The following is a 72,089-nucleotide window of genomic DNA, read 5'->3' as shown; positions in this document are numbered from 1 at the left end:
AGCTACTCATGGATTATGCACTACCATATGCTTGCTTTTCTTCTAATCTTCACCACCATATATATAAGAGTGCACAATAAAATAATGAAGGCATTATTTGAAATATAAGGGAAACATGAATCAAAGCAAATAATAGTGTAAGAAAAACAATAAGAAAGATTAAGCAAGGTAATGGTGGAAGACATGGACATAATGGAACGTTACATAGATCAGTACAAGAAAATAATGCCCCAAAAGTATCTCATCCAACTTCCAAGATAACTCTAAAAACTCAATAAAAATATGAACAATCTCTACGATAGCTTTCCAATAAACATTCACTCATGATCTATAATAAAATCCAAATTTTACTACCATAAAGATTGTTACTCACAAAAAATTCTATCACCTTTCATCAATACAATAAAAATGTGAACAACTCCTACTCTAGCATTTCACACTAAAAATATACACATGATATACAATGATATCTCAATATCGCTAAAGTAAAAATTGTCACTCACAAAAATTCTACCACAAATGAATACAAAATATCACATATCAAAGTTTTTCACAAATCTAATAAACATGTAGACAACCTCGACTATAGCTTTTCAATGAAAATACAATAATGATATGCAACAAAATCTCAATGTCGCTATAATAAAGATTATCACTAACAAAAAATTCTACCACATATGAATATAAAAATAGCACATCATGTCAAAAGCTCTTTTTTCTTTTTCATTTTTTTTTCTTTTTCTTGTTTTTTTCTTTTCACTTTTCTGTTCATGTTTTGTTTTGTTTTTTTTCTCATTTTCATTTCTATTTTCTGTTTTGAGTTTTTTTTTTTCATTTCTGTATTTTTTTTTTTCAACACGATGTGCATCACTATATAACATCATCAATAGCTCAAATAAAAAGATAAATAGCATGGTTTACCTATGGTGATCAAGCATGACTCACCTATGCCTCTCCTAAATTCTACTAAGCTATTTCTCTCCCCCACACTTAAACTTTTGACCGTCCCGAGCAAAATACTCATCATGTATATCCAAAAATATCCACATCCATGAGAATAAGAGAGTGAAATAAATCGAAATAAATGGAAGAAAGAAAAGAATGATATGATAAATGATATGAATTTTATTCAAGAAACATGTGATAACAAAAGGAATGAATAAAAGAAAGTGAGATAGCCTTCATAAAAATCATGCAAACCTATGATAATGTGGTCTCGAAAGAATTAAGCAAGTTCTAGAGTAGCATTAACCACAAGTGCATCGCACATCAATAGGAATAATAGGCTCAAAAATATCCTCACTAGGTATATAAAAAATTATCATCTCAATCTACCAACATGAAATCCATCATCAAATTGTAATCACATGTAATCCAAGAATCCAATCATGACAATAAATCATCAAATTCGACAATCAAATTTAACTAACTTTCACAATTTCTAAGATGATAAAAAGAATGCATAGGGAATTTATTATGAAAACCGACAAGACAAGCTAAAAATGAACTACCAAGTAAAAGTAAATAACGAAAGCAAGCAAAGAAATATATACAAACAAAAAGACAAAGAGAAAGTAAGATGGAATAGACTCCCATGATTTCTGGAGGTCGGAGTTGATTCAGTTCCAGAAGCCATTCTGGAAGTGGAATGATGGTAGGTGAAGCGAGGACTGCTCCCTCCACCTTCGACTACTCAAAAATTTTCTCCGGTGGCCGAAGACAGTTCAGTTGGAGTGCCCACTCCAGAAGCTTCTTTATTGCATACAGTGCTAGGGTCTTCTTCAAATGGTAGACTGCATCCTTATATGATTGGTTGCAAATGAAATGTCTGAAGAAATCTTGTGCACTAAAAAGAGGATGTAATTTCCGCACGCATATTATGTGTGATGTACTATAAACATTATCAAAATCAATAGAGTATGAATCAAAAAATATATCACATCCACTACAATCAAAATGAATTACCTCCATGGAATTTGCTAAAGATTCAGAAGAAATATTATCCTTACCATATTCAAAGGTACCTAGAGGCTCTAAAACAGTGAATGTGGTATCATCGTGATCAGGTAAAAGATTTGGCTCTGGATCAGGAACAATCAACGAAAGTGATTCTTGAGTTCCCCCTACACTTCCATCATCACTAAGTAAAATAGCAGGCTCTACTGGCTCAAATGGTGGTAGAATAGTCAAAGGAAGCGATTCTTGGGTCTCCCCTATACTTCCATCGTCATCAACATCACCTGCAACATCAAAAATATTTGGAACAACAATATCATTAACAAAAATATTATGAGGATCAACTACAACATCACAATATAAAAAATTAAAAGAGTCATGTAGAGTAGCAGAATTAAAGTTAGGAATATCACAAACTCTACAATCCATCTCCTTAGGAATTGATGCAGTAGGTTGATCTGATAGCAACTGTAACCGTGTCGATAAATATGTTCTTGGCTGAAATTGTGTTTCTTGTTGTTGACATAATTTTTGTAACTGCTCCCTAAAATCCTGCTCAAGTTGATGCTGTTGAAAGTAAGACTAGTAAGACTGGGCCACTTAGAAGTCCCCTGTTGTGTGTTCCCATACCCGAATCCTGCAAATGAATTATAGCTGTCCTTCTGATGAATATGATAATACTAAGGATCAGGCTGGTGATATTGGATCCTAGTCGGGAATACACTAGCAAAGGAATGAATATCTTCGGTAATCATCGGTCTAGTCTCATACTACTGATAATTTGCAATCATAATCTCAATAAGTCCTCTGGCCTGAGTAGATGTCTTGCTAACTAGAGCCCCTCCACTAACTGCATCAACCATACTCCTGTCCATGGGACACAATCCCTCATAGAAGTATATAATCAGAAGTTGATCGCTTATCTGGTGTTGAGGGTAACTAGCAACAAGTCTTTTAAATCTATCCCAATATTCTTGAAATGGTTCTCCTATGAATTGTTGGATTCCACAAATACTCCTTCGAATAGCTGCGATCCTAGAAGCAGGAAAGAACCTCGCCAAAAATAATTTATTCATCTCGATCCAACTAGAAATTGAATTGGGTGGGAGACAATACAACCAATCTTTTGCTGAATCTGCTACCGAAAAAGGAAATACTCTAAGTCTGACATCTTCTTCTGATACACCATATGAGTTCCATGAAGAACAAACCATCTCCAAATCATGCAGATGTCTGTTGGGATCTTCACAAGAAAGTCCATGAAACTTCGGTAATAGATGAACAATTTTCCATAACTTGAAGTCTGCCTCTAAATCAGAATATCTGATGCAAAATGAATCAACTGACAAATCTGGTGCCAAAGCTCTCTAAGAGTCTTTTCAGTGTTCTCCATAATGCTTATCAAGTCTGAGATCCTGAATACACTGAAACTCTGAAACTGCTAATAATATAGAAGAAATTTCCTGATCTTACCTGAAACACTCATGCAAATATCATCAAAAGACACAGGAAAATATACAAGATAGCACGCATACATACAAGCAATGAATAATGAAGCCTTAACAATATTTTTTTTTGAATTTTTACAATCACCAAAGAAATAGAAATAAGAGAGAATAAAATCGAAAAAAAATGAAATGCAAAATATAGAAAAACTGAAATGGTGGTCTAAATGATGAAATTGACCAAAATAGGTCTTTATTCACGACATACTGTAGTATTACTCCTCTCATTCCTTTCCTTCAACCTGCAAAGTTCTAGAGCAAAAGGAGATACTAACAGTTAAGTCTAAAGAAAAATAAAATAACAAAGTAGAAAAGCAAGAACAAGATAAAGATAAACTATATACAGTCTAAAAACAAATGAACATCACTAGTCTCCTTGGCAACGACGCCAAAATTTGATGTGAATCACGACTGTCACTCACTCACATCAAATTTATTCATGTATACTTAACAGAACCCCTTAACCTACACTAATGTAGTATAGTAGAGGTTCGGGTCGTCTCTCGCGTGGAAACAGTGATAAGATGTTTGCTCTCAGATGAAATCGAATAATAGGGTTTTGTTTTGGAATTTCTACACCTAATGCAAGTAAGGAAATCCTAGCTAACCAGCAAATATGAACTCACAACGCAATGTTACTCTATGCTGTGAGGATCCCTTCTACAAAAGAAATATGCATAAAGAAAGCAACAATCAAACAAAGACAAGTGCAATTAAACTAAACGAACTTACCAGCGATTAAACGAAATCTAACTATGCATGATTGATAACCTACATTACATTGTCACACTATGATAAAGAATCAACAACAATTATGCATAGTGAAACTAAAAAAAGTACTAAAAATAATAATCTAACATGCATCATAAGGAAATAACACTAAATCAAACACGAAAGTAGTAACAACTAAATACACGAAAGTAGTAACAACTAAAGTAAACTACACTATCCAAACTACTCTTCTTGCGATCAACCACCAATCGACTACCTCCGCCTTCACACGGAGACCCAGATTTGGAACGCCAGCCCCAGTGAACAACAACACAACTGATTTGAACAATGAACAACAAGAATCAATACACAATTATAACATCAATAGAAACCACACAAAAACCAAAACAGAAATTACTATGCCGAAATTGAAGACTGAGGTTGCTGGGATCATGCCAGCATTCGGAACGCCGTCAGCAGAAGTCCACAACTCAGTGATGAAGTTTGAGAAGAAGTTCGCTGCATATGAAGATTAATCGGTTGGCTGCCCCCTCCTCTGTTGAAGTCTCTGCTTTTAGAACGCCATCCACAGAGGATCTTCTCTGAGGAAGGAATGGAAAAGGGACCTTACCGGAGGGCAATGCTCTACTGACAAGAAATCCCTAAATCTGAGCTCATCGTGTCGTCGCCGCCTTGAAGAGTAAAGGGGACTCACCCCTCTACCGTAGAAACGCTTCGCCGTAGAAGATGAGCCTAGTATAAGCCGTCGCTGCTCACAAAAGCCTTCAGAGATGTTGTCGTTGCCAGATTGAAGAAGATCGCGAGATGAGGAACTTGGGGTTGCGGCCGTCGGGAGAAGAAAACGCAAGCAGGAGAAAAGAAAAGCCCGAGCCAAGCTGCAGTGTACCTCATTTCTCCCTTTAAGTTGTAATTGAACCGGGTGCCATTCAAGCTTCAACTGAACCGGTGCATTGAACCAGGCCGACAATTGAAATTAGGGATTTGAATTTGGGCTTCTCAAATTGGGCTTTAGATTTGGGCTCTTGATGTGGCTTGAAATCTTGGGCTTCTTCTCCAATTCTTTCCCTCTAAATATTTAGCAAATGAACCAAATCAAATTAGATCAAACAAGTGTTCTTTTCCTCAATGGTTGTCTCCCTCAATTTCTGCAAAATACAATATAATCAAATAATATCCAAAATATCTATAAAATATACAAGAATTAAAATGGAGACTAACAATGATCCAACCACATGAAACACACTAAAAACATATAATTGGATATAAAAGATAGTAAAAACACCGAGTTATAAGAATAAAATACTATGTCCAAATGTCGATTATCAGTGACTGACTATAATGTTGAGAGAGTTAACAGTGGAGTTGATATGCTTGCTAGGTTGTTATACCCTTGACTGCCTAGAGTGATTTATGGTAGAGTGATTTCGCTGAGCCCGTAGCTAGATAGCTACTTCCTGTCTGCCTATAGTGATCTGTGATAGAGTGATCTCGTGCAGATAGGGACCTGACATTTTGGACTGCCCACAGTGATATGTGGTAGAGTGATCTCATGCAGTTCCTAGTTAGATAGCTATATATCTTGGTCACTTGTATTTCTTGTTATAAAATACCGAACTAGATAATAATTAAATAATAAGATTAATGAGCGAATAATCTTATTGAAATTTTTAGGAATTTTTAGAAATTTTTCTGGAGTTAGTCAGAGCTCGTACGACGTATTTAATGGGGATACATTACTAGGCTTGAGAAAAAATCTATTTGGAATACCTATTTATTAAGGAATTTATTAAGGAGAGAACTTAGGATTTAATTTATCTAAACCTAAGTTTATATTATAAAAACCTAAATTACCGTGCCCTAGCATCCTCACGCGCGCGCCTCTCCTTTTCCCATGCCGATCTCACCCCTTCTCATCTTCCTCGCGTCGCCCTCCCCCACCTCCACTGCCGCCGGCAACAAGGTCCACCGGAGAGTAGTTGAAGGCCATCTCGTTGGTGCCCTCTCCCATCCCTCTTCTCCTTCACCGCCGCATCTTCCCCGAGCCACCTCGGATGCCGCCGTCTCCCTCCTCACGACGTGTTCGCGATCACGCTGTGCCCGCGCGACCGCCGCCTCTGCGCGGTCGCCGTCTCTGCGCGGTCGCCGCCTCTTCGCGGTCGCCGCCTCCGCACGATCACCGCCTCCACGCGGTCGCCGCCTCCTCACGACGATCGAGTCCTCACGACCGTTGAGCCCGTGCGATTGCCGCGTCTGCTTGCGACGTTGCCGTTCGCCGGAAACTACTCCTCTTTCCTGTTCACACACCAGCAAGTCCTCGGTGGGCATCGTCGCACTGCCTAGCCACGAACCCTGTCATCGGCACCGTGTTTCTACACCGCAGCCCCCACTGCCCGGTCACTCCTCAGTGGCTCGCCTTCACCAAGTGCACAACGGCGCTGTTCTGCCGTGAGGACGATGGCGACGCCCAACGCCTCCATGCTCCAATGCCAACGTCGACAGTAGCCGACCCTCACCCAGACCAAGTAGTTGCAACCGTGTTCCAGACCCTCCACGCAACTCCTTGTGTTGCCGTCGGAGCGCTGCCGCCGTGGCACGCCACATCGCTTTGTCGAGCTTGAAACGCTGGTTGGGACTAGCCATCGCCGCACTACTCCCTCCATGTCTTGGACAACAAATCGCCATCGCCGACTTCTCGTAGAATGCAGGTAGTTATGCTGTCGGAGAAGAAGCGAAATGGAAGGTAACAATGATGAGTAATTAAGGCAAGGATGTGATTAATGCAATTATACATTTAATTAAAATTGGTGGATCATCTAACGGATTAAGGAATTATCAAAACAGTGGTTTTAACTAAAATCCAAATTCATGCTTTTGATTTAATTAGATTAATTAAATATTTATGCAAGGTTAATTGAAGGTTTGGTTTAAATGAATTATTTTATAATTTAGTTATGAGTTACGTACTTGGATGAACAAATAGAATGGATTAGAAGGATTAAATGGTTGATTAGGTGAGATTAATAGATGGATTAGATATTTAATACTTAATTGATTAATTGAGGTTAATTGATGAAATACACAAAAGTAATGCTTAATCAATTAAGGAATAGATTGATGGATTAATTAATTAATGGATTGCTTAATTAATTAGTAAATAGGTTGATTAATGGATTAATTCGTGGTATACCATAGATAATATTCCTAATCGGATTAGGATTATGGTTAGCTATGTGTGTAAAATACCGGAAATAGGCGAATATGAATAAGGGAATTTTCCGGAATTTTTGGACATCTTTCGGGAATTTTTCGGAGCTCGTACGGACGAGTTAACGGGGATAAAAACGGGGCCCAAAAAAGTCTGTTTGGGTTACCCCATTTAAGTGAGGAAAAGTTGATTTTTTACTTTTCTTTTTAAATTCCTTTTCTTTTAATTCTTTTTCCTTTATTCCTCACTTCCTCGCCGAAACCCCCCTGCCCTCATCCGCTCTTCTCCTCTTCTCTGCCGCCGCGCCCACTCTCTGCCCTAACCGTCGGCCGGCGGTTCCACCTCTCCGAGAGCACAAAACGCCGGCCACTTCTTCTCCCTCTCCTCCTCTCCTCTACCGGAGCCCTAGCACCGCCGCCCGACCGCCTGCCCGAGCCAAACTCCTCTTCTCTGCTTGCCCTAGCCACCCGACGCCGAGCCACTGCCGTCGGCGACGCACAGAGCAGCGCCGGTCATCTTCCTCCTTTCTTCCAAGTCCGACTTCTCTGTGCCCTTCTTCCTCTCTGCCGCGTCTCGGCACAGCGCCGATCGCCTCTCCCTCCGCCCGGAGCAGCGCTGCCGCCGGCTTTCCTCAGCCCTAGAGCTTTCCCTCCGATCGTCGAGCAGAGCTTCTACCCTAGCCAAGCCCTGCTAAAGTTGTGCCCTTGCACTGCCGGCAGCCGGCTACTTTGCCCTAGATTGCCGGAATTCAGAAGATAGGTAAGGAAATTTAGGTATTTTTGGTTGGAGGCTCAGATTTACAGAGTATTGGGTGCTGCCCTAATTGATATTATAGGGTATTTAATTGTTGTTGTGGATTTTATTTTGATCCTGGTAGTGTGGAGGATTTTTCAGCAGCAAGCAACCTTTCACCGCAGTCATTTGGATTGTGAACTGAGGTAAGGTTTAGGGTTTTACTTTAATCATGTTGTTGCTGATTGATAGATAGGATTAGGTAGTTTGGAATTGATCTAATGGTGGATTGGGATTAGGTAACTAACCCTAATTTATCGTTAGACTTTATTTAGAGAAGTTGATGATTATTATTTAGGGTTTTGCCCTAAATGGTTTTAAGGGTTTATTTAGCAATTCATTCAAATTTTAGCTAAATAAAAATGTATTTATTGGATACAGGACTTTGACGCGAGACGAGTATCTCGATGTCGGATTTGGACATTCCTATTGGAGGCGGGTACTTTTGACTTATGTCATTTGATATGCTTAGTAATTAAATTAACATGTTGCATTAATTGTGTTTCTTATCTGTTTCGGTTAATCACTACCCAAATCTTACATGCTTGATTGATTGATTGGTTTTGCATCTCAGGTATATTTTACCTGTTTATACATGCTTATAGGGGTAGTGATATGCCATGCTTGACCATGTTCAGGACCTAGGTTTTTATACCTTCTGTGTACCTTTGATTCGATATGATTCGTTGACCTAGGGTGCACTTTTCTATATATATGGATTAGGTCGGGATGTTTATATGGTTATTGCCATGCATCATTTGCATGATTGCATGCTGTGCGATAGTCCCCCATTATTGTTGAGCACATCGCCGATTACATGGATCTGCACACACCACCACCATGGGTTAGTGGTCGATTCAGTCGAGTGTGTTGGACTCTGTTAGGCACCGTTGGTCCGCTCATGGGTAGTGTGACACAACGTGTTATCCCAAGGATTCCTCCTCGTGTACAGGGAGTTGAGAGCATTGCGCTCTCCCATCTATGATTTGGGGTAGGAGGATAGGTGTACTCGACAACATCCCGCCCACTCGGTCACTCAGGAGTAGTGACGGGAGTGCACGGTTGTCACAGCCCTACCCACTCGGCCTCACTTTTTATGAGATGATCGATGGCGTCGGGGTGACCAGACGCATCATTGGCATCATGTGCATGATGCATTTATTGCTTGTGTTTGTGTTTGCATTATATGCTGCATATTGTTTGGATACCTATGTTTGACATGCATGTGATTCCTTATCCCTGACTGTTTGACCTTATACTCGGGACTGGTTAGTCAAGATTCTTTTTATTTCAGATGCATTCTTATCTTTCTTATCAGGAGACTGTACGCATGATTAGTGCTAGGTGTTGTTTCTTTACTTTGCATATCAACTGTACCTGCTGAGTGTTGGACTCACCCCGCCTCCATTGTTGTTATTTTCAGGTTGATGCTGTCAGGAGGGAGTTCCAGTCGCTAGTCCTCACTGCACATAGTGCTGGTCCTGCAGACCTCCAGGATATGTTTAGTTTTCTTTGGTTTCTTTCTGTTCTAGACTATTTGAACTTGTTATGTTCTGGATTTATTTACTTATGGACATGGTATAGATTTTTATTATATCGATGGATTTGGATTTGGTTTTTATTCTACTACATGCCTGCCTGGATGGCAGAAGAGGTGAGTTCGTCGGTTTTGAGCTTTACGAGTGTAGTTGAGTAGGGTGTTTTTGAGTCAGAGTATTATTACTGCGTGGTTGTGTCAGCCAGAGGATGAATATATATATAAACTGCGTGGTGATTGATTTTTATTATTGTTATGATTCCAGCCGCATGTGGCTGAGTATTTAGTGCTTGTAGAAAATTTTTGATTGTCCGCCGTACAGGGGAGATGCTGCCGAAATTTTCTCGGACAGGGACTCTTCTGGGGGCGTGACAATGTGGTTTATAATAAATCTTAGCTATACTGCGCATGCTATGTGATTTGCAGGACTCTGATTTGAAATGAGCGTCTCGACGTCGGATTTGGTTTGATACGATCTTCTTTTGAGGCGGATACTTCTTGCTTGTTTTCTTTTAGTACTTTGACCTTAGTGCATGAATTATTTTGGATAAAGACTGTTTACCTTGACTCCACTCTTATTTTTCCTGTGCTTGATACTTCCACTCGATCTTTGAGATATTCGTTTTCATATCGATACAGTCTCTTTTTGTTGTCCATGATCAGTAGCAGATATTAGATATCATGTTTGTATGTTTTGACTGTTGTTTATTTATGTACTATATTGAGCATGCTGGCTTCATGTAGTATACCTCTTTCTGCTTATATATATATATATATATATATATATATATATATATATATATATGATGACTGTTGCATTGTTCGCATCATGTCATTGCATGCATGCCGCATTCTCGGCCATTCAAGAGAGTGGTAGCTGGAGTTGATGCCGCTTGTCCTGTCGTGCCGCACTCGGCCACTCGTGTGAGTAGTAGCTGGAGTACGAGCAGCAGGGACCCCGTCGCAGATGTAGCTAGTTAGCTACTATGCAACTGTCCCCTCGGCCATTCGTGTGAGTGGTAGCTAGAGTGGTGTACAGTCTATCACTGACCCCGCCTCTCGACCATACAGGGGTCATGGTGCGGAGAGGTGGGCGGGAGTGACCATCCGTGTATACGCTGTTATTATATTTGCTTTGGCTGCTGCTGTCTATATATGTTGTTATTGCTTACTGTCGTTGTTCACATATGTTGATATGCTTACTTAGGTTGAGATATATTCTCATTGCAGATGTTTAGTCATTGGAAATTTGTATATACCTTGCTTATTACCTCTGTAGTATGAGCAGTACTGTAGCAGATTAGTACCAGTTCTGACCTACTATACCTAGCCTAGGATATGGTTTCAGGTATGAACATTTATTTTGGTTCTATTATAGTATCTGCTATTTTTCTTATGAGGCCGTATACTATTGACACTCTCTATTTACATGTTATGTTCATGCACTATTTCTTTCCTTACCCGCTGAGTTCCAATACTCACCATCCCACCAAATGGTTTTCTTTCGTCAAGTAACAGATAGATGAGTCATGGATGCTTGGAGAGATGTCGGCTGCCAGTCCTGGGTCCTACGTCACGCTCGAGGATAGTTTTCGTTTTGGTTTTGTTATCGTTTGGGGTGGTATATTGATTTTGTGTATTTTGTTTTTCAATAAGTCGATGTGAATTTTGGGTCAAGTCTATGATGACAGATATTTTTGTTAGTGTCGTTGTTAGTTTTACGGTCGTATCGCTTTATGTCTTCCGCCGCTGTGTGTTTACGTTCAGCCGTGTAGGCTTAATAAACTGCGTGGTTGTGTTTATTTCATTTTTGTCCAGCGGGGTAGGCTGAGTATATTAAACTGCGTGTCATGTTGTTTATATTTTGTATATATATTCCAGCCGAGTGTGGCTGAGGTATATTTTGTATGTAATAATGTTTCAGATTGTCACCCGTACAGGGGAGATGCTGCCGAAATTTTTCGGACAGGGATTCCTTTGGGGCGTGACACTTGTGGTGGAGTGTAGCTCCCGCATATGATGATTTACTTATGGTTTTATTCTTGGATTGTTACACCCTAGGTTGTCCACAGTGATATTTTGTAGAGTAATCTCGTGCAGCCCGTAGCTAGATATCTACTACCTGTCTACCCACAATGATCTATGGCAGAGTGATCTTGTGTAGATAGAGACCGTGACATTTTGAATTGCCCATAGTAATCTGTGGTAATGTGATCTCGCGCAACCCCTAGATAGATAACTAGATGTCTTGGTCATTTGTATTGCTTGTGGTGGAGCGTTGGTCCCACATATATTGTATTACTTGTGGTGGAACGTTGCTCCCACATATGTTGTATTGCTTATGGTGGAGCGTTGCTTCCACATACGATGGATTGCTAGTGGTGGAGCGTTGCTCCCACATATGTTGTATTCTTGTGATGGAGCGTTGCTCTCATATTTAATGATCTATTATTATTTTATCATACATGGATATACTATCATATATATTGCCTAGGTGTTATGAGCAGGTCTATTACTGATCTCTACTGTTATTGATCATTATACCATATGTGTTAGGCAAGTACTGGTATGAGGGTTTATCATGTCATATATGATTATGTTCTTATTTCCCTATTAAGACTGTATATCTTTGATCGCCTTACATATTTTTCTATGCACTACCATATTCTTATTACCTGTTGAGTGATCTACACTCACCATCCCTTGTATTGATTTTTCTTTTGCCAAGGAGAAGGTGAAGGATTTATGGAGTTTCTTGGAGGATCTTGGCTGCTAGTCCCACGTCACATCTAAGATCAGTTTTCCATGCTATTTTATATTGCGTTATTGGTACTTTGTATTTGGTTTTGATATTGTGTTATGTGGTTTTATTTATGGTTTTGAGCCTTGTGGCCACATTTATTCGTTTTGAGTTTATATTGTGGTGTAAGTTATGTCGGCAAGCCAGCAGTGTATTATCTTGTATGATTTGTGTTTATACTAGCTGTGTAGGTTGTGTATTATTTTTATCATCTGCTATATTTTTAATACAATCATGTGGGCTGTTTATTATATAAATGTATGTTTATATTCTTTTTGTTCCAATTGTGTGAGTTATGTATATAACTGCGTGATTGTGTATGTTCCAGCCGTATGGGCTGTTGATTATTACTTATGTGACCTAGTGGCCTTGTATGCATGAATCATTTATCACTGCTACAGGGGGAGGTGTTGTCCAATTTTCGTTGGACAATCTTTCCCATGGGACATGACATTTATAATACCATATATAGGTTATTGATAATTATCAAATATTGTATAGGATTTTGGCCTTATTTCAGTATTTTTAATCCACTCGTATGGTCTTAAATGCATTTATTATGTGTTATATGAGTGAATTAATTATTTTAAGCCTTAATGAATTTATGCTATAATTGTTGATAAATATTAGGATGTGAAAATGAATTTTTCATGGAATTATTTGGAGCTGTTTCTGATTTGATTGATCTGGGCTATTTATTTCAATCTGGGATGATTTGAGCCGTCCATTCTAATCCAGCTATCCTAACTATTCATGAGAATATGGTTAATCTAGACCATCAGACTAGATTTGATCTCATTCCTTCATCTAGATCTTAGTTATTTCCAATCGTCAGATGAGATGTGAGAAACTATAGTGAGTAGAGAACATTGTGGACGAAGCACAGTGCAGTTGTCGCGATTTTTGGCCAGGAACGAAGAGCATGGAGAAGAAGACGATGATCGGTGATTTGAGCTGAGACCTTTTTCCCATCTCTGGCGATCTTTTTTGTCATTAGAGTTCCAACCACAACTAGCCAGAGTGAAGGGCTTTTCCTTCCATCTCCGGAGATTCCCGTAACCATGACCATCCGCCAGATCCAATCGTTGCCACCAGTAATCCTTGACTCCAGTCCTGATTTAGCATCGATTCCAATCCTGCAACATTGTCAATTCCAACCAACCTCCTACACATGGATCCACGACGATTCTGCTCTTTTCGTCAAATCTGAGACAACATGAGCTTGGGTAAACCGTAGTTCACTTTGTAAGCGTGATTGATGATCTTGTTTACTCATTTGATGGAGAATAGAGTTTTTGGTTGTGATTAGTGTAGAGGATGATTGTTGCTGGTTACCATTTGATTGGATTATGCTTCTATTAATTAGTTTTCAATTGATTTGTTTCTATATTGCTTAGTGTGATAAACAGTAGTCAGACTAGGGAATGAGACTTGTTAGAATTTGCATTAGTTAGATTACATTCAAAGTTTAGGATACTTGGTGCCCTATACGATGAATGTTGGCTAACTTTTGTACCTTGCCTTATTCAGTAATTATAGGATCGAAAACAATTTTATATATATCTATAATGGTATGATATTTGTACCTTGCCTTATTCAGTAATTATAGGATCGAAAACAATTTTATATATATCTATAATGGTATGATATTATCCACTTTGGACCTAAGCCCTTATGATTTTGATCTTGTGTTCTACCTGTTTTCAATGTGAGATTATGCTTGTAACCTTGCAACCCAACAATTCACTCCTCAAACAAAAGACCCCAGAGTCCCCCTCAGGCATTGAGTCACTCTTGACGCCTACCTACTTACCCAACAATTCACTCCTCAAACAAAAGACCCCAGAGTCCCCCTCAGGCATTGAGTCACTCTTGACCTGCTCAAGGGCCTACCTACTTTGTTCAAGGTTTCACCCACATAATTCGATAGAGTCCCCCTCAGGCATTGAGTCACTCTTGACCTGCTCAAGGGCCTACCCTACTTTGTTCAAGGTTTCACCCACATAATTCGATAATTCAATCTTTGATTGATATACCAATTGTAGGATCGAAATTTTTTTTAGATATCTCCATAATGGTATGATATTGTCCACTTTGGGCCTAAGCCCTCATGATTTTGCTCTTGGGCTCTACCCAAAAGGTCTCATGCCAATGGAGATATCTTTTTCTTATAAATTCATGATCTTTTCCATTTGTTTACAATGTGGGACTATGTTTACAACCTTGCAACTCCAACAGTAACTACATCTTTCAAAGCCCTATAAAACATGAAAAAAACCTAATATGAAATTAACTACATCATTGGAGTCTTTCGAGACAACCCGAGTTCTTCCCTTTACTATGTTAGTTTAGAGGTGAATCTAGGGACAAATTTGAGACCATGTTGTAATGACACAATACACGCTCTATCAAATTTGATACCTTTGCCAGAGACTTCAATGGTGTTTGTTAATTTTTAGATTGTCATTTACAATTTGTTGCTTCTTTGCATTGTGCTTTTTGATCGTGTTTGTGTAGTGTACAATGCATGACCAAGATTTTTGGTGGAAAATTAATTAAGTTTGATCGAGAGATCAATCAGAGATTCCACACCTTAGAGAGGGCTCAGAGAGATTTACCTTCCACTTCCATCCGCAGATCTTCAGATTCTGTGAGCAATATGGAACTCAGCAATAATAGAACACTCAGAGAGCTAGTCGCACCAGATGTGTCATATCAACCTCTATTCATCCAGTACCTTAAGTTGGAGGTGGATTTTGAGCTAAGATCTGGGATCAGTTATTTGCTTCCAAAGTTTCATGGATTTGCTGGAGAAGATCCAAATATACACTTGTAGGAATTACATGTGATATGCTCAACAATGAAGCCTCAAGGCATATCAGAGGAGGATATCAAGCTCAGAGTATTTCCTTTTTCGTTAGCGGACGTGGCGAAAGATTAGCTTTATTATCTCCCTCCTGGGACCATCACTTGTTGGAACAATATGAGGAGAGCTTTCTTGGATAAGTTCTTCCCTGCTTCCATAACATCATCGATTAGAAAGAGCATCTATGGTGTAAAACAGATGATTGGAGAAACTCTACATGAGTACTAGAAATGATTCCAAAGGTCATGCTCTAGTTGCCCTTAGAACCAACTCGGCGATCACCTACTGATATAATACTTCTATGAGGGATTGATTCTCATAGATAGAAGTATGATTAATGCAGCTAGTGGAGGGACTCAAGTTAACAGGACTCCTACTGAAGCCAGAGAGCTGATAGAGACCATGGCTGCAAATTATCAAGAGTTTGGGACCAGACCTATGGTGGAAAGAGGTATTCATGAGGCTTACATACCTTATCCTGAGCAGAATCGAATGGAGAGTAAGTTAGAGGAGATAACATCTCATATTGAGTTAGCAGCCTGACAGATAACTTTAAGTCAACAACCTCATCATTCTGCCACGCAGTTAGTACAAGCAATGATATCTTATGGGATATGTGCTAGCACATTACATCTGATAGATACATGTCCCACTCTTCATCCAGATGAGAGTCATATTTTTGCTATGCAGGAAATGACAGCAACCAATGTGTTCCCTAATCGACCTCAATACTAGGTATGACCCCATGTCTTCTAGTTACAATCTTGGGTGGAGAGATCATTCAAATTTGAGAAATGGGAATCCTCAGCAGCCATTTCAGCAGACCTATCAGACTCCCTCAACTTATCAGAGACCTCTTGATTTCTGCAACAATGCTATGCCAAATAGATCACAACAACCTAGCAGTCTGGATAGGTCCCTATTTCGGGACAACTAGAGTTGTCAATTCAGGAGTTGAAGGAAATCATTCAGCAAATGACATTGCAGTAACAACAAGTGGCACTACAGTAGCAACAATAACAATAGAAGACCGATGTAACTTTACAAAATTTGGAGAGATAGATAAGTCAGATGACATCAACTCTTGGATAGATACAATAACAGGGTTCGAGTCAACTTCCTTGACAGATTATTCCAAATCCAAGGGGGAATGTGAGTGCCATTACACTTATTACACTTAGGAGCGACAAGTCTACTTCTGATCTTATGCCTATAATCTAGTTCTAAATTCTAGTTGTTCTGATTTGTAGATACAACCACATCCTAGTTCTGTCACACATGTACCATTACCATTTCCTCAGAGGTTAGTGCAACCAAAGAAGAGTGTTGATGCAGAAAAGGCTAGGGAATTCCAAAAGCTATTAGAGGTATTTAGTAAAGTGGAAGTAAATATCCCTTTGTTGAAGGTGATTAAACACATTCCCAAGTATGCCAATTTTCTAAAAGATTTGTGTGTGTATAAAAGGAAGCTAAAAGGTAATGAGTTGGTAAGCATGGGGAAGAACATATCTGCACAGTTTCAGCCAATACCGCAGAAGTGCAAAGACCCTAGAGTGTTCACTGTGCCATGTGTTATTGGAGACAGTATCTTTGAGGACACTAGATCTTGGAGCGTCAATTAATGTCATGCCGAATTCCCTGTGGAAGATCACACTACTCAACATCAAGGTGTCAAATGAGTTAGATTGTAAGGATTTGGATGACTGGTTGTCAAAGTTTGCTACTCTCTTTGATGTCCCTGATGATGATGACTCTAGTGCAGACGATAAGAGTGGTGGCTCCTTGACTAGTCATGTTTCTGATAGGATAGTATATGAGTGTAGAGGGGTATGTGTATTGGAAGTAGGTACTGAAAAATTGCCTCCCTTTGCATTGTGACCACCAAAGTTGGAATTGAAAATTTTTCCAAGTCATTTGAAGTATATATACATCCTTGCGCGAGGATGAGCAGCTGCCCATCATCATAGCCTAGAGGCTAGAACCTTCATCCTGATTAGGAGGAGAGATTGCTGGATATTTTGAGACACTATCAGAAGACTATTGGGTGGACTTTAGCAAATATACTTGGTATCAACCTATCTATATGCATGCACAGAATATTATTAGAGGAAGGTTCTGTTAGTGCAATTTGCACTAACGATCTAACTCAAATTTTGATGAAAGACAAATGAGTTAAGTTAGATGTCTTTATGATCTAATGCATTTACTGAGTGTGCAGTGTTGACTAACTTGATGTGCCCACTCAGGATGTTTGATTCTCGATTGGTAAAGTTCGGATGTGTGATTCTGGCAGGAGGTCGGGATATGCTATTCCCGATTGGCAAAGTCCAGATGTGGGATTCTGGCAGGAGGTTAGAATGTTCGATTCCCGATGGGTTGAAGGCCGAATGTGTGATTATGGTGGCAAGGTCCAGATGTGGGATTCTAGAAGGTCGGGATGTTTGATTCCTGATTGGCGAAGTCCGGATGTGTGATTCCAATATTTGGTAAGTAGAGGTAAGTCACTGGACGAGAGTGACTAAGAGAGGACGCGTCCCGGTTGAGGGGACAGTAGGTGTCGGTCCAATTTAAGTCCATTTTAGAAACCTAAATTGAGATCTTGACTAGATCCTGGTCTGGAAGATAGGGTCTAAGTCATAAATTAATTATATTATTATTGTGCTAACTTTGTTTTACAGGTTAGATAATATCGTGTTGGGCTAACCTAACTTGCAGGGCAAAAGAACCAAAAAGGCCTCGAGTGAACAGTAACTCGAGGCGCCTTCAAGCATTGGAAAACGCCTTCTGTACTGTTCATGGAAGGCACCTTTGGTGCCGTGGAAGGCGCCTTCGGTGCTATGGAAGACACCTTCCAATGGATAAAATTCAGACATCGTCGATGATAAGGAGCAGGACTTTTCGGGATAGATTTTTGTTGGTGTAGGGAGCACCAGACGATCGAACCTGAGTTTTAATTATGGCAAATGGTTCAAAGTTAAGTTGTCTTGTTATCTAACAAGTGTGGATGATATTGCAGGAAAGTCCTAAGTGCTCGTAGGCAAAAGTCCTAGTGGATTCTAGGCAGGTGGAAAACTCTAGGGGGGAGATAACCCTAGGTCCTAGGAGGTAGTAACTCTATGTTATGAAAAACCCTAGGGGGAGGTAACCCTAGGTCATCAAAGTCTTGGTGGGTCGAGCACTTTGAGAGAAATCCTAGAGTCGGGGACTCTAGGTGAAAATCCTGGTAGTCGCGGACCAGGTGAAAGTCTGGACGGGTCGTGGAGCGGACATCCAGTATGAAGACCTGAAGTCTCGGGCATTGAGCAAAAGTAGATTCAATTTGGAGGACTGGACTGGCAAAATGTAACTCTCCTGAGAGGAGTAGGTGAGGACGCATTTCCCGAAGAGGGAATAATAGGCATTAGTCCGACCTAGAGTTTCAGCGAAACTTAAAGTCAGGATCGAATAGTCCAAAAATAGTCAAAAGTTATATTGCTTTATTATTTGCTATTTGTCTAACTCTGTTTTGTAGGGAAACTAATATTTTGCCGGTTGAAGGTTCGGCCTTGATTGGTCTACAGAACCGAGGATCGATCGATCGAACCTCCAAGCAAGTAGAGTAGATTTCCAACCAACTGATCGAGTTCGACCGAAGGATCGGTCTATCGAACCTCAGGTTCAGTTGACCAAACCGAGGATAGGGATCAGCGTGATCAGACCTGGTTGATCAGTTCAAAAATTAAACCTCCTAAGCTAAATTCAAACCTAAAAATTAAAATAAAGTCAAATAAACTAAAAACTAAATTAAATAAATATGAAATTAATCTAAATACAAACTATCACCAAGTTTATTATAACTATAAAGTAAATCGACACAAACCCAAAACCTAAATCCAAAAGTTCAATAATTCGGGGGGAGACTCCAAATTAGTTGGTACCTCTAAAATAATGATTTACCCAACTAGGTAATTAGGACTAGGCTAAATAGGGGCAAAAGTTTAACTTGATAAATGGTACTGGAGAAGCTTTATATGATAGTAGGTTAGGGAAGCTTTGTTTATACATGTCTAGGAAGATATAAATTCAACCTAGTGTATTTGGGTAAGTAGAACTAATTGAAGTTACCCCTTACTAATCCTAATTGGTTAGACCAAAGTTTTGTATTAAGTTTAGTGGATAGGACTATTTGGAAAATTTTGAAGGCGTGATTACTTTAATGATGTCTTGGTGACTCACCACAGCTTAGACATTTATCCAAAGAATATCTGTTTGTTGAACCCAAAACTAAACTTGAATCTAATACAAGTTAAACCAAACCCTGAAACTCAACTTAACTCATCTCACAAAATTATAGAATCCCTTTGTCTAAAAAGTTTAGATTGGGTGAAATGAATAAGGAAAATTAAAATATATTATATTATATTATATAAAATAAAATAAATTAAATTAAAATAAATTAAAATTAAAGTAAATTGAATTAAGTTGAAAATCAATTTCAAAATTAAACTTAACTTAAAAATTAAACTTAAAACTTAACTTAAAAATTAAATTTAAAACTTAAAACATAAAAATCAAACATAACTTAAAATTAAAAATTTAAAACTTAAAAATCAAAAGTAAACTTAACTTAAAAACTTAAAACTTAAAAATAAAAATTAAACTTAACTTTAAAATTTAAAACAAAAAATTAAAAAGTAAATTTAACTTAAAATTTTAAAACTTAAAAATAAAAATCAAACTTAACTTAAAAAATTTTAAAATTTAAAATAAAAATCAAATTTAACTAAACATTTTAAACTTAAAAATAAAAATTAAACTTAACTTAAAAATTTAAAAATCAAAAGTAAACTTAACTTAAAAATCAAAATTAAACTTAACTTAAAAATTAAACTTAAAACTTAAAAATTGTAAGCAAACTTAACTCAAACTTTCAAAATTAAAATTAAAATCAAAATAAATCAACTTAACCAAGTATACACTTGGACTAAACCTTTTTCTCCTACCCTTTATAGGAATCTAAATAGATATTGGACACTGGTTACTCCCGGCACATGACCGGGGATCAAACAATGTTCACAAAATTGACCTTCAAAAGACTAGGAGCAGTTGCCTTTGGAAACAATAACAAATTAAAGGTAATTGAGATAGATAACATTGAACTTGAATCTAATTTCATTATTCATAAAGTACTACTTAATAAAAATTTTAAATTCAACTTAGTGTTAGTCAATTATATGATTCAGAATATAAAGTTAGGTTTACATTCACTAAATGTTTACCTAAACATATGAAAGACCTGACAATAAAATTAAAAGGATTTAGGGATAAAAATATTTATACAATTAACCTAACCAGCTCCTCACGTAACATAAAAGGAGAAAATCTGGCTATGGCATAGAAAACTAAAACTGTCTCACACTAACTTTAGAAACCTCACCAAACTAAATGACTTAGTTAGAGAACTACCAAAACTACCTAACTTATACTTAATAATTTGTAATGTTTGTCAACAAGGGAAATAAACCAAATTAACCCACAAACCAACTAATCAAACTCAAACCAATTTAATACTTGAATTATTACACTTAGATTTATTTGACTTACATGGAATTAAATCTATAATGGAAATTTATATTGTCTAGTAATAATTGATGATTACTTAAGATTTACTTGGGTAAAATTATTAAAAAGTAAAGATAAAACATTTGAAATATTTAGTGATTTGTGTAAAAAAATTGAAAATGAAAAAGACTTAAAAATTAAAAGAATTAGGAGTGATAAAGGCGGAAAATTTAAAAACATAGGTTTACTAAATCCTGCTTAGAAAAAGGATACCATCAAGAATTCTCTTGTCCTAATACACCTCAACAAAATGGGATAGTTGAAAGGAAAAATAGAATCATCTAAGAATCCACTAGGACAATGCTTAATGAATACCAACTACCAAAATATTTTTGGACAGAAACTGTTAGTATAGCCTGCTATGTACAAAATTGAACAATAATAAATAAAAATATAATAAAGCACCATTTGAAATCTACTATATTAAATTACCTAATATCAAATATTCTAAAGTGTTTGGATGTTCAGTCTACATATTAAATATTCTTAACATTTAGGAAAATTTATATCAAAAGTTTAAAATGAAACTTTTGTAGGATACTCATTAAATAGTAGAGGGTACATAGTTTATAATAAAAACACCCTAAGCTTTCTTAAATGGATTAATAAAAGAAGTATATATAGGTCAACCACCTGAATTTAAAAACCTAGAACACCCTGATTATGTTTTTAAATTAAAAAAATGCTCTATACGGTCTAAAACAAGTACCTAAAGCTTGGTATGAACGATTATCCACAGATCTGATTCCAAAAGAATTCAAACAAGGTTGAATTGATCCAACCTTATTTGTAAGAACTTTTAAATATGATATTTCTATCACCCAAGTTTATGTCGATGACATAATTTTTGGATCTACAAACTCAGACTTTCTACAGGAATTTAAAAATCTAATGGAACAAGAATTTGAAATGAGCTTAGTAGGTAAGTTAACTTTCTTCTTAGGCTTACAAATTAAACAAACTAATGAAGGTAATTATGTCTATCAAGAAAAATATACAAAGGAATTACTTAGAACATTTAGAATGGATAATCTAAAGAAATAAAAACACCCATAGCAATAAATAAAAATATTAATAGTGATCCTAATAGAACACTAGTAGACCTAAAGTATTATAGAAGTATCATAGGTAGTCTGTTATACCTAATTGTAAGCCGACCTGGCATACTATTTACAGTTAGTACATGTGCAAGATATCAGCCTGTGCTAAGGAATACCATCTAAAAAGTGTTAAATTTTTTTTCAGATATCTAAAAAGTACACAAAATATAGGAATGTGGTACCCTAGGATAACTAATTTTGACCTTTTAGGTTATTCTAACTCAGACTATGCTGGCTATAAATTAGATTAAAAAATTACAAGTGGTGGATGTCAATTACTTGGACCATCACTTGTTAGCTGGTTTAGTAGAAAATAATATTGTGTTACTTTATTTACAATTGAGGCAGAATATATAGCTATGGGTGAGTGTGTAGCACAATTACTATGGATGATGCACACATTATAAGACTTTAATTTAGAATATAAAAATACAAAAAATCTTTATTAACAATATAAGTTCAATAAATTTAACTAAAAATTCAATACATCATTCAGGAACCAAACATATAGAAGTTAAACACCATTTTGTAAGAGATTATCTAGTCAAAGGCGATATTAAACTTAACTATGTTAAGTCAAAATTAAATCTGACTGACATATTTACTAAACCATTATCAGAACTCAAATTTAGCAACTTAAGATGAAAATTAGGAATGTGTACAATAGACTATGACTGTTTATCAAAAAAAAATAAGATTTTCAAATGAGTTACAAATTCTAGAAAAATTCTTTACTTATATTTTCTAAAAATTTCTCATTTTCTTAGTATTTCAAAATTTGTTTTGGCCTTAGTCTAGATCGAACCCTTAGAAAGCATGATCCTATTGATCTAGGTAATGAGCATCTCACAAATACACTAGATCTACCTTGATTGTGTATTTAAAAACTTAAAATGGTGTAAGATGTGTAGGCCTATTACCTAGACTTCAGATGCTTATATTAGTATATCACTATAAGTATGGGCAAAGAATACTAAAATTACAGCAATTAGGCTAAGTAATCCATTTTAGTCAAACACTAACTAGATACATTTATTTAACTTGACTAACTAAGTGAACACTGCTATCTTCTGATAGTTAGTTAGTAACTAATGGTTAGACATTTAAGGAATATTTTAAGATGCATATTATTTTAAAATAATGGCAAGCTCAGGGGGAGGATACTTGAAAACTACTTTCAAAATTTCTTTACAAAATTCTTTTGAAAACATACTAAAACTTACTTTTGAAATATTTTCAAAACTATTTTGTTCAATATGGTTTCAAACTTTTCTTTTAAAATTTACTTTGAAAAATACTACAAATCAAATTAAAGTGTTTTGAAAATACTTCAAAAACCATTTTGCTTGGACAAATTCTTTGAAAACACTTTCCAAAATATTTTAGATAATTTGCAAAACTTTTCAATAATAACCTTGAAAAATTGAAACTTTAAGAAGTACTTTACAACAAATTATCTTTTTAAAGCAAGTGTTTTGAAATCCATCTTAAAAAATAGTTTGTATATTTCTTGCAAAATTTATTTTTACAAATGATTTGTTTTGCAAAATGTTGAAAACCTTTTGAAAAGTCTAAACATTTTTGTCAAACTACTCTTTGAAAATTTTATTAACTATTCCCTCTGATAGACCTGTAGATTTTTATTACTGTGAAAGTTTTATACTTACTAAACTTTTTCATAATTTGCTACATTTATCTGTATTTTTTTGATGAATGCCAAAGGGGGAGGGTAAGAGTTAAGTAAGAAAAATTCAAACTAAATCTTCAAAAATCTTAACCCTAAAATGATAAAGAGAATAAAATAGAAATTGAAATTACTTAATTTGTTGTCTCTTGGATCATGTTATTACTATTTCATTTTTTGCATATTTTTTTCTAACTTTAATCCAGGTTGTCATTGCATCAAAAAGAGAGAGATTATTTGTGCAATTTATACTAATGGTCTAACTCAAGTTTTGATAAATGACAAGTGAGTTAAGTTAGGTGTCATTGTAATCGAATGCATTTACTGAGTGTGCAGTGTTGACTAACTTGATGAGTCTAGTCAAGATGTTTGATTCCCTATTAGTAAAGTCTGGATGTGTGATTCCAAAAGGAGGTCGGGATGTGCAATTCTTGATTGGCAAAGTCTAGATGTAAGATTTTGGCAGGAGGCTGAGATGTTCGATTCCCGATGGGTTAAAAGCCAGATGTACGATTCCGATGGCAAAGTTCATATGTGGGATTCTAGCAGGTCGGGATGTTCGATTCCCAATTGCCGAAGTTTGGATGTGTGATTCCGGCATTTGGTAAGTTGACGTAAGTCACTAGAGGAGAGTGACTAAGTGAGGCATGTCCCGATTGAGGGGACATTAGACGTCGATTCAATTTAGGTCCATTTTATAAACTTAAATTGAGACCTTGACTAGATCATAGTCTAGAAGACAAGGTCTAAGTCATAAATTAATTATATTATTATTATGATAACTTTATTTTGTAGATTATATATTATCGTGTTGGACTAACCTACCTTGTAGGATAAAAGGAGCAAAAATTCCTCGGGTGAACAGTACCCAAGGTGCTTTCAAGCATTGGAAGACACTTTCTGTACTGTTCATTAAAAGAGCCTTCAGTGCTGTGGAAGGCGTCTTCTAATAGATAAAATTTAGACCTCATCGACGATAAGGTGCAAGACTTTTTGGGATAGATTTTTTTCTATGGAAGGTGTCTTCAAGGATATAAAAGGCACCCTCCACACTTTATAGAAGAAGTGCTCGCCCAAGGCTTTGTACACAACTTCTCTACGAGCTTCTAAGCATTCGATTGGCTTTCTGATTGCTGTAGCTTCTTGCTACTGCCCTGCTACGACTTTGCTATGCCCGACTGCCGCTAAGAAGTCACTCAAACACCAAGCTCAAGCCGATTGTCTACAAAAAGTGTTTGGTAACAAAGTTAAATTTTATACTTACTTTTTTGTAAAATGAAAAGTGTAGTGTGTCATACTTGTCCTATTCTTTCTCTTGTACTCGATCCCCTCTTCCAACAATTTCGGAAGAAGTATTTTAGTGGATTATCCATAGATAGATCCGTAGGACCTGAGTCTTAGAGTAGGAGTCACCGAAGTCTCCGAGCTAAGTAAAACCAAACTTGTTCTTTTACTTGCTTTTGTTTTCATGTTTTTTCTGCTGTGTATACTTTGATTTCAAAACCAAAATAAAAGTTTTCCAAGATCATATGATTCACCTCTCCTCCTCTCACATGCGTCTCGTTCTAACAAGTTCTAGACTAGTGAGGCAGTCATAGAAACAACTTAACCCATTGATTCTAGATGTGGTAAAAAAAGATGTCTCTAAACTATTATAGGCTGGTATCATTTATCCTATCTCAAATGGTAAGTGGGTTAGTCTAGTGCAAGTCGTGCCAAAGAACTCTGGTGTGCGGTGGTTGCAAACAAGGAAAATGAGTTGATTCCAACCAGAGTGTAGAATAGCTGAAGAGTATGTATTGACTATAGGAAGTTGAATCATGCTACAACGAAGGATCGTTTTCCACTACCTTTCATTGATCAGATGTTAGAGAGGTTAGCATCAAAGGCACACTATTGCTTCTTGGATGGCTACTCAGGGTATTTTCAGATCTATATAGCACCAGAGGATCAAGAGAAGACTATCTTCACATGCCATTTAGGGACATTTGCTTATAGACGAATGCCATTTGGAATTTGTAATGCTCTAGGGACCTTCCAGCGATGCATGGTAAGCATTTTTGCCAATTTTTTTGAGCATTGCATGGAAGTGTTTACGGATGATTTTACCATTTATGGTTCGTTATTTGATGCATGTCTAGATAGTTTTTCTTAAGTTTTGCATCAGTGTGTAGAGATTGCCCTAGTGTTAAATTTTAAAAAATGTCATTTCATGATTGAGCATGACATAGTTCTAGGTCACATAATTTTCCATTAAGGGCATTGAAATAAATCTTGCTAAGATCAATGTTATTTCTTCTTTATCTTACCCCGCATACGTGTGAGAGGTTCAATCTTTTCTTGGTCATGTGGGATTTTACAGGTGATTTATTTGAGAATTTAGTGCGATTGGCCTTCCACTTTTACACTTGTTGTAGAAGGATGTAGAGCTCATGTTTGATAAAAAAAATGCAAGGATTCCTTTGACTGACTCAAGGAGGTCATTACCTCTACTCCTATCATGTGTGCTCTAGATTGGACATTACCTTTTGAGCTAATATGTGATGCTTCTAATTTTGGAGTAGGAGCAGTTTTGGCTCAGAGAATTGACGAAGTGTCTCATGTCATGTGCTACGCATCAAAGACCCTAGATTTTGCTCAAGCCAATTACATGACAACGGAAAAAGAACTTTTGGCTATTGTTTTTTTCTTTGGATAAATTTCGAACTTATTTGTTGTATTCTCATGTGATTGTTTTTTCTAATCATGCAGCTCTTAAGTTCCTTCTTAAGAAGTAGACATAAAGCCTAGATTGATTCGATGGATACTTCTACTGCAAGAATTTGACATTGAGATACGCAATAGGAGTAGGAAGGAGAACTTGGTGGTAGACTATTTAAACAGGATCGAGAGAGAGGTGGACTCCATACCGATTATTGGTTCATTTCCTAATGTGCAGCTTTACTAGCTACAAGGTAATACGCCATGATATGCCAACCTCGTTAATTATTTGGTTGCTCATGTCTTTCCTACATGTTTTCCACGAGTTCAGTGTGATAAATTGAAAAGCAATGCAAAATATTATGTGTGGGATGACCCTTGTTGAAATTTTGTAGTGACTAAGTAGTTAGGAGGTGTGTTCTTGATGATGAGTTCTGGTCTGTACTTTCCTTTTGACATTCACTTGCTTATGGAGGACACTTTGGTCCTCAATGTACAACTAAGAAGGTGTTAGACTCGGGTTTATATCGGCCTGCTTTGTTTCATGATGATTTTGAGTTTCATAAGACTTGTGAACATTGTCAGCGGATGGGAAACATAGGACGTAAGCATGAGATGCCCCTACAACCCATTTTGTTTTGTGAGATTTTTGATGTATGGGGTATTGATTTTGTGGGGTTTTTTCCTATTTCATTTGGATTTGTTTATATCTTATTAGTTGTTGATTATATGTCAAAATGGGTGGAGGTCATCCCTACCGGGATTCACGATTCTTCTATGGTTGTGAGTTTTGCCAGGTCTCACCTATTCTCTAGGTTTGGGTAGCTAGGGTGATCATCAGTGATCAAGGATCCCACTTTTGCAACAAACACATGAAAGCGCTTATGAGCAAGTACAATGTTATAAACAAAGTGTCAACTCCTTATCATCCACAGACAAATGGGCAAACTAAAATTTCAAATAGGGAGATAAAGCAAATTCTTGAGAAGATTGTGAGTTCGGATTAGAAGGATTTGAGCAAAAGACTTGATACTTTATGGGCCTATCAGAATGCTTACAAGACCTTGATAGGGATGTCTCCATACCAGATTATTTTTGGTAAGACTTGCCATTTACCAGTGGAGGTGGAGCATCGAGCATATTAGGCAATAAAGGCTTGCAATATGAACTTGGAAGAAGCTGGATGTGAGAGGAAGTTGCAATTGAATGAACTTGAGGAGCTCATATTAGTGGCCTATGAGAGCTCTCGGTTCTACAAGGAGAAAACCAAGGTTTTTAATGACAAGCATATTTTAAGGAAAGAGTTTCATGTCTTGGTGAAGCGGTGGCAGGCATGAGGAGGGTGAATTGCCTACAAAATAAAATTACCCCTTCTCATTCTTTTAACTTAGATTAGTAGGCACAAATACATTAAACATAAAAATGAATAACTAAAATAAAGAAGTAAGAAGGCCAAAAAATAACTTGGTTACAATCTACGTGCTTGTTAATCCAAGACTCTAAAAGTGCTTCACTGGAATTCTCCTTCGTTGCAGGTGGAGAAGCCTCTTATAGAAATTGATAACTCAAAAGAAAGACTAGGAAATAGTACAAGACTTGTTGTTCAAGTTGTTGAATATTTCCTATCTCCAAGGGTTTTTTTATAGTTTCTGAAAAATCTTATCTGAGGGTGGAAGACGCCTTCAAGAGGGTTCAAAGCGCCTTCAATTGGTTAAGTTTTATCGCAGAAGATAAAATTTTATCTTCGGCTAACGGCTATGGAAGGCGCCTTCTATAGCTTAGAAGACGCCTTCAACACTGTTCAATAAAGGCGCCTTCCAAACCATGGAAGGCGCCTTCCAAGAGGTAGATCAGCTTCCTTTGCTGATCTTTCTTTGCTTGGGTGATGCTCCGGCTAACCGGAGTTGAGCTCACCCGAACCCAACTCCGACCTTCTCCTCGAGCAACCTTCCTCCCCGACTTCTCGTCCCTCAGACCGTCGTGTGTGCCCTTCTCATCCATCGGTGTACTCTTCCGTAGCACCTTATCCCTCGGATGCACCGAATCCGTGAGCTCCCTTCCTGTGCTATCCTTCTCATTAGCTGCATCTTCTGCTCAACTTCTTATATTTCTAAACTCCTGCACACTTAGACACGGGGATCAAATACACATGACCTACTTAACTTGGTTGACCACATCAAAATTATTATGGGGTACTTACAATCTTCCCCTTTTTGATGCGCATCAACCTAAGTTAAGTTAGTGTTAAAAAGTAATCAAATAGCATAGTAAATTGCAATTCAATGAATTAACTAAGTTAATAAATTTGCAAAATAAGTACTAGGATAAAAATTATCCTAACTCTCTTTTAATCCCGCTTAACTTTTACTTATTTCTTCCTCTTTGATCACATAAAAAAATAAGAAAAATAACATAAAACCTTAGAAAATTTTGAAATAATTTTCTAGGGATACATAAAAAAATTTATCAATCAGCTAATATTTTTTAGAAATAAATTTTAAATATATTATATTTTTAATAATTAATCTTCTATTTTGGAATTTTTTTAAAAAAAAATTAGTTTTTTGTTTCAAAAATTCCTAAATTTTTTTGTTGAATTTAGACAGAAAGATGTTATTAATCTAACTGAAATGATTTATTATAATAAATTAACTAATTTTTAAAATAAATTTTTAAAAAATATTTTTTCCAACTAAAAAATTTTTGCTAATTTTCTTAGATGTGTAAAACACATTCTTTAATGGAAAAAAAGTTTTGAAAATTATGTTTTCTTGAATTTTTAATATTAAAAATTATATTTTGGAAAATAATTTGTAATAATCAGATAATATTTGAAAAAAGTTAAGAATTTTTAGTAAGATAGAGAATGCCATGATTTGTCACAAAAAAAATAAAAGTTTTCAAAAGACTTTAGAAAAATATTTTTAATTTTAAGAGTACCGTTTTTATTAATAAATTTACAGAAGATAACTTAACAGTTAAAAAATTTTAAAAATAACTTACAGAAAAAATTTTAATTTTAAAAATTAATAAATTATATTTTATCACAAAAAATAAAATTTTTTAAAAATAAATCTGTATAATAATTTTAAATTTTAAAATATATATTTTGTTGATAATTTCATAGAAAATAACTCAACAGTTTTTTTTTTAAAATTCATTAACAGACATATTGCTGTTCTATAAGTATAAAAATTTTGAATAAGATATTCGAACCAAAAAATTTTCTTGAAAAATATTTTTCTAATTAAATTAATTTCTATGCTAATAATTCAAAAAATTTGGGATTTTAATCTAAAAAAGATTTTGGAACCCAATATAGATTTCTACCTATTGGATTTATCAAAAATTTTGAAGGTATATAATTTGTAGAGATTTTCCTAATTTGTCCTTAGTGATTTCTGACATACAGTTAATTCTACCATAATTTTTAAATTCTGATTTTTGAAACATATTCAAATTCAAACATGCATAGTCATTTACTAGTTTTCCTATTTGTGCTTTCAATTTTTTATTTTCTACCCTTAGATTATCATACATTTTTAAGGGGCATGAATTAGCTAAGGTTATTTTTATCTTAGCATTTTCTTTTTCTAGTTTTACTATATTATTAGAAAGCACCTTGATAAATTGAAATGACTTTTCAGGAGGTAAGGCACGTACCTTACTTACCTCGTGGTCTGATGTTCCCCTTTCATTGCAGTTTTTTATGAGGATCTTCTCCTTCATCGATGTTCATCTCTGAGTTACTTTCATTTTCTCTTTGGTGGTCCACCAATAGAGCTAGTTCGGCATATTCTTCAACTTCTGACTCTAATGATGACTCACCCCATGTTTCTTTTAAGTTTTTGTACCTTGATTTGGTTGTCTCTTTCTTCGTCTCCTTCATCTTCGACTTAGGGTAATCATCCTTGATGTGCCCTTCTTTATTGTAGTTGTCGCATCAAACCTTCCTCTTGCTCTGAGAATGTTTCTTAGCCATTAGGGCCGCTTCATCTTCATCGATTGACGCTTTAGAGTCTAGATCGTCTGTTCTTGCCTTCAGGGCGCCTTTTTCAATTATACACATCTAAATTCGTGAAGTTCTAAGGTGATAAATAAACTCTCTAAAAAACTTACCTCTAGATCTTTTGAAATATAATAGGAGTATACTATAGATGTCCATTCTTGTGTTCTAGGAAAAGCATTTAACGTGTACCTTAAAGAATCTCGGTTTGTTATCTGTTCTCCAAGATTCATAAGTCTGGTGATTAAGTCCTTTAGCTTGGCATGCAGTTGTTCTACTGACACTCCTTCTTTCAGCTGAAGGTTGGTAAGTTGGTTCTAGAGCAGATCCCATTTTACGAGCTTGGCTTTGGACGTACCTTCGTGTAGCTTCAGGAACTTCTCTCAAAGTTCCTTTGTAGATTCTTAGGCATCTATTCTGCTAACTTCCTACGGAGGTAGTACGCTTAGCAGATGGAATTTAGCTCGTCCATTTGCTACGAAGTCTGGTTGCTCCTTCTTCATCCACATATATTTTTCCTCTTGTTCTCCTTGTTGGTCTTTAGGGACTATAAAACTATATTTAATTATCAAAAGAATTTCAAATTAGTTTTAAAAAATACCTCCATTCATTTTTTCCATAACACAAATTCTCCCTCAAACTTCAACGGGTAGATGCTCGGTCCTTCCATCGTTTCGGTGCTTCAGTTAGTGGTTAGTCTTTCTCAAGCGTTCTAGCTCTGATACCACTTGTTGGTGCAGTGGGGGCGAGCAAGAGGGGGTGAATTACCTACAAAATAAAATTATCCCTTCTCATTCTTTCAACTTAGATTAATAGGCACAAATAAATTAAATACAAAAATGAACAACTAAAAGAAAGAAGTAAGAAGACCAAAAATTAACTTAGTTACAACATAGGTGGTTGTTAATCCAAGGCTCTGAAAGTGCTCTACTAGAATTCTCCTTCGTTGCATGCGGAGAAACCTCTTATAGAAATTGACAGCTCAAAAGAAAGACTAGGAAATAGTACAAGACTTTTTGTTCAAGTTGTTGAATATTTCCTAGCTCCGGAGGTTTTTTTATAGCTTCTGAAAAATCTTATCCCAGGGTGGAAGACGCCTTCAAGAGGGTTCAAGGCACCTTCAATCAATTAAGTTTTATCATCGAAGATAAAGCTTTATTTTCGGCTAACGGCTAGGGAAGACGCCTTCGACACTGTTCATTGAAGGTGTCTTCCAAGAGGCAGATCAACTTCCTTAGCTGATCTTTCTTTGCTTGGGTGATGCTCTGGCTAATTGGAGTTGAGCTCTCCCGAACCCAACTCTGACCTTCTCCTCAAGCAGCCTTCCTCCTCGGCTTCTTGTCTCTCGAACTGTCGTGCGCATTCTTCTCGTTCGTCGATGTACTCTTCTGTAGTACCTCATCCCTTGGATGCACCGAATCGGCTCCCTTCCCCTGTCATCCTTCTCGCTAGCTGCGTCTTCCGCTTGACTTTTTTTTGTTCCTAAGCTCCTGCACACTTAGACACAAGGATCAAATATACAAGACCTATCTTAACTTGGTTGACCAAATCAAAACTACCACGGGGTACTTACATCATGTAAGTGGTAAGGTCTTATTGTATAATTCTCGACTCAAATTGATACGAGGTAAGTTGAGATCTAGATGGGAAGGTCTTTTTTGTATCACTAACGTTTTCCTTATGGTGTTGTTGAGATATAGGAGTTCCCGACAGGAAGCATTTTCAAGGTGAATGAACACCATCTTAAGGCATTCCATGAAGGAGTTGAGGAGACATTCAAGGAGAAGATGAGCTTTCAAGATGCAACTACCCAACTTGAAAGGGGAGTGTGTTCTTTTTCATTTCTTATTTCCTTTCTTTCCCATTTTTACATATGCATGTTTGCTCGACTTTAGGTCGTTTAGTTTACTTAGTTTCAATTTTGTGTGGTTGAATAAGAATCTCCTTGTGTGCTTCCTAGTAATGTTTTTAGAGTTGTAAAAGTTTCTTAAATTCGATTGTCAAGTACTAGATCATTTGGCATGAGTGGATAATCTACTTGCATATTTTCGGTTAGTAAGGTGATGGATCTTGTTTTGAACGATTGAGTTTGATGATCATGAATACCTAGTGAGGACACTACTTCAAGCCTACATTTTATCTTCTTGTTGTGGGTTATGCATTTACAACATGGAAAGTCTAGAATTTGAATTTGTTTTGCTTCTATTTGAAATTACAATAACATATACATGCATGTAGTTTTGGTTAAGGTGGATAGCCAGAAGCCTTAGCTGGGTAAACTGATGAATAGCCAGAAGTCAGTATACTCGATAAAGGACTTTTATGTCTAGACGTTGGGAGATAGCTATACAGGATTGGTATACAAAAGCACCTACTGCAAACCTTGAGTACCTTGACCTTGCAAACTCAAAACCTACCACTAAGGAACTAGCTCATAATTTAGCAGTCATATTTGATAGGTTAAGTCTGTCAAACAGAGTGAATCTCAAAAACTTTAAGCAAATCCAGGAGGAAGTCGAGCTGTTAAGGGAAGAAAATCGTAAGCTAGTAAAAGAAATCAAAACTTTGACTAAAGAAGTCATACAGGATAGATCTGTAACAGAAAAACAGCTTGAAAAAATAACTGTACAAATCACTGAAAAACATAAGCAGGAAGCTAGACAAGTTGTGTCCCTTTTTGAACAACTAAAAAGGAAACTTGATCTAGTAGAAGCTTCATTACAGAAGATAGGGGCTTGGGCCTCTTCATGAGCTACATAAATACACAGAGTACAAGCTCTTACAGGGAAGCCCTTCAAGCAACCGAAGCCATAGAAGCGCCTGCTCTCGGATTCTATAGACCTGCAGATCACAAAGGAGCAATTAGTGGAACAATCGCCTCAATTAAGCAGGCCAACACTCAGATCCAACTATTAGTCACAATATTTGAGAAGCTTGAAAATTTGGAAGATCGAATTCGAAGAATTGAAGAAAGGACAAAAGTGAGCCAAGAGGTAAATCTACCAGAAGCTATTGTTCAAGAATTATCTAATAAAATCAAAGGCTTATCTCTTAAAGAAAAGGCAAGTGAAGGACAAGGGAAGCTGCTAGTATTTAAAGACCCTTATAAGCTTTTTCAAGAATAGAAGAAAAGATGACTACCAGAGCAGATCCTCCAGTAGCTACAAACTCAAGAACAAATACCGAAGGAGTATCTCTCTTTGAAGATCAAGTACGAAACTATAGGCAAAATCAAAGAAGAAGATATATGGCTGGAAGGGCATTGCAAAGGATGGCACGAAGAATAACAGGCAGAGAACCTTATGAATACACTCTTGAACAGCAATTAGATCCTCAGGTACAATTAAGACAATCTATGCAGGAGAGAGCTGCCTTAGTACCTGCTGAAGTTCTTTACCATTCCAGAAGGGATGATGCGCACCACAGTGTGTATGTACACAGATCGGAAGAAGCTATTCTAGTTACAACCAATCAAATTGACAGATCTTTTATTCAAGAAGAGAGTTTTCATCAACTTCAAAGAAGCAGAATGAGATTCATCCATATGGGAATCATACAAGTTAGAGTCCAAATTCTTCACCGACAAGAAGAAGGAACTTTATTATTAGTGGTATTTCGTGACAACAGATGGCGGGGAGATCAAGCAATATTTGCTGCGATGGAAATTGATCTCACACACGGAAGCCAATTAGTGTACGTAATCCCTGATACAATGCTAACTATATCTGATTTTTATCAAAATATACAGATATCTATTTTAGCAAGGGGATACGAAGGCTGGCGCAATGGTGAAGCTAATATCTTGATTACACGAGGGATGGTTGGACGATTATCCAACACACCAAATGTTGGATTTGCATATGAAGTCCAAAATGTTGTTGATTATCTTGCCAGCCATGGAGTTAGAGCTTTACCTGGAAGACGATATAGCACAAGCGAATTTATGGGGCAAAATTGGATCATTCGACCCTCTACTATAAATATCCCACTTCAACCCACGGAGGTAACCACTAATACTCTTATTGATGGCAGAATTTCAATGCAATTTGAAAATTATCAGACAGCAAGGACAGCAATGCAACCAGAATACAATAATGCGGATCAAGAAATTGATAATGATGAAGAAAGAATGCATTTAGTAGCCGTCCTCGTTTCTGAACAAGATCATCTAGTTGCGGAACCTGAGGAAGTCCTTTATATTAAAAAGGGAAGTATAACTGCACAAACTCCAAGGAGAGCATCAAAGGGTGCAGCAGGATATGATTTAGCCATTGACAAAGATTATGTTATTTCACCACGAGGGCAAGAATTATTAAGCACAGGAATAAGTATACAAGTTCCTGAAGGTACTTATGCAAGGATTGCAGCCCGATCAAGTTATGCATTTCAAGGACTGATTATAGGAGCTGGCGTTGTTGATTCAGACTTCAGAGGTGAAGTAAAAATTATTGTATATAATTTCTCTGACAACACTTTATTTCTCAAAGCAGGAGAAGCTGTGGCACAACTTATTCTTGAATGTTATAAAACTCCTATGGTAATGCCTGTCCGTGAACTAAATATGACCTCTAGAGGGGAAAGAGGTTTTGTCTCAACCACTCCTGATAAGGAACAACGTATAAAGATACAGAAAAACGAAGAAATGAGTTATTACAAGCAAGGAACCAAAAGCAGCAAATGACCTTGGACAACAAAAGATCCTCCATAACTTCAAAACAGTATAGGCAGGAGATTTTTAATGAAGGCTTGAAATATTTTACACCTGACAATATTTGGGATCTACTTCAACCACACTCTTCTACTTCAGTCGAAGAGCCGGAGTATGTTGACTTCCTGGATAAACATCATTTTCTATGTACCAACCCTGAAGACGAAGAAACTCCTGACGATGATTATATACAATACCTGCAGTACTTAATGTTGGCACCAGGTACTTCGGTTACTAATTCTGCTGATGATTTTACCAATCCTTTCGCAGCAGTAGGTGGTGGGAAGGAAACGGAGTTGTTCCTTGCTGCAGGACAAGAAATAGAAGAAACTTGGCTCATGGACTACCCACAATTACAACAATTGTCTGAGCAAATTTATTCTCAAGAGGCTGTTTCTCAGTACTGACCTCCTATTGATACTACAATGAACCCAGTCGGATATCCGCCAACCAGACCCAAACCGGAGCCAATAAGTGTTGCAAGGGAGCCATCTCAAGGTTATTAGGGTAAAGGACGTTTCAAAGCAACTGATGTTTCTGAATGGTGGAATTTACCATCAGCACAACAACAAACAGGGGCAATATTAACTCTCCCAACACAGTTAGGAAAAATCGAAGAAGTATTTTTACGATGGGAAGCTATTACAAAAAATGTTGTTGCTCTTCAAAATTTTGCAGATACTCAAGACAAAGCAGATTTTATTGAGAATCTATTGGGAGAATCTGAGCGATTAACATGGATACAATGGCGAATGACCTTCCCCAATGAATATGCTGAATTAGTCAGATCAGCAGATGGACGCAATGGTACGCAAAATTTAATATCTCAAATAAGACGTATTTTTATTCTTGAAGACCCATTCCAAGGATCCACTGAAATGCAAGATAGGGCGTACCGAGATCTTGAAAGATTAACTTGTTTACAAGTCAAAAATGTTATTCCTTTCATGAATGAATATATGAACTTGGCTGCAAAAACAGGACATTTATTCACAGGGCCTGAATTATCACAAAAATTTTGGCTAAAGCTACCCGGAGACTTGGGAAAGAGAATTAAGCAAGCCTTTGAGGAAATGTATCCAGGTAACACTATGGGGGTACACCCTCGCATTATTTTTGCATATAGATATTTAGAGGAGGAATACAAAAAGGCTGCCTTTAGCAGATCCTTGAAAGATTTGTCCTTCTGTAGTCAAATTCCTATACCAGGTTTCTATCAGGATTCAAAAAGAAGATATGGAGTCAGAAAATCAACAACCTATAAGGGCAAGCCTCACCAATCTCATGCCCGTATAGAAAAGAAGAAACACTTAATCCGAAATAAAAAGTGTAAATGTTTTCTTTGCGGAGAAGAAGGCCACTTTGCTCGAGATTTGCTTTATAAAAACACAAAAAGAGTTGCCATGTTTGAAGGATTGGAACTTCCTGAAGATTACGAAATAATGTCCGTGCAGGAAGGAGAAGAACAGTCAGATGCAATATATAGTATTTTTGAAGGGGAAGACAACCAGGTATTGTCTTTAGCAACAGAATACTTATGTGTTTTTATAGAGGCAAGAAATTGTTATATGATAGGGAAGCATGGAGGATGGCAACCAATGGTTAGAGTCACAAAGGAACAACATGATTGCACTCACATATGGTTAATCAATGATGATATTCCATATCCTTATGAGAAATGCCATTGCTGCAAAAGGGAGACTATGCGGAAGCATCGAGCACATTGCACTCTTTGCAAAATAACAACCTGTGGTATGTGCTCAGACAATTATTTTAATATGCAAATACCTGTACAACGTACAACATCTATTCCTTATAATCCTACAAGCCTAATTAAAGAGCAGCAAGTTTATATAGCCTGGGCAGAAGCTGAAATTACCAGGCTGCAACAGGAGGTTGAGACATCTCATGCAATGGCTGAACTCCAGATTAGTCAGATAAAAAGAGAATTCCAAAAGGTAAAGGAGGAATTTCTTATGCAAGCATCCGCAGACAGATTAGAAATTGATACTGAAATTGAAGAACTGAGGTTCAAAATAGATGCTCTAGAATTAGAAAATAGAGATTTGAAGAAATTACTGCACAATCAAAATGAAGAAGTAAATATGTTTATCACTGAAGGAAGGGAAAAGGTGTTTTCAGCTGAAGAAGCTTCTTTACCGAAGAAAAGAACAAATGGACTCTTCAATCTCGAAGTGGAAATCTATATTCCAGGTATCAAAGAATTTAAAGTTCATGCTATTCTTGATACAGGTGCAACCACATGCTGTATTGATCAGGGATCTATTCCAATTGAAGCCATTGAGGATAACACTTTCGTAGTAAATTTCAGTGGTATCAATTCTAAAACAACAGCCAACAAGAAGTTAAATATGGAAATATGAAGATTGGGGATCATTCTTTCCGCATACCCTACACATATGCTTTTCCCTTATCTATAGGAGGCAACATTACAATGATTCTTGGCTGTAACTTCATCAGATCCCTTTATGGCGGTATTCGTATTGAAGGCGATGAGGTAACATTTTATAAAAATATCACCACTATTAAAACTCATCAGAATATTGTTTCAACAGCAGCAATCGAAGAGCTTGACCTAGAAGAGGAGGAATACTATCAGATAAAGGAACAAGTTTGCACTTGGCAAGGTGAACCAAATATTAAAGGAATTATCAAGGAATTATCTGATACAGGCTACATTGGCAATGATCCTATGAAATACTGGTCAAAGAATCAAATCAAATGCACACTGGAAATCAAAAATCCAGATTTGATTATTGAGGATAGACCCTTAAAACATGTCACTCCTCAAATGCAGGATTCATTCAGAAGACATGTCCAGGCTCTCCTAGATTTAAAGGTTATTAGACCAAGCAAAAGCAAGCACCGCACCACAGCCATAATAGTCCATTCAGGAACCACTATAGATCCTGCAACCAAGAAGGAGATAAAAGGAAAAGAAAGAATGGTCTTCAATTACAAAAGGCTTAATGACAACACCCATAAAGACCAATATAGCTTGCCAGGGATCAATACCATCATCAAGCGAATTGGAGGAAGTAAGATCTATTCTAAATTTGATCTAAAGTCCGGATTTCATCAAGTAGCCATGGACCCAAGTTCTATTGAATGGACTGCCTTCTGGGTACCTGATGGATTGTATGAATGACTAGTAATGCCATTTGGGCTCAAAAATGCACCAGCCATTTTTCAGAGAAAAATGGACAATTGTTTTAAAGGTACGGAAGCATTTATAGCAGTTTATATTGATGACATACTTGTTTTTTCCAAAACAGAAGAAGAGCATAAGGAGCACCTCAAAACTATGCTTAAGATATGCAGAGCCAACGGGCTAATCCTAAGCCCTACAAAAATGAAAATTGGTAGTTCAAATATTGATTTTCTTGGGGCAACTATTGGGCAGGCAACTATTAAACTTCAACCTCATATAATCTCTAAGATCGCTGATTTTAATGAGCAGGAGCTTTCTACAACCAAGGGTCTTAGATCTTGGTTAGGCCTTCTAAATTATGCCAGGGGTTATATTCCCAACCTTGGGAAATTATTAAGTCCATTATATTCAAAGACAAGCCCTACTGGAGAAAAAAGGATGAACTCACAAGACCTAAAGCTAATCAGGAAGATCAAGAAGATAATCACTGAATTGCCAGATCTCTCAATTCCCCCAGAAACATGTTATATAATTATTGAAGCTGACGGTTGCATGGAAGGCTGGGGAGGAATATGCAAGTGGAAGATGAAAAAATATGATCCAGCATCAGAAGAAAAAGTATGCGCATATGCTAGCGGCAAATACTCCCCAGGATGATGAAGGATTTTTTACCTCACTCTTTGATTTTCTTTTCCATTCAAAGTTCTACAGTTCTACTTTTCTCTCATCATTCTTGCTTGATCTTATTTCATTGGAAGTGTTGGATTATTCTTGATGAGTTTCATTGTCCGAGGCGGCCAAAGTTCTCAGTGAGTGTCAACTTCTTAGAAAACTTGCCTTTGAGCCGGATTTTTTATTTCTGGATATGCATGTTCAAGCTATGTAATTGGTTCGAGAGAATGCTGGTGAATAGATTAAAGTTTATTGGAAAAGGTCGACAACTTACAGGGAATCGAGCAGGAAAAGGATCGTGATAGAGAAGCGAAGGCATCAGTTATTAGAGCTTATTGAAAAAAACAAACAGAGAAGACAAAAGTTCCAGTTGGGATCACAAGTAAACTGTTTAATGGCTGTAATTTGGAGGAAGTTTGCTGTTTTTTGTTTTTCTCTTCTTGGTTAAAGCTATTGGTGTCGTATTAACTGGAACTGCACAAACAATACCTAGCACATCATATGGAGGCTGATTAGCAACCTGGACTGTTTTGTGCCAATCCAATCTGCAATTCTCTGAATGGATTCAACCAAAATTCACAGAAAATTGTTGAGTTGAATTCTTGAGTTTCTTAATTGATGTTTATGTGTTGTTAGGGAGTTCAGAACAATGAGCTAATTGTGTTTACTTACTTTGGTCTATGCAAGGACTTCAGTTCTAAGTTGTGACAAATCAGAGGTGAAGCAAGGAAATTAAGGGCATTTTCAGAAAACATTTTTAGAGTGCTGCTGAAGAATGCATGAATTCTGTTGTTTAACTTGTTAAGCTTATCTTGCTGTTGTAGTTGCTTAGGGAACTGATCTATTAGTTTAAGGAAGCATAACATTTGTGAAGATATCATAACCTCTCCTCAATGGAGCATGCATACTTGGTAGACAATGGAACCATCCGTTATCTGGAATTGACAATGCAGGAGAATGCATTGTAAAAAAAAAACTTGAAGAACTGTTGTGTATCAAGTCTGTTTTGGAGGTTTCTAATCAGTAAGTAGTCCAAGTGAAATTGATGATCTTCCATTACTATTTGGTGTCCCAATCTTTTCAAGTCTTCCATGATTTTAAGTATGCAACTATAATGGATGAGAATTCCGAATTAGTTGGATTAAGTTGCTGAACGTATTGTGTAGTGAAGTCCTGGTTGCAGATGCTAAGATTGATGTTAGTAGGGAATTGGTGGTCTCCAGAACTCAACAGAACTTTAAGTTTCTGAAAAATCAGTTGTACGATTTTGGATGAAGAGTTAACTGATGCATGAGTATGGGTTAAGGAAAATATTGCTGTGAGTTCAGTGGTTTTTCACCCATACAATTAAAAGGAATAGCAAAGAGGTCAACTGGAGTTCTGAATCTGTACCAGCAAAATAAAATCTGTTTTAGTGCCAATTCTTTATGTGGAATTAATACCAGTAACAACTTGAATTCAAGTTTCCATCTATTCAGTGTTGAATGATATCCTTTTCCGAACTTAACTCTTCATGATCCAAGCTGAAATAATTTTGAATTCAGAATACTGAAACTCAAGTCTGAAGGGAAGAAAAAAACTGGAATTCAGAAATCAGTTGCATTGCTGGGATTATGTGGTATGAATTCTAAACTGGATTTTTGAATTTCTGAGGTGTATCATTTGGTGTTCCTTCTTTTCCAATGCCTCACCTGATTCAAACCCTGGACCTCTTAAAATCTAAATTCATGGAACTGATTTTCATTCATAATCAGTGAAGAGTCTAGGTGTGGCTCTTAAATTCTTAATTGTTACTTGGTGCTCACTTTTAGTCATCCGGCCATGAATCCAGAGCTGGCAACCCCAGTGACCTTGATCTCTGAATTTTCCAGATAACCTGCAGTGCAGGAAAAGCAGGAAAGGAGTCAGGGGGTAATAGAACTGTCATGAGTTGAAATTTGAGGAATTGTTGTAGAATGAATGGATTCTTCACCCATGCAATAAGAATGAAGTTCTCAAGCCATGCATGATTTAGCCTTAGATCTATTTGAATCTGAATTTCAGAGGTTGAACTCCAATTTTGGAGTTTTTTGGTTGTGTGGGTTCATTAGAAATAGTGACACGTTGAAGAGTATCAAGTTGAGAAGGTAGAGTACCAAGATCTTCGGATAGCTATCTGTTCAGAAGGAAACTTAACTAAATCTCTTGTTCTATCATTGGATAAATGGTGTTCCTTGTTTTTCAAGTGCTTATCAAATTGGTTACTCAACAGGATTATTGTTCCTAAACTTCCACTTCATTCGCTCTTCATCTTTGGCCTATTTTTCTTGTTCATCCTATTCTCCTTCTTAATTTTTAATAATCCTTTTGATTCATGCTATTTGTGTGTGCTATAGTGGTGGAGGATTAGAAAATGAGCAAATATATGGTAGCGAAGTGTTACGAGTTGCATTGAGTGGAACTCCAACTCCGTGCATGATTAGATGTGTGATAGTGACAGTAAACATTTAACCGTTGAGATGTTATCATTCGAGCTGTTGAAGTTACCTTGCTTGTTGATTAATGTAGGAAGTGAATCTGTAAATGTTTGATCTTTTTGATAGTCATGGATAATTACCTTTTCACTATTCTAAAGATATTGCTAAGGAGATGGATGTTGTTTGCTTTTGTGGTTTTGTTTACTTGCTCGAGACAAGCAAGAATAAGTGCGAGGATTTGATAATTGTCAAATATTGTATAAGATTTTGGCCTTATTTCAGTATTTTTAATCCACTCATATGCTCTTAAATGCATTTATTATGTGTTATATGAGTGAATTCATTATTTTTGGGCTGGATGAATTTAGGCTATAATTGTTGATAAATCTAAGGATGTGAATGTGAATTTTGCAACGAATTATTTGGAGTCGTTGATTTAGATATGATCCATTTATGGAGATATGATCAATCCTGGAAGTTCATTCTGATATGATTGATCTGGGCCATTTATTCTAATCTAGGATGATCTGAGTCGTTCATTCTGATCTAGTTATCCTAACTATCCATTAGAATCTGGTTAATCTAGACAATCAGACTATATTTCATCTCATTCCTTCATCTAGATCTTAGTCATTTCCAACCGTCAGATGAGATCTAAGAAGCTACAGTGAGTAGAAAACACTGTGGACAAAGCACAGTGCAATTGTCGCGATTTTTGGCCAAGAACGAAAAGCACGGAGAAGAAGGAGGATGATCGGTGATTTGAGCTGAGACCTTTTTCCCATCTCCGGCGATCTTGTTGCCATTAGAGTTCCGACCACAACCAACCAGAGTGAAGGGCTTTTCCTTCCATCTCCGGAGATTCCCGTAACCACGACCATCCGCCAGATCTAGTCGTCGCCACCATCCATCATATTCAGCGAGTGCTTGGGGGTTACCCAACTCGCTGGAGCCCTAATCCTAGACTCCCGTCCTAATTCAACATCGATTCTGATCCTGCAATATTATCGATTCCAACCAACCTCCTACACACGGATTCGCGATGATTCTATTCTTTCCGTCAGATCTGAGACAGCATGAGCTTGGGTAAACCGTAGTTCACTTTGTAGCGTGATTGATGATCTTGTTTGCTCATTTGATGGAGATTAGAGTTTTTGGTTGTGATTAGTGTAGAGGATTATTATTGCTGGTTTCTGTTTGATTGGATTCTGCTTCTGTTAATTAGTTATCAATTGATTTATTTCTATATTACAGTGTGATAAACACTTGTTAGACTAGGGAAGGAGACTTGTTAGAATTTGCAGTAGTTAGATTACATTAATAGTTTAGGATACTTGGTGCCCTATACGATGAATGTTAGCTAGCTTTTGTACCTTGCCTAGTTCGGTAACTACGTCGTTCAAAACCCTGTAAAACATGAAAAAAAGCCTAATATGAAATTAACCACATCATTAGTCTTTGTGAGACAACCCGAGTTCTTCCCTTTACTATGTTAGTTTAGAGGTGGTTCTAGGGATAAATTTGAGACCGTGTTGCAACAACACAATACACGCTATATCAGTCATCCCAAAATATAGATTTAGTATGTTCATCTAATCCTACTGAAGGTGCATATATACTAATTACATTAAGGGTGTGTTTGGTTCAAGTTATCATGTATAACCTTGGTTATGTGATTACCAGATAATCACATAACCAAGGTTATGGGTAATAAAATATAACCTAACATTGTTTGGTTCAATTCTAAGTAATGACATAATCTAATTTGACATTTACTATATTATCCTTGTATCAATAAGCAGGAACCTGATCAAAAAAGAAGTTCGCTGGAAACAGTCCCAGCGGTAGAGAGAAAAGCTTCTGTCGGACTTGACGGCACAGAAAGGCGTGCAAGAAACAACGTGACACAACATCCGAGTCGCCGGAAAATGGTCTAAACACCGCCGGCAACAAACCTTACGGGCGACGGGAGGTACAAAAGAAAATAAAAAAACAACAGAATGCATGAAACCATCCAAATTGCCGGAAGACGAGTTCAACACCGGTGGAACCACATAATGTTTCCACCTTTCCTCCAAATCCAGCTAAAAACATCAAAAATAAACAAGATGCTCCCAAAACTGTATCCAAATCACCGGTGAGATAAACCTCCGCTTACTTGTCGTTCCACTTAAAAACATGGGAACAAATTCGACAAAATACTCCCAGATAAGCAATCCTACATGTTGGAAAACAATCCCAACTCTGGTAGAGAGAAACTTAGAAGCATGTTTGAAGAGCTTTCCGGGCAGAGGATTCAGCCATTGGAAAAAAAAAAAACTAATCCATGACTGTGTTTGATATCTGATTTCTCAAGGAAGTGAATATGAGAATAATCCGTAGCAAAATTTGTGATTGAGAAGAAGTATTGTTACAAGCATCACCAATTCGTTTTTATCTTCTTCCATAGCAAGTTTGCTTCCAGATCAGATGTGTTGGAATAAAGCACCGAGAGCAAGTTGGCATGTCCGCAGACGGGCAGCAGACGGAGCTCATCGGCGGGCGGCGACGAACTCACAGAGGCAGATAGTGCCTTCGAAAGGCTCCTCCTCGGTCGCGACAAGTTCGGCGTAGAGGAACACCGAGAGCATGTCCGCCGACCATGGTACACCCACCTCCTTCCTCGCCCTAGACACCCTTCGTCTGCCCCTACCCTGCGTTCGCTCTTTCTTGCCCTAGACATCTGCTTCCATGAGCAGAACAAGCAGAGGATAATTTTGGAAACATATATCTGTTAACCCCGGAATCATCAAAAACCACCTATTTCGGTGGTAATCCTATTCCGAAATTTGATGACGTTTGCTGGCGTGGTGGGAGTGATTGATTACTGGGGAATTGTTTATTACCTAAACCAAACAAAGTTAAATAATATAACCTTAGTTCAATAACCAAAGTTATCAACGATTACCCCCAACCAAACACACCCAGTTTCAAGAGTGGTGTTAAAACCACGCCTAATAAATTGCTCCTATACGGATGTTTTTTTCATAGTGATGGCGATTGCATAAATGTATATTTTACAATCATTGCAAAAGAAGCCAAAACATTTAGCATACCATATTGGTCATTTATATTTTATGTTGCTGGTTTTGTTGTAAGTATAACACCAATTGCTACTACCGAGATTTTTCTCTCTATATATTCCTCTTAGAATGTTTGTCTCTGTACATAAGATTTGTTTGGAATGATGTCGTTTGAGGCATTTAGTCTATCATCAAACACTGACAATGACAAGTCAATCAAATATATATTCTGTTCATTAAATAACACAAATGATCACTAGCACTTACTGATTATAGACCTCCAAGAAGATCAATATATGTATTATAACTCCTTTAGAAGCTCAGAACTGTACACTTCTAAGTTTCATAGTTCTGTAAGTATCTGTCAAAGAATTCTATACATACCAACTTTTAGTGTGTATTGTTTACAAACTTCATCCCAATGCAGGTGGACTTTTTTAAGAATATGGACTAATCTTACTATGATATATGGTATTCAGTGCTACAATCTTTAATGTCAAGTGAGTTTGACGTATTTACAATCCTGAATCTAACATAAGTAAAATTATAAGTATGTGTTTATCTATTTTTTTTATACATCTCTATATTTTTATTTACAAATAGATTATTAATAGTCCAAAAAAAACTATATCTTTCAAGTTAGATTGTGCATTTTTTTTTTATGTGGTACACCGAGAGTATAATATATCAAAAATCAACAAATTTTGGACAAGCTGGGATGAGAGAATTTAGTTTTCATGTTGGTCATAAAATTTTACTAGCAAAAATTGGATTACTGAAAAGCTTATGTAAATTTATTGGAAAATTGATGTCAATTTTACCAACATTTTGGTCAAGCTGGTGTAAATGTTTTGTAAAACTACTATACAAGTTGGTGTAAATATAGTGTATAACTGATGTAAACGTATTGTATACATCAAAAACATGGATCCATTGTATAACTGCTGTAAATGTATTGTCCAGTTGTTATACATTGTAGAAGCTACTATTGAGTAGGTGTAGCAGCTACTGTTGCACGTTATAGTAGCTAATCCACAGTAGCTGCTATAACTTGTAGCAGCTACTCGAGAGTAGCTACTACATTCCTCTTGTTTATTTATCCATGACTTCCATAGAATGTCCACTCATATTTATCATAAACCATGGCTTATGGATGTAATCGCACAAAATTCGCCTAGCCCCAATCAACGTACGTGAGGGAGATGGAGAATAACAGAGGGCACAGACTTTACAGATGGTGTGATTATTATATATTTGTGTTAAACATGGTGCTTGAATTATATTCTCACATTAGCTGATGTAAATGTATTGTTAAGCTGATAATATTTGTAATATCGCTTGCTTTATGTTGTAGTAGCTACTGGACAGTAGCTGCTACAACATGAAATTACCGTTGTAATTGAAAGGTATTGTAATCGAAATGTATTTTTATTGATAAATTTTTATCAAGTTGGTCTAAATGTATTGTTAAACTATTGTAAAGGATGGTTAAATCCATTATATAACACGTGTAAATGTATTGTCAAGTTGGCTAATGCAAGTTGTAACAGCTAGTCGGCAGTAGCTGCTACACTGTGTAGCAGCTACTGCTGCATGTTGTAGCAGCTAGTCGGTATTAGTTGTTACACCTTGTAGTAGCGAGTGTTTAATGTATTGTAGACCAACAGATGGTGTGATTATTATGTATTTGTGTTAAACATGGTGCTTGAATATGTTCTCCAATCTTTTTTATCGCACAAAAAATAAAATAATAAGAAAAGATTGTTTGGACTATCCAAGTAGCTGCTATACATTGTGGTAGCTAACTGTCCAAGTAGTTACTACATATTGTGGTAGCTATGACTTGTACATTGTAGCATAAATTCTAATAATAAATTAGAATTAGAGAGAATTATAATTTAAATTGAAACAACTTACCATCGAATCAATTGTGGGAAATGTTGTTTGGTAAGTTTCCTGCAAATTATATATTAGAATTAGATAGAATTACAACTTAGAATAAATCCTAATGCTGCTACACATTTGGACTTGTACATTGTAGCATAAAACCTAATAATATATTAGAATTGGTAGAATTACAACTTAAATTGAAACAACTTTCTATTAAATTAATGGTAGAAATGTTGTTTGGTAAGTTTCTAGCAAATTATATAACCAAAAATTAAAATTATAAGAAAAGGTTGCTTGGATTGTCCAAGTAGCCGCTACACATTTTAGCAGCTAACTGTCCAATTAGCTGCTACACATTGTAATAGCTAATTGTCCAAGTAGCTGCTACATGTTGTGGTAGCTATAACTTGTACATTGTAGCATAAATCCTAATAATATATTAGGATTAGATGGAATTACAACTTAAATTGAAATGACTTACCATCGAATCAATTGTGAGAAATGTTATTTGGCAAGTTTCCTGTAAATTATATAACCAAAATTAAAATGATAAGAAAAGGTTGTTTGAACTGTCTAAGTAGCTGCTACATATTACAGCAGCTACTTGTCCAAGTAGCTGCTACACGTAGCAACTAACTGTCCAAGTAGTTGCGTTATGACAGCTAACTGTCCAAATAGCTGCTATTGGTGCAGATTGCACTAAAAGTCTAACTCAGGTTTTGATGAATCACAAAGTAAGTTAAGTTAGGTTTAATGTGATCTAACGATTTAACTAAGTGTGCAAGAGAAGTCCAGATAGGTCAACGAGCTGACCGAATATTTGGCAAGAAATCTAGCTAGGTCGATGGGTTGATTGGATAGTTGGTACGGAATCTAGATAGGTCGACGGGCTGACCGAATATCTGACACGAAGTCCATCTTGATCAACGGGCCAATCGGATAGCTAGCATGAGGTCTAGACAGGTCGACGGGCTGACCGGATGTCTGGCAGAGCGGTAAGTTAAGGTAAGTCATTGGAGGTGAGTGACTTGGTGAGGATGCGTTCCCCATTTAAGGGAACAGTAGGCGTCAATCCAACTTAGATCTATTTGGGAAATCTAAGTTGAGATCTTGACTAGATTGTGGTCTCAATGAGACAGAATCTAATTACTACTCTTGATTATAATTGTGCTAACACTTGTTTTGTAGGGTAATATAATTTTTATTGTCTTAGACTAACTTCATTTTGTAGGAAATAAAAGTTGTTGGAAAAGTTGGTCCAGGCGCCCGAAATGCCTAAAATCTATCTTGTCGCCAGCTTGGAGCGCGTTGATTGGATGGTTGACGTCATGGTCCAGGCGCTCGGAAGGGATTCAGGTACCCAGAATTGCCTATATAAGCAGCCTTCCACCAGGAGCACAAGACACAACTTCTCTCTGCAACTGCTTCCTTGCGCACTGCTCCAAAGACGCTCCTGCGACGCTGTGAAGCTTCTCCGACAACTTGCAACTCTGTTTTTATTTTCTTTGTTGTCAGTAACTTTATTTCATAGTTCTTATACTTATTGTGTAACTCTTTTGCGAACTATTAGTAGATTGTCCAACGAAAGTACTCTCACATGCGGGCCTTGGAGTAGGAGTCGACAAAGGCTCTTAATCAAGTAAAACTTGGTGTGTTAGCATTGTTTTCACTATTATTTTCCGTTAGTACTTTGACTCAATAACGATTTTTCAACGGTCGTTGTTCACCCCCCTCTAGCGTTCTTTTCGATCTAACAACTGCTACATGTTGTGGCAGCTAGGGTTTGTACATCATAGCATAAATCCTAATAATATATTACGATTAGAGGGAATTACAATTCAAAATGAAATGACATAATATTAGTTATAAAATGTGGGAAATGATGTTTGGCAAGTTTCCTGTAAATTTTATAACTAAAAATTTAAAATTTATCAAAAAGATTCTTACTTTATTGTAAGAAAAGGTTTTTTAGATTATCTAAGTAGTTGTTACACATAGCAACTAACTATCCAAGCAGTTGCCACACGTAACATCTAACTGTCCAAGTAGTTGTTATACGTTGTGGCAACTAGGGCTTGTACGTTGTAGCATAAATCTTAATAAAAAAATATTATATAGAGTTGAAAAATAGACAGTGGAGTGGGGTGCTAAGTAAAACAACGTCCGCTTTGTTTGCGGTGACAGTTTGGGAAGCTTCCAACCAGCCCGAGAACAAGCATGCAACTATAAGTTGTACTTAACTTGTAGCATCTTTGCTTTGCTTGCCGATAGGAGCAAGAGTGATGGAAGACAATGGTAATGGAATGAGTGAGATAGAGCGGGAGAAATTTAGATTTGGGAAAGTCGAGAGATTAAAATTCGAGTCACAGGTTTTGAATAGAGGGCGGAAGGGGAGAGAAAATAAAATAAATTTATACTGTAAAAAAAATTAAGCTGACAATGCCACATAAACGCGTCGCTCACGGTCACACAGAGGCGACGGGCAACATATCATCTCTCTCTCTCTCACGTTTTTATATGCTTCCCACCTTATGCCGCATACCTCGTGTGTACCTAATTTTTTTTTTATTTGAAATATTTTTGTTCTTAATATTATAATTCAACTCTTAAACCCTAAAGGCAAAATATGATTGGGATAATCGAGGGCTTAAAAAAAATAAAATTTTTTAAAAAATCAATTACACTAGGGCTCACGGGTATATATATATATATATATATATCGCTATGTTTTGTCTTTCTTCATAAGCACAATGTGACCTCTTCATCAGCATGACCAACCGCTGCCGACGATTCCCTTCCACCATGTCACAATTGCCTGCTACGGGGGATACCCACCATGTCGGAGTACCTACCTCGACCACAATTTAGGAAGGAGGAGGAATCAGAGTCGATGAATAAGGACCTCATCAAATTGGCGCCATATATAGGAACAAAATAGAAAGCTATGGTGGAAGATGTGTGGAAGATGTTGAGGGCGGCAGAAGTGCTTGACCGTCACCTATCGAGCCATAAGAATAGGAGGAGTTGCTTCGAGAAGGACAATGAGAGTTTGAAGGGACTATCACTGGAGTTGTCATGCGCCGACGTTGTCTCGGCTCAAATAGAGGGGAAAGATGGAGAACCCTCGTAATCTGCTCCACAAGGTAGTAAGGTAGGTGATGTCTCAGACAAACTTAGCCATCAAGGGAGCTTGTAAGAAGGAATATTAATGGAGCACACCGTTGATTGGTGGGTCACTGCTCCATGCGGATATAACTTCAAAGAAGAACGCTGCTCCTAAGAAAGAAATGGTCTAATCATCTTTAATGATAAATGGGCAGTACCGATGAGTTAAGCATTAGCCACATCCGACCCAAGAATGAACCAAGGCGGATAAAGGATACCCATATGCCTTTTTGCTAACCGCTCGAGTAGTAGGACTCGACTGAACCCCGTAGCAAAGGTTGAGATATGAGTAGATCTTTCAATAGCTCGAGTGGGGGAAGACTCGGAAAAAATCACCAGCCATGTAGCTCTGCTCAACCAACTTTAAGATCCCTGCCGTATGGCTATGACTCGATGGGTTGGTAACTTTGCTACTGCGACACTTTCTTTTATCGGCCATGGAAGGTGCATGAATAAGGGAAAATATTATCAAAGGGATGACCGAAGATAAGTATTTCAGAGATAAGTGAATAATGGCCTTCGTCTATTCCAAGTGGCACATGCAAGTTGGACAAGCATGATAACATAATTCACTACAAGTGAAGTAGAATAAACGGTCTTATGGCCTTACAAAATCATCCTCCATAAGCAGGAGGATCAAAGTTTTCAGGGTCGCACATTCCTCGAGATCCAGTCACAAAAAGTATACATCTGTGTCGCCAATCAGACACTCATCCCCGAGGATTCCGGGAAGTCGACCACCCTCGGTATCCATTTTAATTCCCTCGTTCTTCTACATGGTGCTCGACCGCCTCCGCCTAATACTATAGTAAGGGTCTATCTCCTGGTTCTTGTTCAACTACGTTTTATTGTTAGAGTGTATATTAAAAATTTAATTTTTGAATAAACATTTATTTTGAAATAAGAATCACATTGGTCAAATATTATCTACATTTATGTTAAGTGTAATTGTTCATTTAATTTATATTGTAGATAACATGGTGTGAGAAAACACACAGAAGATTATATTATCAGTTCCTTATAAATTATAAATAGTAGCTTATAATTAAGATGGAATCAGATAAACCATTGGACTGGTTGTAGTGTAATTTGGTATTAGTTTATCTTGACTATAAAATTATACTAGTAAACTATGAGTGTATTGGGCAGGACCATTGGAGGTAATTTCTTTTTATACTGACTATATAAAAAAAATAAAATCTCTGTAATTATGGAAGTGTGTACTCTTAATCATGATAGAATAACAAGCACGTATACTTAATATTTATTTCTTTAATTTATCAAAGGGTGCGATTTAGTTCGATAAATCAATAGACCCGATAAGTTGAGAAATGATATTATTTATATGGTGTGTTGTTGATTATAGAATGAAACTGTGTCCTAGTAATCTAAGTTGATCATGTCCCGTTGAGGAGCTTATAAGGATTGTCATGTAAACCCTGCAAGTGGACTTAGTTCGACATGACGATAAGGTTGAGTGGTACTACTCTTGGAGCTAGATATTAATTAAGTGAGTTGTCAGTAACCTATTTAATTAGTGGGTATTCAATATCTTAAACATAGGGAGACCAACACACTCATAATAAGAAAGAGCTCATATTATAATATGAGATTGGTGCGGTAGTGCAATAATAATTCTTTAGTGGGATGAGATACTATTGATGAACTTGAGTTGGGTGTTCGGGGCGAACACGGGAAGCTCAAGCTCGTCGGGAGACCAAAGCCAATTCTTCCTTTAGGTCCCTATTGTAGCCTCTTATATAAAACCTTATATCTATCCAAAAGTCTAGCTTCTTAAGGCCCAAGCTAGGGCCGACTAAGCCTTGCTTGGAGACTAAGTAAGGGGCTAGCCAAGCTAAGCTTGGAGCCCAAGCTAGGGCCGGCCAAGCCTTGCTTCGTGCCCAAGCAAGGGGTCGACCACACACAAGAAGAGAAGGAAGTTTTATTTTTTGTAAAATCTTTCTTTTTATAGAGATCCATAAAAAGGATTTAAAAGGACGATTTTAATATAAAATTTTCCTTTTTTAGATTGGTCACAAAAGGAAATAAAAAAGTTTTTATTTTATTAAAAATTTTCCTTTTATGATGGTTTTAAAAGAGAGTTTTAAATTTTAAAATATTTCCTTTTATAGCTTTCTACAAAGGAATAAAAAAGAGATTTGAAATCTTTCCTTATTTGTAGTTATCTATAATGTGAAAGAAAGATTTTAATTTTTGTTATAAAACTTTCCTTTTTTTTGTAACCATGCTTTATTCTAAATCTTTTTTTTATAGATATCCATAAAAGGATTTAAAAGAGAGATATTTTAATTTATAAAATATTCCTTTTATAACTATCCACAAAAGAGTTTTTAAAAGAGAGATTTTAATTTTGTTTAAAATCTTTCCTTACTTGGAGCACAAGCTTGTGGTCGGCCATATAATGGGAGAAAAGAAAGTTTTATTTTTTGTTATAAAACTTTCCTTTTTTGCCAAGACCAAGGATTATAAAATAGAAGGAAGGGGGTGCCTCACCTGATAATAATAATAAGAACAACAAGAAGAGCATATCTTTTATTCCCCTCTATTCTTCCTTGGTGGTCGACCCTTGCTCTTTCTCTTTTCTCCTTTTGTTTTCTCTCTTGGAGGCCGACAGCATCAATTGTGGGAGATCTCTTGGTGGTCGGTTGCTTGAAGGAGAAGAAGAAGAGAAGGAAACACTCTTATCTAGCATCCCTTGGAGGTTATTTGGTGGCCGAATCTTGGAAGCCTTGGAAGAAGCTTGAGTGGATTTCATCTTGGAAGATCGTCATCCACACGACGTCCAATAGAAGGAGAGAAATACAATAGAAGGATCAAGAGGTCTATAAGCTATAAAAGGTATAACTAGTTTTTAGTATTCGCATCATAACTAGTTCATCTTTTGTATAGATTTTGAAAACCCAAACATAAGAGATTATCGGTTTTAAGTTATTATTTTTGTTATCGATTTTGTTTTTTGATTTCATGTTTCGATAATGTGTTTCTAATGAGGTCTCTATAGTTAAACCTAGTTTACAATAATAAGTTAAATATCCAATTTCTCTGTGAGGCTTTGTCTAGGAAGTGGTGGATGATCCCATACCCAAGAAGGCCTAGTGCCTCGCCATGCTTAACCTGGAAGCCGATCATAGAAATAGATATTTGATAACTTTTGAAATAAGGTTTAATTTAGGAAGATCATATCGGTTGAATTTGGAGTAAGAATGTTAAGTTACGTTCCCAATCCAAGTTTAACTCCTAAAGGGAAATTTGGATTAATAATGTTAAGCATCGTTTGCAATCCAAATTTAACTTTAGTAGAGCACATGGGTAGCTAGGATAGTTCCATGTTTGTACAAATTTTTGTACAGGGGAAGTAGGACGGTATTCCGAGTAGCAACCAACAATTAGTATCAGAGCTAGGTTATACCTCTGTGTGTTTGGTTTTTAGTTTAATTATGCACATGTCCTACATATTTTAGGCAGGATAATAGTAGGATGTGCAAATAGATTTAACTCTATGGTTGCAGGCTCCAACTATTATGGCCTATTGTGATTGTGTGTGATTGGACCCTCGGACTTGTCGATGACATTTTATGTGTGTGCATGATTGTACTTATTAAATACAGCAGGAGCTGTATTAGTTTTAAGATTTTACATTTTGTTCGATCTAGACTTTATGTACATTCCTTTGTGGAATATAAGATCGATATATGTAAAATTTTATTTTTATCGCAGATCGTATCCTTGCGAGGCGTAGTGCTATTTGAGGATCAGAGGCGAAGCGGAAAAAGAAGCAAGATAAATGTGATGACTAGACCCGATTGCAGTGGCTAAAGATGGTAACAACTAGGGTTGGCAGCACACGGAGGACAATGATGGAAGAGGTCATAATAATAGAAAAATTATTTTTCCATATTTATTGCTATTATTTGTTGTGATGTGTGTGTGCATGTTAAAATCCTCATCTTAAATAACTAAGTAGGAGAGAGATTTATAAATAAATTTCACGGTCTCCATTACTGGTTTGTAAGTGATGCAAACAAACTTGCGCGTTGGCTCTGAGTACCTTCCTCCACATCGGATGAGTTTGTTTGCGCATCACTAGATCAAACTTCCTTTATGGATGATTATAGGAAATTATTTAGGAGCGTGTGATCTTCTCCAACTGAAGGGGCATAATCCTATTTAATGGACTAAGTATCAAGTAATGATATACACTTAGACACATTTAATAGTATCCTCCCCATCGGAGTCACTTCTATTATTTGTATGACCAAATGAATACTAACTATTAATTTTATTTGTCATTAAGTTAGGTTGACAAAAATAAAATTAATGTGTAAAACATTCTCTTACAAATGTTTGAATTTGTATACGTCCACACTATCGTGGCATACAAAATTCATGGTGTTGGTGAATTTAAATAATATTGTTTGAGGACTCAATATTATTCTAAATTCTAAAGTTTTAACCAAAACTTATTTTGTGATTCTTAGGATGACTTTCAAACCACTGGCTATTATTCTGAAAAAGAACAAACTTACTGGTTCCAATTACATAGATTGGAAAAGAAACCTGGACATGTCCTAACTGCTAAAGGCTATAAGTTTGTACTGTTAGAGGTCTTCCCTAATGAGCCTAATAGTGATTCTAGTGAAGAGGAGATTGAGTATCATAAGAAATGAATAAAGGCAGATGAGATGACACGGTGTTATATTTTGGCTTCTATGTCAAATGTGCTACAACATCAGCATCAGTCCATGCCTACTGCCTATAACATGATATACAATCTCAAGGAACTCTTCGGACACCAGAATCGGGCTGCTAGGCAAGAGGCTATGAGAAATTTAATAACAGTCACCATGAAAGAGGGGACACCCGTAAGGGATCATATCCTCAAGATGATGGCTTACTTGAACGAGATACAAATCCTTAGAGCTGAAATCGATGGGGAAACTCAGGTCGATATTATTCTCCAAACGCTACCCAAAAGTTTTGAGCAGTTCCGCCTGAACTACAACATGAATAAAAGGATTTATTCATTGACGGGACTATTGATAAAACTTTAGGCAGCAGAAGGGCTATTTTGTCATAATTCTCAAATTCACTTTGCTGAAAATGTTTCTACTTCTAAGTCGAAAGGCAAGAAGAAGAAGAAGAAACAAGCAAGCTCGGTAAAGAAAGTGAATCGATCTCTAGGTACTGGACTAAAAGCACGAGTGAAAAAGTCGAAGGGCAAGTGCTTCATTTGCAAGTAGTCTGGACATTGGAAGACGGACTGTCCTCGTAGGAAAAAGAATAATAAAAGTATATCTTATTCTTTAGTAGTTGAAACATGTTTAGCGGTCTTATCTACCAGTACATGGTGTGTAGATACAGGAGCCACTGATCATGTCTGTAATACATTGCAGGGGTTCCAGGAAACTCGACGACTATATGAGGGAGAGATAACCGTCTATATGGGCAATGCTACGAAAGTGGCGGTTATTGCAGTGGGAGATGCCTACTTATCATTTGATAGGAGTAGAACTTTGATTTTGAGGAATTGTCTTTATGTACCAAGTTTTAGAAAGAATTTAATTTCAATTTTTAAACTGTTTTTGGATGGACATGCTATTTCTTTTGATGACAAAATGGTTATCAAGAAAAATAGGGTTATTATCTGTTCTGGTACATTAGTTGGCAATTTGTATACTCTAAATCCAATAACTCCCGTAAATCAACAAATGAAAATTAATAACACATCCTCTAATTCTAATAAGAGAAAGGAACCTTCAAAAATGAACTAAACATATCTTTGGCATCTAAGACTTGGTCATATTAACTTAAGTAGGATTCAAAGGCTAATAGCCGATGGACTCTTGCGTTTATTAATGTTGGAAAACTTTCCAAATTGTGAATCTTGCTTGGAAGGTAAAATGACCAAGAGACCTTTTAAGCTCAAGGGGTATAGAGCAAAAGATGTGTTGGAATTGGTTCACTCTGATTTGTGTGGACCTATGACTATCCAGGCAAGAGGTGGTTTCGAATATTTTATCTCTTTTATAGATGACTATTCGAGATATGGGTATATTTACTTGATGCGCCGTAAGTCTGAGTGTTTTGATAAGTTCAAAGAGTACAAGGTTGATGTGGAGAAACATCAAGGCAAAAGTATCAAACACTACGGTTCGATCGTGGTGGCGAGTACCTATCAGGAGAGTTTAGGAGTTACTTATCAGAGGTTGAGATTCAATCTCAATTGTCTGCACTTGGTACAACCCAACATAATGGTGTGGCAGAACCAAGAAATATGACTCTTATGGAAATGATTAGATCAATGATGAGTTATTCAGAATTACCAAATTCATTCTGGGTATATGCTTTAGAAACGGCAGTGTACATTTTGAACTTGATACCTTCTAAATCAGTACCCTCTACTCTCACAGAATTGTGGAATGAACGTAAGCCTAGTCTGAGTCATATTCGGTTATGAGGTAGTCCAGCATATGTGCTGAAGGGAGATGCCGATAAGTTGGAATCTCGTACAGAAGTTCACCTGTTTATAGGTTATCCTAAAGGAACGAAAGGTGGTTTGTTTTATAGTCCTAAAGATCAGAAGATCATTGTTAGCACGAATGCTCGATTTTTGGAAGATGACTATGTAAAAAACCACAAGCCCATGAGTGAAATTGTTCTAGAAGAAATAAAAGAGGACACGTCTACTTTAGTACCAACAGTGCAAGATGAAATATCACAAGAAACTGCAACACATATCACTAATGATACACAACTATAGACAGTTTCTCGTCGTAGTGGGAGGGTTGCGAGGCAACCTGAAAGATTTATGTTTTTGGGAGAGTGTTCAGACTTGATCCCAAGTAAACATGAACCTGATCTCCAAACATATGACGAAGCACTCTAAAATAAAGATGCAGCATCTTAGCAAAGAACAATGAATTCAGAAATAGAATCTATATATTTTAACAAAGTCTGGGAGCTAGTAGAACCATCAAATAATATAAAAGCTATTCGATGTAAATGGATCTACAAAAGGAAAAGAGGGATAGACGGGAAGGTGGAAGCCTTCAAAGCAAGGCTTGTTGCGAAGGGGTATACTCAGAAAGAGAAAATCGATTATGAGGAAACCTTTTCACCAATATGTATGCTTAAGTTTATCCGAATACTCTTATCTATTGTCGCTCATATGGATTATGAGGTTTGACAAATGGATGTCAAGACAGCTTTCGTTAACGGAAGTCTTGAAGAAAATATCCATATGAAGCAACCAGAGGGGTTTATTGCAAAGGGCAAAGAGCATCTAGTATGTAAGCTCAATCAGTCTATTTATGGACTGAAGCAGGCTTCAAAGTCTTGGAATATCCGGTTTAATGAAGTAATCCAGTCCTATGGATTTATTCAGTGTCTGGATGAGTCTTGTGTATACAAGAAGTGTGATGGAAACGTGGTGGTATTTCTTGTACTATACGTAGATGACATTTTGTTAGTTGACAACAATATCAAAATGTTATCGGAAGTAAGGGTATGGTTGTCCAAGCAATTCGATATGAAGGACTTGGGAGAATGTGCACATATTCTCGAAATCAGAGTAATAAGGGATCGCAAGAAAAGAATGTTGTGTTTATCCCAAACTTCATATATCGATACGATCCTAGCTCGTTTTAGCATGCAAGTCTCCAATAAAGGTTTTCTACCTTTTAGGCATGAAGTACCTTTATCTAAAGAGATGTCTCCTAAGACATCAAAAGAGATAGAACAGATGAAGGCAGTCCTTATGCTTCAGTCGTAGGAAGCCTAATGTATGTAATGTTATGTACGAGACCAGATATCTGTTTTGCCGTGGACATGGTTAGCAGATATCAAAGTAATCCAGGACAGGGGTACTGGACTGTCGTAAAACATATATTAAAGTACCTGAGAATGACTAGAGATTATATGCTAATTTACCAAGTAGATGATTTGCTCCCTATGGGTTACACGGATTATGACTTCCAATCAGGTAGGGACAATAGTAAGCCTACATCAGGCTATGTGTTTACTTTAGAAGGTGGAGCCATAGCATGTAGAGTGTTAAGCAGAAATGTGTTTCAAACTCAACGATGGAAGCTGAGTATGTGGCAGCCTCTAAGGTAACCAAAGAAGTTGTATGACTCAGGAACTTTTTGATGGACTTAAATGTGATTCCTAGTTTGCCCAAAATCATCACAATTTATTGTGATAATAGCGGTGCAGTAGCAAACTCGAAGGAACCACGAGCCCATAAGGCGAGTAAACACATTGAGCGTAAATACCACTTGATACGAGGCATCGTAAAGCGAAGAGAAGTTGTTGTCGCCAAGATTGCATCAGTAGATAACCTGACAGATCCTTTCACGAAGGCCTTCCGGTGAAAGCTTTTGATCGGCATGTTGAAAGGATGGGAATCAGATGTATGGCATCGTATATGACAGTATAATCTTTTAGTATAAGTGGGAGATTGTTACAGTGCATACTAAAAGTCTAGTTTTTTGTATAAATATTTATTTTGAAATAAGAATCACATTGGTCAAATGTCTACATTTATGCTAAATATAGTTGTCGATTTAATTTATATTGTAGATAATATGGTGTGAGAAGATACACAGAAGACCATGTTATCAGTTCCTTATAAATTATAAATAGTAGCTCACAACCAAGATGAAATGAGATAAACCATTGGACTGGTTGTAGTGTAATTTGGTATTAGTTTATCTTGACTATAAAATTACACTAGTACACTGTGAGTGTATTGGACATGACCATTTGAGGTAGTTTTTTTTTATACTGACGGTATAAAAGAACAAAATCTCTATTATTATGGAAGTGTGTACTCTTAATAATGATATAATAACAAACACGTATACTTAATATTTATTTCTTTAATTTATCAAAGGGTGCGATTTAGTTCAATAAATCAATAGGGCCGATAAGTTGGAAATTATATTATTTATATGGTGTGTTGTTGATTATACAATAAAACTGTGTCCTAGTAATCTAGGTTGATCATGTCCCATTGAGGAGCTCATAAGGATTGTCATATAAACCCTGCAGGTCCGACATGACGATAAGGTTGAGTTATACTACTCTTGGAGCTAGATATTAATTAAGTGAGTTGTTAGTAACTCATTTAATTAGTGGACATTCAATATCTTAAACACAGGGAGACTAACACACTCATAATAAGAAGGAGCCCATATTGTAATATGGAATTGATGCGGTAATGCAATAATAACTCTTTAGTGTAATGAGATATTATTGATGAACTTGAGTTGGGTGTTCGGGGCGAACACGGGAAGCTCAAGCTCATCGGGAGACAAAAGTCAATTCCTCCTCTAGGTCCCTATTGTAGCCTCTTATATAAAATCTTATATCCATCCAAAAGCCTAGCTTCTTAAGGCCCAAGCTAGGGCCAGCCAAGCCTTGCTTGGAGATCAAGCAAGGGGCCGACCAAGCTAAGCTCGGAGCCCAAACTAGGGCCAGTCAAGTCTTGCTTGGTGCCTAAGCAAGGGGTCGACCACACACAAGAAGAGAAGAAAGTTTTATTTTTTGTAAAATCTTTCCTTTTATAGAGATCCATAAAAAGGATTTAAAAGGATAATTTTAATATAAAGCTTTCCTTTTTTAGATTGGTCACAAAAGGAAATAAAAAGAGTTTTTATTTTGTTAAAAACTTTCCTATCATGATGATTTTAAAAAAGAGTTTTAAATTTTAAAATATTTCATTTTATAGCTTTTTACAAAGGAATAAAAAAGAGATTTGAAATATTTCCTTATTTGTAGTTATCTATAATGTGAAAGAAAGATTTTAATTTTTGTTATAAAACTTTCCTTATTTGTAACCATGTTTTATTCTAAATCTTTTCTTTTATAGATATCCATAAAATGATTTAAAAGAGAGATTTTAATTTATAAAGCATTCCTTTTATAACTATCCACAAAAGGGATTTTAAAAGAGAGATTTTAATTTTGTTTAAAATCTTTCCTTGCTTGGAGTATAAGCTTGTCGTCGACCATATAATGGGAGAAAAGAAAGTTTTGTTTTTTGTTATAAAACTTTCCTTTTTTGCTAAGACCAAAAATTATAAAAGAGGAGGAAGGGGGTGCCTCACCTGATAATAATAATAAAAACAACAAGAAGAACATATCTTCTATTCCTCTCTATTCTTCGTTGGTGGTCGGCCCTTGCTCTTTCTCTTCTCTCCTTTTGTTTTCTCTCTTGGAGGCCGGCGACATCAATTGTGGGAGATCTCTTGGTGGCCAGTTGCTTGAAGGAGAAGAAGAAGAGAAGGAAGCACTCTTGTCTAGCATCCCTTGGAGGTTATTTGGTGACCGGATCTTGGAAGCTTTGGAAGAAGTTTGAGTGGATTTCATCTTGGAAGATTGTCGCCCACACGCCCACACGACGTCCAAGAGAAGGAGAGGAATACAATAGAAGATCAAGAGGTCTATAAGCTATAAAATGTATAACTAGTTATTAGTATTCGCATCATAACTAGTTCATCTTTTATATAGATTTTGAAAATCCAAACACAAGAGGTTATCGGTTTTAAGTTATCATTTTTGTTATCGATTTTGTTTTTCGATTTAATGTTTCGATAATGTGTTTCTATTGAGGTCTCTATAGTTAAACCTAATTTACAGTAAAAAGTTAAATATCCAATTTCTCTATGAGACTTTATCTAGGAAGTGGTGGATGATCTCATACCTAAGAAAGCCTAGTGCCTCACCATGTTTAACCTGGAAACCGATCTTAGAAATAGATATTTGATAACTTTTGTAATAAAATTAAATTTAGGAAGATCACATCGGTTGAACTTGGAATAAAAATATTAAATTTCGTTCCCAATCCAAGTTTAACTCCTAAAAGGAAATTTGGATTAATAATATTAAGTATCGTTTGCAATCCAAATTTAATTTTAGTAGAGCACATGGGTAACTACGATAATTCTATATTTGTACAAATTTTTATATAGAGGAATTAGTACGATATTTCGAGTAGCAACTAATATCTATAACGTCCTTGATGGTGCAAATATATATCTCCAACAGATACCATTAGCAAGGGCCTACCTCCTGTCCAGCTACGCTCTATAACGTCCTTGATGGCATGAATCCAAGGAAACTTACACACAAAACATCGATGAAACGGAGGAAGAAGAGGAACCAAACCGATGAAGAAGTACCCATCATCGATGAAAAGGAGATAATAATTTTTTATTTCCAATTTCTTCCATGACAGAATTAATAATTTATGCCCCAAGGAGAATCAAGATTTCACCGAATCAGATGAAGATTATTTACCTAATAATAATAATATCAATTTATTCATTATTTACCTTGATTTCTCCCAATTTATCTCATTTTGATATTTAACCTTTGAAAAATATCAATTTTTTTTCCATTCCATGAGAACATAAAAATCCTCAAGATATATAAACAATTAAGAAAAAAAACAACTGTTTGATATCTCATTAATGCCAATATATTATTATATTAAAATAAAATAAACACTATTATGCATTTTAAAAATATTTTTAAATGAGTTAAAATTAGTAAGCCCTTCTTAAAAAGTCAGCTAGGTAAGCTAAAACATCATTAAAATTCTAAAAGTAATTTGATTCGAGTTAATCCATATTGCAAGTCACAAGACTCACAAACTCACAAGTAGGGTAGTGTTCCCAAGGGGTCAAAGTCGCCTTTCATGTTTCTAGAATTTCAATCGACAAGATTCAATAGGAAGGATGTCTCTTGCTGACAACCGTACAACATTCAACAGAACCTATCAATGAGTAACCACAACTCGAACAAGGAGAGATTACTGAATGAACATAAAGGAAGGAGGTCTCTTGCAGTAACAATTGTCTAACATAGCAAGTGATGAATCTGAAAGCTTTAAGTTCAATAGACACAAAATCAAGATCATGATCCTGTGATTTGTTCTTATCTCGGTGCATATTGACATGCAAAAACAAGATTATGATTCTGTGAATTCTTCTCGTATTCATGCTCGTTGGCATAAATATTAGCTTTAGAGTTTCCAAAGGAGAAGCCATACAGTGAAGAATGGTAACATGAACGATAACTTGCAGGGAAAAACATGACTTACCTACCTCATTGAAGTCCAGAATCAGAACCATTAGTATGGTTTAAACTAGCATAGAGTTCACTCAGATCTGGATACCTGTCCTTGTAGAGGATAATGTACTTCTCTACGAATTTAGCCTCGGAAAGCATCATGTATGTTGTCACTTTGTAATCCCTTTCACAGTGCCCCCTAGACTTCAAAGTTGCCAAGATCCGATGTCTTGGAATCAACCTTCTCTCCAAGCTGAGTGTCAATATTACTGGACGTATAGCAATGTAAGAAGAAGTATATCCTGCCTCATTTATCAAGAACTCCATTTTTCTCTGTAAAACCGTCAAAGATGCAAGCAGGAAGGTAGGACATTTCTGGAATGCCACAACAAAATCGTCCTCTGACCACCCAAAGCTCTGGAAGAATTCCATTTGCATCTTGAACTTCTCTGGACTGACATTGAAGAGTGCAAACAGAGTGCAATGGAACATCCCCGATGTCCGTGGCACTCCCAAGTCCTCAGCACGACAGATCAAGGACTTCAGAAAATCAGCATTCTGTGCCACGATCAGGGGGCAATTCCGCAACACAAAGGCAAGTTTTGGGCCGTCCAAGCCACATTCCCGAAGCAACTCAAGGTTGGGCTGGATCTTCTTCTCGATGCTGAACGTAAGAATCGCTCGGTTTCTCTTGATCAACTTCACCAGTGCATCCTTGGAGCTGAGAAGGCCTTGCCAAAATTCGATCTTAGATCGAATGCGCTCGTGTTTCATTTGGATGGTGGAGGGATTCGACCTGACTAGGTGGATGATGTCGGATGGGGAGAGACCCAGATCTTCGAAAGCTCGAAGCCTTGGGGAAAGTGCCTTCTCTAAGTCCAAAAGAAGACATTGGGGGAAGCAATGTACGAGCTTTTTTACTGATGCGTCATCGAAGCCGTAACTTTTGAGGAAAGCAAGGACGGAGTCGGGCTGCTGCCGGGATTGAATGCCCTTGAGAAGCTTCGAGGCCTCGGTGGCTTTCTCCTGGTTGAAGCCACATGAGTCGATGAGGTATTGGGCCATGAACATGTGCTTCCCAGTGGTGGATGAGGCGGCGGCGGCGGTGGCAGAGGCCGAGTAAGGTAAGACGGCAAAGAGGAGGGCAGCATCGTGGGAGCGAGGAGAACGAATGGAAGACACAGTTTTGCAGAGGAAGGAGAAGTAAAGTAGCCTCTTCATCGATTCCGATTTCGATTTGATCTTCTCCCGAAACCCTAGCGGTACCGGTAGGAGATAAAGAATTTACCGCTCTTCGGAAATTTTTCTGATTTTATAATTTATCCTTAGAATTGAACAATTTACATTTTACCCTCTTATTAAATTCGTCAGATAAAGAAAGTTAGTGAAAATTACATAGCACCTCTCAAAGTTTGTATACATTTTCAAAAATACCTATAGATTTTTTAGATCGTCAAAATGCCCATAAAATTTTAAAAGTTATGGGGTGTATTTAGTTTGGAGTTATCAGTGATAATCTAGTTATCAACCTAATCTTATATTATTTAATCCCATTTGATTCAGGTAATGTGAGATTCTCAAGTAATGAAATATGTGAGCAAATGGGGGCATAAGTCTAAAATTCTTATGTTATTTAATCTAATTATCTTAAAATTCTTAGATTTTGTGTGATTAATAAAAAAAAATTCCAATGATGGCCCCATGCGACGCGACACAGGTGGAGGAGTAGATCATCTTCTCCCCTAACGACGCCCCCACGTAGATCATCTTCACCCTCCATTCGACGTGATGTCGATGGAGAGGATCGCTCTCAGGTTTGCCTGAGCATTTCGTTAATGACATCGATGGTTTTGGGTCTAACATCATGTTCGTGATGTTGCGATGTGCAGAGAGGGAGGAGATGGAAGATGACGTGAGTGATCTGTATGACCACTTGAGGACTTGCTCAACTTCCCTAGCGACGAAAACATGCTCGGGATGGTGGAGCCTTGTGGCGACCATAGCGGCCGACATTCGATTTTTTCATTGGGGTCTTTCACTGACCAGCTTTTAGGCAGCAATAACGACGATAAGGACTCGCCCAAAGGTGTAGCTGCGAAAACAAGAAATTTGTTGACAAAAACTAAGGCTGGCGGTGGCGGGAGCCGAAGCTACTTCTCTTTCTATTCCTCTTCCTCGACCTCACTTTCCTACTTTATCGACAACAATAAGGACACAAGGGCATCATTTTCCACTTAGCCGACGATGGAATGATCGGCCTTACCCAACAGTAGCAGATTGAGCTTGTCCTCTACGACATCATCCCATGGTTCTTCCCCAAATCCATCGTAACCCTAAAAAAAAAAGGAGAAGAGGAGGAAGCAAGGATAAATCAGTAACATATTAAATTATGATATTACATTACCTAAGTTAAGCTAAACAATATTAGATTATATTTTATTCCTTATAAGATGATTACTAATCACATAACTATAGTTATATATATAATAATTTAAATCAACGAGTAACTTAGTGTTATGCCTTAATCATTTTTCTTTTAAAAATGTAAAGATATTATAAATAATTCATTCACTCCGTTATTGGTAAACAGCCTTCTAGGTGCTGCTTCTAGAGCCTCTACTCAATTGAGTTCTTTATTCTTGCTTGATTTTGATCTTGATTTTTTTAATAAAAAGTTATTATGTTTATCTCAGACGTCTCTCATAGTTATTTTTAGATTATGCGAAAAAAATAAATTATAAAATTAACTTATAATTTATTGTCAAATTGACTAAGAGATAAAGAAATTTTTTTTTTCTAGGATATGCTTGTGATCTTGATCATAGGTACCGTTCACATACCATTGATCTCTTGGTCATTGGGTAGAAATATCGGTACCTGGGAGTGGTTTGCAAAGTCAAAGAAATCCAACACCGGCTTGTCTGTTTTTATATTTGAGTAATTGGAACATTTTTATTTTTTATTTTTAAAAAATCATTTACTTCTAGTTTTTTTTTCTTTTGAAGAATTTTGCATTCAAATTCTACTAAATTTCTAATTGAATATAATTCCTATGAGTCTTTTTAAAGAGAAATTCGTGAGATGGAAGGTCGATCTTTTTTAATGTTTAATTTCTCTAATAATAAGAAGAAATTAACATTAAAAAGACTTTCTTAGGCCGGAAATAGGCCAGGCTAATTGGGCCGAATACAAGACCCAACATATCTTGGAAATCCCACAAATAAAAATAATTTATTGATTTCCATATACCACGAATAAAAATGGTCTTCCTTAATTGAAACAAATCTCATTGAAAAAATACTATTTTTTCTAAAAGAATAATAGATTTTATTAATAAAAAAAGACATTAAACATTATTTTACATCCTACTTAATGCCAAAAGATTTAATAAGTTTCTCATCTCCTTTTCCTCAGCCAAAGAACTCATTGCGTCGTCATCTATGACAAGGAAGAAGATGACAACATGCACCAACTTAAAATAATTGCTTCCTAGAGGCGGATGCGGAGCTGCCGGCGGTAATGGAGGTCGAGTAAGGTAAGATGGCAAAGAGGAGGGCAGCATTGTTGGATGAGGAGAATGAGTGGAAGACACAGTTTGACAAAAAATGGAGAAATAATATAGCTTTTTCGGTAGGAGTTACGAAGATGAAAAAGTATCTCTTCTCCTTTATTGTCACTTGCTTTTATACAAGAGAAATTCAAGGAATCGAAAGGTAGAGCTGAGCGATGGTGGAGATAACCCGGGTCTTCTACTCGGGCTGTGGGACACAAGGGCCAACACCAACATCGTCACCTTGGACTAGCCGCTGACATTGATGTTGTCGCCTCAGGCTAGCCGCTAAAGTCGACGTTGTCGCCCTAGCTAGCCACCCCTTTCCCACAACTGTTTTCCCTTTCTTCCCTCATAACTTTCTACAATCATTATTGGCTACTGGCTAGCCCGGGTAGCCGTTAACGTGGCTCAGCCACTGGGAGTGAGCAAGACAACAAGTAATCGACGAAGAAGAACATATCTATGTGGGATATGGTTTATGAATCTTGAAGAACTTTTTGATTCGTTCATGATTATTCTTCCGACGACAAGAAAAGATCAAGATCTACAACGGGAGATCACTATGAGTTTTACATATTTCTATGATTCATGCTTTAGGACATCAACAAATGGTTTTAGAGCGTATGAGTTTTGATAGCATGAAATCGGAGGAATAGAATCGAGAAATTGCAACTATTGTTACGATTTTTCCCCAAGCGGCTGATCCGCATAATGCTAGGAAATCGTGACAGTGTTGCGATTTCCACATTCACCGTTGCACACCTGCGACCGAGCCAAAGACTAGAACCTATGTTCATCTCAATACAGAAAGTCATGGTTGTGTCTTTCAGTTGCGCGTGTCTCCGGTGTTGACGACCACGTCAAGTGGCTAGGGATCAACATCAGTGGTTGAAGAGCGCCGACGACTACATCGGGAGGTTGAAATTAGCAATTGCGGCAACCATGTTCGTCGCAGTCGAAGGGTCATGACAGAGAAGAAGAATAGTAACTTGTGATTATTCATTCGTCAAAACATTTTAGAAAAGGTTAGATTTTAGGAAAAAAAACACATGTTAGACGAAAAGTGTGAGAATTTTTTTTTTAACAGAAAGTTTTGTTTTGCAATTGAAAATTAAATTTTATGTTTTATTTTTTAATTAATTATGCTGGTTTGGGATTTGCATGATTAAACCCAAGGGTCCAACATGAGCCGGTCTAGTTCATTTGAATTAGATCATATCAAATCGGATTGGTCCAAGTATGTCCTAATCTAGTTCAAATCATTGATTAATTTAACCAGATCAATATGGTTTAATTAATGGACTTAGATTAAATAAAAATAACTAAATATCCCAATTAGATTAGTTTTAATAATGACAAGGGACTAAGCTAATACTTAGGGTATGATTTCTCAATTAATCGGTCTAGAGTGTTAGACAACTAGAACTCCTCAAAATAAAGAAAATTTGTTTTTCGTATTTACTATGTGTGTTTGTTCCATGCATATGTAAGAATTGAATTGAACCGATTTTATTACTGATTTTGTCAGTTTTGTACTGACATTATTATTTTCAATTCTAGATGTCGAGGATGATATACACGATGACTTGTTGCGACGTGCGACACAACAAGCTAAGGGAGCAAATTGAGGAGATGGAGTTTAACACAGTTCATGGACTCCAAGGATATATTGGACGGCTTGATCGATTGTTCTAGAATCTCAAACAGGAAGAGTTTCCAATCCTTGATAATTATATACTCTGGGATTTGGTCCAATCTCTACCAATACACCTCAATACAACAAACTAGTTATGGGGGGCTCTCTGAAGGGTGTATCTCATATGCATAATTGTGTATAGAGCTACTTCACCATGTGGATCAAGATGATCCCAAAGAGTTTGAGGAGGATCTAGAAGAGGATCTGAATGTGGACCAAATGAAGAATCTTGAAGTTGCCCTACCTGAGATTGCCCCAAATGAGTCCAAGTTGAAAGGGATAGTGTTGGTCACTGCACTAGTGTTTATCCTAATAGCAGTGATGTTAGCATATCTATTTTGTTAAAGTTCTGTTGTTGTTACTGTCGTTATGTATGAACAGTAATAAACTCATTTAGTTTATGAGTTATGTAATAGTTTCTGTCATTATGTACGAACAGCTAGAGTTATTTTAATGAAAAGTTATGTTATGTGTTAACAAATTTGAAGCTGATTAGTTCATGTTTAATCTACTGATTAGCTCATTTTATGATTAGTTCATTTGTTAGGATATGTGTAATAAAATTGATCAATATTGATTTGATTGAATTATACGAATGATGAGTGGAAACATAGTTATCACTTGATTTTGTAAACTAACTTAAATTAACATTGAGTCAATCATAAATTGCATACATATGAATTACACTGAATTACTAAATAATGTGTTTATTTATGTTAGATCATGACAACTAAAAGCATCATAACTGAAGTCAATAAGGGAGAGAAATTATATGGGGATAACTATAAAATTTGGCACCTTAAGATATAGTATGTTCTTGAGGAACAAGAAATTCTAGAGGCTATAAATCAGTTCATGGAAAAACTTGCTAATGGTTCTATAACACAACATATACGTGATCTTGATGCCTATAAGGCATGGAAGAAAATGTTGGTGTAGGGAGCACCAGACGATCGAACCTAAGTTTTGATTATAACAAAGGGTGCAAAGTTAAGGTGACTTGTTGTCTAACAAGGTTAAATGAGCTTGCAGGAAAGTTCTAAGTGTTCTTACGTAAAAGTCCTAGTGGATTCTAAACAGGTGGAAACCCCTAGGGGGAGGTAACCCTAGGTGGTGGAAAGTCCTAACTGTGGTTAGGCAAGGAGAAGTTTTGGCGGGTCGAGTACTTTGGGGGAAATCTTAGAGTCGGGGACTTTAGGTGAAAATCCTAGTGGTCGCAGACCAGGTGGAAGTCTGGACGGATCGTGGAGCGGACGTTCAGCATGAAGACCTGAAGTTTTGGACGCTGAGCAAAAGTCCAGAAGGTCTGGAGGACCGATCTGACAAAAGATAAACTCTCCTGAGAGGAGTAGATGAGGATGCGTTCCCTCGAAGAGAGAACAGTAAGCGTCGGTTCGACCTAGAGTTTCAGCAAAACTCAAAATCAGAACTAGATAGTCAGATGCTATCAAATTCATATTATACATTGTTTATTGTCTGGTCTAACTTTGTTTTGTAGGAAAAAGGAAGGTTGAAAAAGTTGGTCTAGGCGCCCGGACTTGGTCTAAGCGCTCGGACCCGAAAAATCATCCAAAAGCCTACATGGAGCGCGTCGATTGGCCGGGACATGTGGTCTAGGCGCCCAGAGGGGTTTCAACCCCCCGGAACAACCTATATAAGAACATTCGACCAGGGGCTAAACAACAACATTCAGAATGACTTCTACACTTGCGTGCTGCTTCGATAAAGCCTCTCGATGCCCAAAAGCTGCTTCGATGATGACTACGTTGAAGATCTATTTCTCCAAGTCATCGGTATTGTTTTATTTAAAAGTTACTTGTACTACAATTATAAATCTCTTTGTAACTTTTGATTGATTAGTGGATTGTCTATCGAAAATACTCTCACGTGCGGACCTTGGAGTAGGAGTCGCCATAGGTTATGAACCAAGTAATTCTTGGTGTTCGCGATTACTTTCTTTCTTTTCTTTCTTATTCCGCTGCGTCTTAACTCGAATGTTTTTATACGAACGTGAAAGTCATGAGCGTTATTCACCCCCCTTTAGCGCAACGATCCTATAATTAGTATCAGAGCGGGGCCGCTTTGAATTGGTGAAACCACCATTCAAGCAAGTTTTTTTTCATGGTATTAGTTTTTAAATTTTTTTGAAGTCGATCGGAATCGGTACAATTGCCTCATTCCAATCAGTTCTATCGCAATCAAGCTTTCTTCTTGAAACTGGTGCAACACAACTCGAGTTTGTTTATTTGATTAATACTTTATTCTGCACTACTAAGCCAAGACCTAGTCTTGGGACGAGTTCTTTTTTTTGTTGTTTGTGCAACAATATTTTTTATGGACTACCAAGAGGGGTATAACACTGCACGCCTTCCCCTCTTCACCGACGAAGACTTAAGCTACTGGAAAAGCCGAATGGAGCACCACCTCAAGACACAAGTCGAGATGTGGATAATCATCCAAATGAGATTCGCATATCCCACCGAAGATGAATTCCTCGTCCCGTGAGACAAATGGGATGCACCAACTAGAAAAAGATCGAGGCTGACTCCAAAGCTACTCAGACTCTACAATGCGGTATGACAAAAGAAGAGCTGAATCGAGTCTGCCCATTTTCAAGTGCGAAAGAATTATGGGAAAAGTTGATCGAGCTACACCAAGGAACTTCCAACACGAAAGTAAGCAAACGAGATTTTATATTAAATAAACTTTATAATATAAAAATACAGAAGGTGAATCGACAAGCCAACTTCATGCGCGCATCCAAGATCTCCTCAATGGTCTCCATGCAATTGGACAAAAGGTGGAAAATCGTGATGTTATCAAGAATGCACTTAATGTATTTCCGAGGAACACTTTGTGGGCATCCATGGCAGATGCTTATAAAGTATCTAAGGATCTTTCACAAATTAAATTAGATGAGTTATTTTCCAAATTTGAACTTATGAACAAATTAATACTACTCGGGCTGAGAAAGGTATTGCGCTACTTGCAGGGAAACTCGTGAACAAGAAGTCGAAGCCTAAGTGTCGAACTGAACCTGAGTCAGAAGATGAATCGGACTCAGAAGAAGATGAAATCACCACCAAACTAGTCAAACTAGTTCGGAAAGCACTTAAAAAGAAGAAGGTGACTCAATTGAACATGAAAGTCAAGTCTGGAGTTACCTGCTACGGCTGCAATAAAAAGGGACACTACAAGCCAAAATGTCCAAACTAGAAGCAAGAAAAAAGGAAGGTGTTGAAGGCAACATGGTCTGAGTCATCAGAATAGTCGGATGAAGAAGAACACGAGCAAGCAAGCTTCGTTGCTCTACCAGCACAAGCGTACATTATCGAAATTGAGTCTGAGTCTGAAATCGGTGTGGAATCAAAAATCAAGTTCAAAAGAAGCCACAGATCTGTATTCATTTCTGAAAGACCAAACTACTTTGTAAGTTCTCTATTCGCTGGTAATCAAATAGATGAATTACAAAACTTAATTGAATACTTGTTAAGAAAATTAGCTAAATCTAATCTCCAGGTCAAGTCACTCTAAAAGGAGGTAACAATCCTTAAGAAAGTAACTATCTCAAGTTCTTTGACTGAGCAAATTCAAGAAGGAACCTCAACTCAAATCCAACAACTTAAGGAAGATAATTCCAATTTAAAAAGTCAAGTCAAGGAACTTAAGGATGTTAGGGCAATTTCCCTAGGTCAAGGTTGACCAATTTGACTAAGCTTGAGTTGAGTCAAGCTTGAGTTGAGATTTGAGTTTTGATGTTTGACAATATAAGAGATTCTTGGAGCAATTGTCCGGTTATGGAGATGGTCAAAGGGTTGACCAGGTTGATGAGAATACAAGTCAAGTAGGTCGAGGTTGACAGGAGACTTGATTAGGAAAGTCCTAACTAGATGTTAGACATTTGAAAAATCCTAGTGAGGAGCTAGGCGGGAGAAAGTCCTAGTGAGGAGCCAGACAACAGGAAAGTCCTAGTGGGGAGCTAGGTAGGAGAAAGTCCTGGTGAGGAGCCAAGCAACGAGAAAGTCCTAGTGAGGAGCTAGGAAAGGGAAAGTCCTAGTGAGGAGCTAGGCAAGGGAAAGTCCTAGTGAGGAGCTAGGCAAGGGAAAGTCCTGGTGAGGAGCCAGGCAACGGGAAAGTCCAAGTGTAATCTTGGCAAAGGAGAAAGTCCTAGTGAGGAGCCAGGCAATTGGAAAGTCCAAGTGTTATCTTGGCAAAGGGTGTAAGTCCAAGCATATGGTCTTGGTAAGGTAAGTCCTGGTATGATTTGGCAAGGAAGACCCAACAACTAGGATGAGGTCGAAGGAAGCTCCTAAAGGCAAGGTGTGAAGGATGGGGAGATATCCGAGGGATGCAAGGCTGATGGAGGATGCTAGAAGGCTGGTTCGAGGTTGGTTAGGTGTGGCCAAATGCTAGGCATGGAATGGCAACAGGTCACGGTTGGCCGGAAGTTGGGTATGGGACTTTGGTTTGAGTTTGAGTCAAGTTCAAGTGTTGTCGATCGAGCGTCGATTGAGCTGAAGTCCATCGATTGACGATCGATTTTGACTGTGCTGCGATTGTGGGAAGGCCCAATCGATCGGTCGATCGATTGGGATGTGAAATCGCAAGCACAGAGGCTTTCCTAATCGATCGGACGATTGATTGGGAGCTGCAAAGAAGCTCTCATGCGGATGCGAGAGCACAGAAGGGCTCTGAATCGATCAGGCGATCGATTCAAGAAGTCCCAATCGATCGGTCTATCGATTGGGCAGCAGAAACTCTCTTGCGATTGCGAAACCACAGAAAGGTTCGAATCGATCGGCGGTGATTCAGGTAGTCCCAATCGATCAGTCGATCAATTGGGAAGTGACCGTTGCACAGGATGCAGGTAATGGATGGCTGGGATGGAGCGGTACTGATGTGGCAATCGATTGGAGAAGAATTGGATCGATTGGGAGCACTGTTTAAAGCCTGGGCGGAGCGTTTTCTACTTAGTTCTTTGTGAGTTTTTTCCTGCGATTCTTCTCTGATTCTCACGACGATTTCTCTAGCACTCATGCCGGTTCTTGAAGGCACTTGAGGAGCATCTTCAAGGTTCAAGAGGCAACAACAAGTAGCAAGAAGAAAGGGTATTCACTTGTATTCTTAGGGTTTCT

General features: G+C 37.1%; 2 protein-coding genes and 1 long non-coding RNA gene across 7 annotated transcripts in view; 1 reads left to right on the top strand and 2 right to left on the bottom strand.

Annotated features, from left to right (window-relative positions):
- The window catches only part of LOC121996480, a 6,890-nt gene extending 1,373 nt beyond the window's left edge, over window positions 1-5,517 (bottom strand). The window contains exons 1-2 of the long non-coding RNA XR_006116092.1: window positions 4,804-5,517; window positions 2,010-4,728 (exon numbers count right to left, since the gene is read on the bottom strand). This is a non-coding gene — a long non-coding RNA (uncharacterized LOC121996480). The remainder of the gene's footprint in view (window positions 1-2,009; window positions 4,729-4,803) is intronic.
- Window positions 5,518-13,368: 7,851 nt separating this feature from the next.
- On the top strand, window positions 13,369-41,663 carry LOC121996478. Of its 5 annotated transcripts, XR_006116091.1 has the most exons (3): window positions 13,369-13,753; window positions 15,165-16,545; window positions 16,644-18,292. XR_006116091.1 is itself a non-coding variant. In XM_042550466.1 (2 exons), exon 2 carries the CDS (start codon window positions 35,945-35,947, stop codon window positions 37,574-37,576), a length of 1,632 nt encoding a protein of 543 aa, XP_042406400.1. In that variant the 5' UTR covers window positions 13,369-13,753; window positions 32,185-35,944; the 3' UTR covers window positions 37,577-41,663. The 5 variants fall into 4 exon arrangements, 2 of the variants coding, with proteins under 2 accessions (XP_042406400.1, XP_042406401.1); XM_042550466.1 differs by lacking the exons at window positions 15,165-16,545; window positions 16,644-18,292 and adding an exon at window positions 32,185-41,663; XR_006116089.1 differs by lacking the exons at window positions 15,165-16,545; window positions 16,644-18,292 and adding an exon at window positions 26,530-28,851.
- Window positions 41,664-61,741: 20,078 nt separating this feature from the next.
- LOC121994880 (transcription termination factor MTERF8, chloroplastic-like) lies at window positions 61,742-62,926 on the bottom strand. The gene has a single exon (XM_042548770.1). It carries the CDS (start codon window positions 62,924-62,926, stop codon window positions 61,742-61,744), a length of 1,185 nt encoding a protein of 394 aa, XP_042404704.1.
- Window positions 62,927-72,089: the final 9,163 nt, after the last annotated feature.

The sequence above is a fragment of the Zingiber officinale genome, chromosome 6A (assembly GCF_018446385.1).
Source record: "Zingiber officinale cultivar Zhangliang chromosome 6A, Zo_v1.1, whole genome shotgun sequence".
NCBI lineage: Eukaryota > Viridiplantae > Streptophyta > Magnoliopsida > Zingiberales > Zingiberaceae > Zingiber > Zingiber officinale.
Note: the sequence above shows the minus strand (reverse complement) of the source record. Positions and strands in the feature narration are given on the sequence as shown.

Excerpts from the sequence above, each read along its gene's own strand:
- LOC121994880 (XM_042548770.1), bottom strand. The coding sequence starts at position 62,926 with ATGAAGAGGCTACTTTACTTCTCCTTCCTCTGCAAAACTGTGTCTTCC.
- LOC121996478 (XM_042550466.1), top strand. The coding sequence starts at position 35,945 with ATGACCTTCCCCAATGAATATGCTGAATTAGTCAGATCAGCAGATGGA.